Here is a 50718-nt window from a genome sequence, read left to right on the forward strand (position 1 = left end):
ATAGATTTTGCTGCCAAACACAGATGGATAGGATCATTTCCCCACGCACCAACCTCTGCTTTATTTGCATTTGGTCCCTGAGATCCAGCTGTCTGGCCTGGCCACCCAGAATTGAGGCCAGAGCTGTGGAGCCATGGAGTCCTGCGCATGAAGGGGGGAATGAAGGTGGCCCACCTACACCTTCCATCTCGAAGTTTGGGGCACAATTGTGACCCAGGTTCCAAGCTATGAGAATCCCTTCAGTCGTGAAATGAAGGCTGTCCATAAAAGAGGGTGGAGGGTAGAGAGTTTGCCACAGCAGTTACCCCTGGTTACCCAAGCAGCCTGCCAGTCTGGTGTCTCTGCCTTTCTCTAAATTCAGCCATCAGGACATGTGTCTCAGAAGGAATCCTTACAGGCCAAGTTAATAAATTTAGGCTTTCTTAGATACTCATAGTTCTCATGCAGTTCTGTCCCAAATTTTGTGTATTTGCTACCCAACCCCTCCCACACTGCCTTTTCCACACTCTTTCCCTATTCCTCACGCATTCTGCAGAACCAAGCTTGGTTGCCAATGCATGCTCTTCTCTGGAGACAGAGGCTGGGTTTGCCCCCCCTCCCCGTCCTTAGCTATAATTCAAATCTTGATTTGTCTGCCTAACTCCTCCTCACACCCTGGGTCCGCCAAGATCCAGCCCCTACTTTGGACTTTGCTTTACTTTTTAGGCCTCACTTGGATGGACTCCTTTTCCCAAGGATCAAAGCCATGGATTTGCTCCTCCCCATCCAGAGTTGCACCCATCTTTCATAAAATGGAAGGCTTCCAGGTCTGGTCTCCCCAGGTCCTCACCGGATCTTACTGCTCAGGACTTGCTCCTACTCCCCTCTCCAGGATTCTACTCCCTTCCAATTTCCTCCCAGCCCCCACCCTGCACTGAGTTGTCTCTTTTGCTGAAGTGCCTATTTTTGGCCTGGGGCCCGGCTTTACAGCCCCCACTCTGGGTCTTGGCAGTCACTGCTGTGGCTCAAGGGATCCAAGCCAGGTCGGGCTGGAAAGGGGGTGCGGGGCTCCCTCTGCAGCCTCAGCCCCGGACTCACTCAGCCAGATGCCTAGGACCCCGCCGGTTCCTTGCCTTACTTCTTGTAGTCCACTAGCTGCAGTATAGTTGCTAGGTTGTGGAAATCCGTAGCGGGTTTTTGCTCTTGCCAAGAACCTAAAATTCAGTTTTTTCAATCGTCACTCCCCCCCCCCCCAGTTAGATGTTTGACGCTCTTCTAGATACTAACCTCCCCCTAACACTCCCCTCCGCCCCTGCTGCTCGGTCAGCTCCGAGCCCTTGTCCTGTTGCCCCTGATCTTCTGCTAGGGTCTTGTCCCGTCCTGCTTACTCCAGTCCTGGCTTTGCGGCCTTTCCTCGCCTTTTATTGTAGGTCTGGTATCCCAGGGTGGCAGCCCCCTCAACGCACGCCCGGCGCGTCGCCCCAGTATCCTGAAACCGCTATTACCTTCCCGCTCCGGTGCAGCCAGCGCTCCAGGTCCCTTCTTGCCCGAGTCCAGCCCTCCTTTTGCCCCTCCCCCTTGCACGTCGCAGCCAAAAAGATGGGGGTAGCATCCGCCTCCTCAGCAACAGAGCGGCCCCCTCCTGGAGCCCCCTGCGAGCATAGGTCCGGGAACACAACACCGGGTCTTACTTGTTTCCACTGCATTAGGCATGACGCATTACTCCGTCTCTCGAGGAAGGGTCCGGCCTGAAATTTGCGTGCCCCGCGTGCCTTTGGCTGTGTCGCAGCTCCCCACCTCCCCGTTTCTAATCCAACCCGGGTTTTCCATGCTCTTTCCAGATCGCCCCGTTTCTCCCCTGTTTGGGCTCTTCTCTCCTTTACTTCCTTGCGGGCAAAATCCGCTCCGGGTCTTACTTGCGCCTTTCTCTCCCCCCCTCCCCCCGCCCTACACTCCCTGTCCCAGCGCTGGGATCCGGGACCTCGCCTTCCCTCTCACCGCTTTCCCAGGGGGGCTGGAGGAGGCGAAGGGGAGAAAACTCCAGCCCGGGTTTTCGGGTCGGCCCTTGGTTCGTCCGGGGAGGTTGCGGTGGTTGGTCCCGGGCTGTAGCTCCGGGCCGGGTTTTGCGTGCTCCCGCCACCCCCTCCCGGAGCTGGTGCGCCCGGGAGCGGGGCGAACAGGCGGCTTGTCATTGCTGGTGCCCGGCGCCCGCTCGGTCCGCGCGTCCTGCGGTGCCCACGGGCCCGGCCCGGCGCACCCCCCCCGGCCGCCCCGGGGGCGCGACGCCGCCGCGCCCGCTTCCAGCCGCGCCCCCGCCAGGCTCCGCGCCGACCGCCCCCCACCCGAGCCCCCCACGGCCACTGCGGGGAGCCCGAGCTGTCGGCGCGGGAGCTGTTGGCGCTGCGGCGCCCCCGCCCCGCCGTCTGCCGAGGAGGCCCCGGCGGATGGGGCCGAGTGGGTCCCCGAGCTGTGCCGCCGGGCGGCGGGGGGCTGCAGGGGCACCCCTGCTGCCCCATTAACCCATCGGCTGCCGCCGCCGCCGTCCGGGGGGGCTGGGAAGTCTCCTGGGCGCACACGTGCCACCTCCGTCGGGGCCGCGAAGCTGCGGGGGAGATGCAGGCCGCGGCCGGCGCCGCCTCGGGCGGCTCCGCCTCTCCCCAGCCCCCGGAGCTCTGACGCCGCCCCCGCCTCGCCGCCTCCCTCCCCAGGAGGGGCGCCGACCCGTTCGCCCCCAGCCCGGAGCCGCCACCGCTGCGAGGGGGCCGCCTTTGGAGCTGTGTGACCCGCCTTTTTTTTTTTTTTTTTTGGCGGTGGGGGGGTTGGTGGCGGCGGTGCTGGACCAGAGGAAGGAGGGGACACGGAGGCCGCCCTCGCCCCGCCACCCCTCATCTGTTTCCCCCCCGGCCCGATTCCGGGAGATGTGCCGGGCGGGGGGCCCGGGTTCGCGGAGCCGCAGGAGGGACGCGCAGGGCCCAGCTCAGAGCGGCGCTGGACAGGTGAGTGTCTGCTGGCCCAAGGCGAAAGAGACGCCGCACCTGTGCCAGGTGTGCGGGCCTAGAGGGAGAGGATGGGAACCAGGGTCTGTCTGGGCGGCGAAGGGGGAGGGGATTCTGGAGCCGACGGTCATCGCAGCAGAGCCGGAGGGGAGTCGGGAGCGGCTCGCGCCTCACCCCCACCGGCGATGGGGCCGGGAGGAGCGGGCCCCACGGAGCCGCAGGCGCTCCGGGGTGCAGATGGGAGGCCTCCGGGACCCTGCGGGGGGAGGGGACCGCGAGTGTGTCCGCGCGTGGCTGCGTGTGCCCGCGCGCGCACCAGCCTTTGTGGGGAAGCGGCGCGGCGGTCCCTGCGTGTCCCCGGTGCGTGTGCGCGCGGGTGCTTGGCGCCCTGTTTGTGTAGGTGTCTGGGTGTGAGCCGGGAGGGTGCGTGTGCGCGCTGCGCGCGGGCCCCGGGCCTCGGAGGAGCCTTGTCCGGGGCTGGCACCGCAGGATGCTGGGCGGGGGGTTGTTTTTCTTTGGGAAGCTGAGGCGCGGGATTTAGGGAGGGGTCTGTCTGGGCTCGGATGTCAGGAGGAGTGGTGCAGCCCGGCGGCATCTTCTTTCCGTGGTACTCGGTTAAGCGAGGGAAGCTGTCAGAATTGATCCACTGGGATTCGGGCTTTGAGGAGGAGCCCTCCCCTGACACCAGGTGTTCGGGATTTTCATTGCCATCGTCCGGTCTGAGAGTCCTGGGACAGGAGTTTGGGCCAGGAGAGGGTTGGGAGTGCTGTGTGTGCTCCAGCCTGGCCAGAAAATGCCTTCCAGTGCACCCCTGGCCCCCATCTAAAGACAGCACCCTGACTGTACATGGCCTCCATGCGCATCCCTGTCCCAACTCTTCCAGTCTAGGTCAGCCCCCAGCCCATCCCTGCCCAGCACCTCACTGTACCTTACTGGTGCGCCCTCTCCTCCCCAGTCGGAGCAGCCGTGTGGGTGTCCTGCCCTCCCAGTCTTGAGGCAGGGCCCCCTTTTTTCCTGGCTTCTGCAGGACCCTGAGCCTGGGTTTGTCTGCCCACATCCAAACATGTGGTGTGCCTAGGGGAGCAGGGGGAGGGGTTCAAAATGGCTGCCAAGATGGCTGGTCGTCTCTCTGCCTCTCTCTCTTTCTCTCTGTACCTCTCTTGACTTGCTCTGTTTCCTTAACTGCTGTGGCAGTCACTGTCAAGAGGGAGCTGGACAATGTGGGTACAGGTGTGTGGGACACCTGAGTGTGTAGGTGTCTGCTATGGGCCTGTTAACCTCAAATGCTGCTTGGAAAGAGGACTTTTATCTCTTCCCTCTTCAGCACCTCAGGGGCTGGCATGAGCTTGTAACCTGACCCCAGACTCAACCTCTTCACCCAGGCTAATAGCCTGGGGCTGGCTCCCTGCCCTTCACCAGGTCTCCTAGGCCTGGCACCCTAAATTGATCACTGGGGTGGCAGGGTGCCCCACAGAGGGTCCCCATCTGTCATCCTCTCTGCCTGCCCAGTGACCAGGGGCTAAGGACTCCAGGTGGGCCTGGGTCAGTCCCCAGCTGTGGGGCCAGTTGACTTCTCCTTCCTCCCCACTCCCTTCCTACTAATGTTGAATTTATTACTTAAAAGTAGGATGAAAAGGGGGAGAATAAGAGAAGGAATACAACCTTCATTATCATATCGAGAAAATTATCCGTGATTTTCCTAACTAGCAATTTGCCTGCCATGCCGTTCAGAACTGACTTGCCCATTAATTACAGAGATGAAAAATCATCTGGAAAGAGGAAAAAGGAACTAATTTGATCCCTGGCTGGCGGTAATCGCACCCATGCACTGAGCCACATACATGCGCATGCACATGTAAGTGCCAACCCTCTTGCTGGCATCACCACCTTCCTCTTCCTCTTCCTCTATCTCAGTGACTCCTGCAAGGCCTCAGCCTAACTCATGCTTGTCACTCCTGATCTCCGATGCCCTGGTAGGCCTGCCCTCCACTGGGTGCTGGTTCCAACCCGCACTCGTGGAGTGGGGAGTTGGCTTAGGGCTTGATCACTGACTGGTGCCCTGATGCCTGCCCTTGGGTGTGGAGATGGCGCCAAGGGTGGGGGGAGGGCAAGGAGCTGGGGACCAGCGCATCTGGGCTGTGGGCCCTGTAGGGAAGAGGTGGAAGGCAGGAGACTCAGCCCAGTTCTATTCCCAGTCTGCCCTGGGGAACCCCTTCTCTTGGGGGAGTTCAAGGAGGACCCTGTGGGTATGTTGGGGAGGGGCTGGCAGGCGCCTGGGCTGCTCAGCTGAGACTGTTTGCATCAAGGTCTGGGCTTCAGGATGGTAGACCTGTGTGCAGGACTGTGTGTATCTGTGTCTTGTGGGTCTGTCTTCCCTGTGTGCCCCAGGCTGACGTGAGATGGTATGGTGCTTCAGCCCCAGTGTGGGCACCTGAGGTTGGGTTTCAGATCCCAGGAGGTTGTGCTACTATGCCCTGAAGTGGGTACCCCTAATGGGGAACAGTAGTGGGATCCCTGCCACCCCCATCTGCTGGCCACCGGGAGCTCCATCATGGTCTCTGACCCCTCCTACCTCTCCAGTCAGACGGGTGGCCAAGGACACAGAAGGCTCGGGTTTCTGTGTGGGCTCCTCTCAAGGATCAGATTTCCAGAAGCCAGACACTTCCCCTCCTCCAGGCCCCTCTGTGGGGAGGTAAGGGGAAGGGGCTCCTGAGGCGGGGGTTCCCTGGGTCTAGATCCACGACCTGACTGCAGTGACCCTGGAAGTACATACTTGAGCCAACATCCCTCCTGGGCTGGCTCTTGGCCACCCTAATGAAAGAGAAAAGTGGGGTCCAAGGGTGGGAGAAATCCCGTCTTGTCCGTCATCTGTCTGTTTGCACCTGTGCGTACCTATTTTGTGAGTGATTTGGGTGGTGACCTGACTGAACCAGCATGTGGCCATGTGTCATCAAGCTGTCCCTATGTTCATAGGGGCCTCCTGTGTGTTGGTGTTTGAGTTTTGCAGAAGGGCTTGCCCTGTGTTTGTGTGGCTCCACGTGTGAGCAGCTGTGTGCATCCTATGTGCACCTGCAGGTATGTATCCAGGTGTGTGTATACAGGGCTCCTTGGAATGAGGCCAGGTCACCTCTTTATACAGTCTGTGACCAGATTTGCCAAGTGCCTTCTCCACCAGGTGCCATGCTGGTAACGCCGTGGGGACAGTGCCCTGGTCCTGCCCTCATGGAGCTCACCATCTAGTGACACATAAGTGACTTCAGTCAGTGGCTCATGTCATGGGAGTTGGGGATGAGGTTTGTGTCTCCACCTTCAGAGCAACCACTGTCCCAGCTAGGGAGGAACAGTCTCAAACTTGGGACGCAGCAGCCCCTGCATTACAGCACCACACCCCAGGCATGGGGTGTCGTGGGGTCCAACTCTGCGAAATCTTCCCCATCATCTCTTTCCCCTTTGCCCCCTCTCTCCTTGCTGCTCCTCCAACATACAAAGCATGATTCTACTCCAGGACCTTTGCACTGTCCTTCCACCTGAGACCTCAAAAAGTAAGGCATTTACTCCCTCACCTGCTTGAACTGTCACCTCCCCAGTAAGTTTTACCCCATGCAGCCTATTTAAAATTGCAGCCTTTCACTCACCTCCTGACTTTCCATAGCATGGATGGCTTTTTTTTTTCTTGTGGATTTTTTTGTTAATCCTCACCAGAGGATATTTTTTCCCATTCCTTTTCAGAAAGAGTGGAAGGGAGGGAGGGAGAGAGAAACATCCATGTAAGAGAGACACCTATGGGTTGTGAACCCGCAACCTAGGTATGTGCCCTTGACTAGGAATTGAACCCACGACCCTTCGGTGCTCCGGCTGACGCTCTAACCACTGAGCAACACCAGCCAGTGCAGCACAGATGGCTTTTCCCACACTATAATTTCCTGATTTATCCTGTTTGTTTACCGTTTGTTTCCCTGACCAGGATCCAAATGCTCAGGGAGTTTGTTACTTGGTTGGTTTTTGGATCCCAGGTGCCTAGACTCATACCTGGCCCACAGTAGGTGTTCCAGAAATCCCACCTGAGTGAATGGGAGGGGGTCTCATAATGGACCAGAGACCTCTGGGTGACTCCCATGGTTGCCCATGGCTAGAGCTTCCCATTGCCCTGGACCCCTTGGGGGAATTGAAGACTGCCTGCCAGAGGCTAGGTTAGACCAGCTCTGCACCTGGCTCCTGGCACACCTGGACACCCTGTCCCTGAGCTGACCTCATGGTACTTGTGGCTGAGGGTGTCTGAGTGGGCAGGTAGTTTCCCTGTGCGGCTGTTTGTGCTATAGAGTTTAGAGCTCAGAGGAGGAATGTGGGGGCCCCCTTCCCTTGCCAGGGATAGGAGCCCCAAGGTCAAAGCCTGAGCAGCCTCTCCTCCACCTCCTCTCAGGGCACTGACCTAGTCTCTCTCTCATGAGATGGGACCTATTTTTTTGGTCTGCCCTGGCCCTGAGGAAATAGCCAAGTAGAGGCCACCTGCCATCCCCCCAACAAAATTTGGGGAAGATGAAAATTTTAATAAATAGATATGGAGGCTAAATATAACCCTGCCCCCCAAAGCTAAAAATACAAGGGCCCCTCCCTAAGAGTCTAAAGATACCCAGGAAGTCAGGTAGGGCTCCTGTCCATTGATGAGGAGGTGGTACAGGCAGGTGAGGTGGTGCAGGCAGGTGAGGGGCCCAGGACAGAGTCTCTCAGCCATGACAGTCCTGACATTGGGGTCACATCATTCTTTGTAGGGGGTTGTCCTGTGCATCATAGGACTTTTAACAGTATCCCTGGCCACCTTCCATTAAATACCAGTAGCACCCCCTCCACACACACGCCCTAGTGGTGACACCTAAAAATGTTTCCATTGCCAAATGGTTGGGGTTGGGGGCAAAATTGGTCCCCTCTCCCCCACAATCTCCACCCCCACCCCAGGTTGAGAAGCACTGCTCTAGATCAGAGATTTGCAGACTTTTTCTGTGAAGAGCCAGATAGTAAATATTGGGGACTTTTGTGGCCCACTTGCCAACTCTGTTGCATTTTCTTCCTCTGCCTATTCTCAACCCTTTGAAAGTGGCAAAACCATTCTTAACTTACTGGCTGTACAAAAACAGGTGGTGACCGGGCCATAGGTGGTCAACTCCTGCCATAGAGCACCCCCAAATTGCCCTTGGTAATGCAGGTTGGGGCACCTGTGGATGCACCCTCATCAGCAGAGGGGCAGCCCCATTTGGGGTGAGTTTAGTGCAGACTCCCTGCCCTCACCTCCTACTCTTGTGTGCTCACTCCCCACCGATCACACTGACTTCCTTACTGGCTCAAACATGCATGGGAAGCCGGCACTGGCTCCCCCTCCCTTCCTTCTCTGCCCCCCTACCCTGCCTCTTCACTGCCAACATCTGGTGGCAGCAGAGGGCCCAGAAACTCTTTCATGCCCTCTGATTCTGGCTCTGGCTTCTATGACTTCAGCCTGGCGTGGGAAGCCTAGGACCCGGCAGTAGATAGCTTGATGGGGAAATAGACCACAGGGCACTGTGGTACCACCCTTGGTGGCGGGGAGCACAGAGGAGGCTCCTGGCCAGCCTGCAAGTCAGGAAGGGTTTCCTGGAGGAGGGGACTTCTCAGCTGTGGCCTGGAGGGGGAAAGAAGGATAAAGTGGAGGGGAAGGAGAGAGAGGGAGGGGCCCACCCTGAGGTCAGAAGGAAGGTGGTGGCTCAAAGGGTTAAAGGAAAGGTGCTGTTCATGGCTGGGCATGCCAAGCCGAGACTGGAGGCTGGTCTAGGGGGCCAAAGGACTGAGTTTATGAGTTTGCGTTTCTATTTGTCCTTGGAATGAGAAGACCTGTGGAGGGATCAAGGCCCACAGGACATGGTCTGAATATCCAGCATAAGCTCCCTCTGGCTGCTGTGGAAGAGCACTGCAGAGGGCAGGAAGGGAGTCCAGGAGGCCAGCAGGAAGAGGAGGCCACTGCACCTGTTGAGGTGAAGGCTCCAGTGGGGGCCTGGAGACATTAGAGATGGGCTGGTATGGGGTTTTCAAATCTGAGCTGACATGACTTTGTGGATGATTGACTGGAGGGCAGAGGAAAGGGGAGATGGGAGAAACTGCAGGTTTCTAGTTTTCACAGTGGGTAGACAGGAAGGAAAGAAGAGGGTGGGGGTGGGGAGCACCCACCACTGTCATTCCAGCCCTCCAGCCCACCCCACCCCACACACAGTCTAATCACCCCTTGCCATGTGAACACCTGAGTTAGGTCCCACCTCTCGCTACTGAGAACCTCCATGGCTCCCATCTCACTGGGAAAAAAGCTCAGGCCTTTCCCAAGGTCTGCAAGGCCCTGTATGGTCTGCCCTGTAACCCCCCCTTTGTTTTTCCCACTCTCCCACTCTCTCACCCAGCTGGCAGAAAGCTACTCTCCACATCGTGCCTCAGGACCTTTGCACATGCTGTTCCTGCTACTTAGGATCCTCTTTCCCCAGGTACTTAGATGGCTCACCTCCCTGAGACCTCTGGCAAAATGTCACCTTCTCAGCGAGGCATTCCCTATCTATACCACCCCCTAAATCTCTGTCCTTCTGGCTTATTTTCCCCCAAAACACTTGTGACTCGGTGGGAACTGGGTACTATCCACTGAATGGAAGATCTGTTCTCTGGGTTTATTTTGTCTTAGTTCATTAAACAAATTAACAAGTATACTCTCCTGGCCCAGGGCTGGGGATGCAACAGAGCCCCAGGCAACCACGACGGAACTTCCCATGTGGAGTCCTCAGTGGGAGGGAAAGACGACCGATCAACAGCAGAGTCCAAATCTGTTTTGGGGAGCAAAAGGTGGAGGGCCAGTGTGCTGCAAATGTGGGTATGGAGAAGACCAATGCAGTCCTAGTAGGCAGAGCTTTTGGGAGAGAGAGAGGGTGGGAGTCCCAGCACTGTGTATGTGTGTGAGAGAGAGAGAGTTGGGGGCTGGAGACAGAACAGGCACCTTGGGAGGACAGAGTAGAGCAGGTGATGACAAAGTGGCAAGAAATCAGGGCCTGAGACACTATGTTAGGACACTGAGGCAATAGGGAGGATTGCAGGCAGGGAGGGACATGATTGGGTTTTCATTTTGCAAATATCACTCTGGCTACACAGTGGAGATTGGATAGAGTGGGAGTGGCAAATAGAGGCGGGGGGAGACCAGGGAGGAGGCCTCTGGGGGAAGGGGTTACTTTGAACAGCCCCTATTTCTTTGCAGTCCAGTGCCACTCAGCAGCCAGAGTGATCTTTTTTTTTTTTTAATATGTTTTTATTGATTTCAGAGAGAGGAAGGGAGAGGGTGTCATTTGAGAGAGTCATTGATCAGGTGCCTCCTGCATGCCCCCTACTGGGGATAGAGCCCAAAACCCCGGTATGTGCCCTGAAAGGGAATCGAACTGCAATCTCCTGGATCATAGGTTGATGCTCAACCACTGAGCCACGCAGGCTGGGCCAGAGTGGTCTTTTAAAACTTACAAGACAGGCAAACCCCACCCAGGAGTGTTTGCAAATAAGTAAAATGCATGGCTGGTGTGCTAGCAATGAGTGCAGTGGGATTAAAAAAAAAAAAGCCAGAATGGGATGTAGGAATGCTGGGGCCAGCAGGGCCTTCCTGAGCAGGTGGTGTTTGAGTAAAGGCCTGAAGGAGGCAAAAGAGGAGCTGTTGGGGTGGTTGGGGAAGAATGAACAGCCTGTGCAAAGGCCCTGAGGTGGGACTATGCCTGGTGTTTTCCACTAGGAAAATGGGAGCTGAGCAAGCCAGATGGTGAGGGCAAGGAGGGGACAGGGCAGAGTGGGCAGGGCCTTGCAGGCCTCATAGGCTGCAAGAGGACTTGGACTGTTGGTCTGAGTGAGGCTTTGGAGGGACATGCCTATACTCAGGTGCTCATAGGCTCCCTCTGGCTACTGTGGGGGAAACAAGCTATGGGGGAAACAAACTGGGCAGTGGGAACAGGAGCCTGGAGACCTGGGAGAGGGCCACCAAACTGGTGCAGGGGGAGAAAAAATGGAACTGGAGGTGGCCAAGGGGTAGGGAGAAGTGAACAGATTCTGAAATGGAGACCACAGGAGCTGCTGGTGTTGGATATGGGGGTGAGAGGAGAAGAGGGGTCCAGGATGACTGTACAGTTATGCTCAGCTTGGGAGGGTCAGTAGCCCGATGCTGAAATGTGGGAAGATAGGAAGATGAATGTTTGGCAGGGATCCTGCCCTTCCTGGGCCCACAGTTCCCTTCCTGAAGGAGGGCCATGTTCTGGGCACTCTCTGGGCAGTTGTTCTGTCTGTGTGAGGTAGTTCTGTTAGTCTGGAGTAGGAATGGGGAAATGGTCTCGGAGAGACCAAGAGCCCTACCCAAGGCAGCACAACAGATTTGGACCCAGGGCCTGCCCCTTCCTCACTGTCATGCGCGAAGACTTTCTGGAGGAGGAGGAGGGCCTGTGTACTGGGCTCTCAGGCTGCTGGGTTTGGGGAGGACTTAATCTGCTGAGGAGGGAACAGGAGACAGGAGATGCTGTGTGGAGGGGGTTAGTGAGGGGCTCAGAGCTCCATTGTTAAACACACACCCCTCTGCCAGGCACTCAGACTCCCACCAACTTGAGTGCAGAGAGTTGCTATGGCAACTGCACTCTAGGGCAAACTGGAGGCGCCCCCTCTCTTCCAGCAGCCTGTTCTCCTCCTGTCACCTGCCCTGCCCCATCCCAGGGCACCTGAGGACAGAGCCTGGGTTGCCCGCTGTACCCCTCCACCCCTTGACTTGAGACTGACATGGGGATCAGGTGCTTAGGCACAAACACCAAGGCAGGTGTGAGGCAGGTGGGCTACCTGCCCAACCAGGTAGTCGGACAGGCCTGGGGTCCAGTCCCTCTCAGCATGAGGGCAGTGAGCCCTATTTCCCGTGGGTTCAACTGACTCACACAAATGCAGTAGGGGCCTAAAGGGGGGCTCTTCTGGCCTGCAGGGTCTCCCCAGTTCTCAGTGCCCAGCCTAGGGGACCAGCCTGCCTGGGTTGTAAGCCCCTTACCAGTTGAGTACCCCTGGGACCTCACTTCCTCATGTATAAAATGTGGATACTCCCCCTTTACTCAGTTCTCATGAGGCTTAAATGAGGCACATGTGCACAGTACTCTGCACAGGGCATGGTGTCAGCTGCTGTGCTGGCATCTCCGGGGTTCGAGCACTGGAGATCGAAGCAGCTCTCCACTGCCCTCAGTTTGGGAAAGTTTCCCTGAAGTTGTGTGGCTCAGGGTCCTGCCTCCCACCTCCATGTGTCCAGACCCCTATGTGACTTTCCCAGGGGTGAGGTGACAAAGTACCCTAGACCAGGTGGCTTTAATATTAGAAATGTATTGTCTCGCAGTTCTGGAGGTCGGAAGTCCAAGACCAGGATGTTGTCAGGGTTGGTGCCTCCTGGGGCTCTGAGGCTAGCCTCTATCCCAGGCCTCTCCCTGGCTTCTGGTGGCTGCCACAGTCCTTGGTTTCCCTTAGCTTGTAGAAACATCACCCTGACTCTGCCTCCATCTTCACATGTCTGTGTCCAAAATTTTCCTTTTTATAAGGACACCAGTCCTACTGGTTAGGGCTGACCTTAATGACCTTGTTGTAACTTGATTACTTCATTTAAATGAGGTCCCATTCCGAGGTCCTGGAGGATAGGACTCAAACATATCTTTTTGGGGGAGGACAAATATCAATCTGTAATAACCCCTCTGAAGGCCTCAGGGATGGTCAGGCCTGGATCTCCCTGGTGGCTCCCACATACCCACGCCTGGCCTCCCCACCTAGATGGGTATCAGGTGGCATATGAAACTCTCCAGTGTGGGTGGGCACAGTCAGGCCGGGAAGGGAACGAATGGGAACCACAATCCTCAGCTCCTGAGGTGGGGCCGGTTCTGGGTGTGCCTGGGGCTTCCTGGGAGAGCTGCTTCAGGGAGGGTCCTCAGGAGCAGCAGGCAGCCCTTGGGGAACACTTTTTGTGCCCCTGAGGCATTGGTGCCTAGCCATTGTGGGCTGCACTTGGCCCCAGGTCACAGGACAGATGCCCCATTTCTAGCTGCCCCCACCACCATCCTTAGGCACTCACCTTGGTTCATTCAGTAAATATTTGAAGATCTACCGCATGTTTAGGTGCTAGGAGACAGTCTCAGGAACTTACATTCTCCTGGGGGTACAAAAGAAATCCATGAGTGGAAAGGTAAAGTCACATGGCAGAGACGTGATGGGTGGTGACAGAGGTGACAATTACTGCAGGGGACACTTTGCACTCACTAGTGTCAGGGAGAGGCCAGGCACGACCCTAAGTGTTTCACGTGTATGAGTTCATCTTACTGCGTGGCTGTCCTATGAGGTATTCCCATTTTACAAAGAGTAAAACGGGACACAGGAGGTCACAGGATGGCGGGGGCTGGATGGGCAGGCACTGACTACAAGGTACTGTGATACAGGGTGTTGGAGGCCTGTCCGGACCTCTGAGGAGTACACATCTGAGCTGAGGTCTAAGGGATGCAGAGCTGGGGACACAGGCCAAGGCCTTGTGGTGGGAACTGGGTGGCTGGAGCATGGGGCGAGGGGCAGGAGTCAGAGCATGTGTGGTCTCATGGGCTGTGGAACCGGAGCTGTTGCAGGGGTTTAAGCTGGGGAGTGATCTGTCCAGACTGTCTTTGAAAAGACCCCTCTGTGGAGACAACCCAGCATCCATCTTTGGATGAATGGATAAACCAAATGTGATCCATCCATACAGCGGAATATTACTCAACCGTAAAGAGGAAGGAGGCTCTGGCACATGCTACAAATGAACCTCAAAAACATCAAGCTGAGTGAAAGAAGCCAAACACAGTGTTGTATGATTCCATGTATATGAAATGTCCAGAACAGGCAAATCCATAGAGACAGAAAACAGATTAGTAATTACTAGGGGCTGGACAGGGGGAGGAGTTTTTGCTTAATAGGCACAGAGTTTCTGTTTGGGGTGATGAAGTTTGGAAATAGATCATGGTGGTGCTGGCACAGCGTTGAGAATATAATTAATGCCACTGAATTGTATGGTTAAAATGACTAATTTTATGTTACATATATTTGAAACCATAACTTTTTAAAAGGCCTCTCTGTTTGCTGGGGGAGCCTGGAGTGTAGGAGTAAGAGGGGCTGGAGTATAGTAGGAAAGAAGTCAGGTCCATCTGGGGTAGATGGTGAGCCCAGGTCTGGAGGGTAGCTGCTAAGGATGGATGGACACTTGAATGTTCTGGAGGCACAGACCCAGGACTTGCTCCTGAGCTGGATGTGAGGGCTGAAGGACAGAAGAGCCAAAAGATTTTGACTCCCGAGGTTTTGGCCAGAGGGCTGGAGAGGATGGTGGGACCATGGGCTGATTGATGCGGGCGCTTTGTTTTGGTCTGGTCAGGCTGAAGGTGTGTTGGAGACTCCAGTGGAGGTGTAGACAGTGGGGAGAGGCAGGGCTGGAACTCAAATGTGGCAGTCATCACAGTATAAATGGTGGCTAAAGCAACAAGGGGGGTTGGGATCCCAGAGATGTAGGCAAGGACAGGGAGGAGGCCTGGGGACTCCAATTGGGGTCCCAGGGTCCTGGGGTGCAGCCTAGGAGGAAGGAGAGGAGCCACCCCCTCAGATGGATGCTCCCTGTCTCACGCAGTGCTCACCCTCTGATGGGTCCCAGCTGGTGTGTGTATGTAGACCATTGTCCTTATCAGAACCCTGCAGATTCAGGCTACTTAGGGAACTAGGTTGGTAGAGGGGAAAGGACCTGCTGAAGGTCACACAGCATATAAATGGCAGAGTCGAGATCCACACCCACATGGGTTGGCTGTCCTCAGAGCCTGGCATCCCAGCCTCCCCAGCATTAACCTGCTGCTATCCAGTTTAAGTGCCTCAGGGAGAGCCAAGGAGGGGAGTGTCTATCAGCCTGGGGTCAGTGCCTCTCCTGAACCGGATTGAGGCTCGGAAGTGGGGTGGGGGTGAGAAATGAGGTGGCGAGGAATGCCCTTCCCCCAATGAAAAATTGTAAAATACTGTGAAATGAACGGAAAGTGCTACAGGCTGTGTCTGGTCAGGGTTGCAGGAGGAGACAGTTTTGGGTAGTAGAAGAGAGATTTCGTGCTGTGGGGTGGGGAAGGGTCAGAGAGCTGCTACAGGGATGGGGCACGGGAATTCAGGGCTGTACTGTGAAGGTACTGTCCCATTTCATGTGAGAGCAGAGGGAGACCTGAACAGAGCTGCAGCGGGTGTGCGGGATCCTGGGAGAGTGTTTCAGGCAGAGGAAACAGCCCAGGCAAAGGCTGGGGGTTGGGGGGAGGGTTGGGCAAAAGGGGGCTGGAGCATTCTAGGAATGGAAGGGTTGGAGAACCTGGTGGCCCCAGATCACCAGGAGCCTCTAGACCCAGGTGTGGAATGGAGAACCCAGTGGAGAGCAGAGGGATCTATGTCATTAAATGATTCCTTAGCACAGAGTGGAGGGCAGGCATGGAGGCCGGGAGGAGGAGGTGAGGACAGTGTCCATGTGCAGTAGGATAGTGGCTTTGCTTGTTCCTGGGTGGTGGCATTGAGGACCAGAAATGAGCAGATTGGTGAGATCATTTGGAGGTAGAGTCCACAGGATTGCTGATGGAGTTTATGAAGGGGAGGGAAGAGGCGAGGAATTGAGGAAGATTCCTAGGTTGTAGTCTGAGATTCATTCAACAAAAATATTCACTACTGTGTGCTGGGCCTGTTGTAGATGCTGGGGATGGGGCTTGGAGCAAAACAACCCAATGATCCCTGCCTGTGCAGGGCCATTCCATACACAGGAAAGTTACATTTGAAAAAAGGCCTAAAGGAGGCGAGGGAGCAGAGGGAGTGGCCATGTGGATAACGGGGTGGGGGGGTGGGGGGAGATAATCCTAGAGAAAGTGAGGCCCTGGAGGAGGAGGGCTTGGTGTGGTGGAGGAATAGCAGGAGGCAGAGGGGACCTGAGCAGACACCGGGTCAGCGAGCTAACTGGGCCAGTAGGTAGGCTTTCATTTGGGTGTTCAGGGGAGAAACAGTAGTTGGGGCTCTGTTGAGAGATCCTAGGCTGGAAATAAGAGATTGGGAAAGTATTGGATGGGTGGTTGTATTGAGATTTGGGACAGGCTGGGATGACAGTAGGAGAGGACCAAGAAGGTGTTCATACACTATAGGGCTGGTTAAAACACAGGTGCTGGCCCTCCCCAGAAGACGTTTCTAGCAAGTTCCTGGCCAGACTGGTGCTTCTGGGCCTGGGCCACACGTGGTGAACTGGGTGTAGATACAACAAATGGCTAAGAGTAAAGATCTGGGCATGCAACCTGAAGAGCATCCAAGGGAAACCGAGGCAGTGAGAAGTGGGAAGGAGTGACTGTGAGGGAGGAGATAAAGGGTCAGAACTTCACTCTGTGCTGGATGGAGTAGTAGCCCCTGTGATGGGGATGAGCAGGCAGGAGTGGGGGGACTGCAGGGGAGGGCACACAACCCCCGCCCCTTCCATAACCCTCCCTGGCCCTCAAGGGGGCTGCATTTCCCTCTCCCCGCGTGCCTGTCTCCAGCTTACCTCCAGAATCCCCTGGAAAGAGGGGACTCAGTTGTCCCTGGTGCCCTATTTGTGGTGCCAGCCAGCTGGATTCTAAGTAGCTACCAGAGTGAGAGAGACAGGAAGTGCGGGCTGGGGGCGGGGCCTGGATTCCTGCCCATGTTCCTGAGGGGGAGGCTGCAAGTTGAGCCAGGATGCGGGGGTTCCCCACCCTGGATGCTCTGCTGGCTGAGGAATCTAGGCTGGAGGACCAATGGGCAGGGTCTGGACTTCAGAATGGGGAAGAGGCTTCCAGAGGATCCCTTTCCCCAGGATGTAGGGGGTCTGAGGCCTGCCTGGTGACATCCTGATGAGTTTGCCCCTGTCCCCAGAAGGGGGCTGTTCTGTCTGTTGGGGCAGGGGTGGGCGTAGTATGAGCCAGAGGCCCTGGATGGGGGCAGCCTCTGGCTAGAGGGTGTGGCTTCTGTCAGTGGAGGTGCTGGACAGGGAATGGCCTTTCTCTGGCCTTCAGGACAGATCCCCTTGGCCACCAGCAGGAGGGAGTGGCCCAAAAGCCCCTTCTGGGCCTGAGGGATGGCTCCCACCTCACTCTTCCTGTCCTCCCCAGGCTGGTGGGCCAGGCCGTGGTGCCCACCTGGTAATGCGGGGCAAAGACCCCTGCACAAGCCACTGAGAGCCCCGAAAACGCCCCTGGCCGTTGCCATGGCCCGCCTGGCTGCTGTGCTGTGGAGTCTCTGCATCACCGCTGTCCTGGTCACCTCGGCTACCCAAGGTAGGTGCTCCTGGGGCCATGCCTCCAAAACTCAGCCAGGAGGGTGGGTAGAACATTGAAATACCTCTGGACTACTTGTTGAAGTCCCCACCCCACCCACACCTCAGACGAACCAGGCGAGAGGAAGACTTGGTGGTCACACACCCCCAACAACACTGAGGGGTCCAAGAGCCTGGGGTGCAGCCTGTGGCACCCTGGGATTGGTACAGGCTTTCCTGGTCAGCTGAGGCTCGTGGTGTGTGTCTGTGTCTGTCCGTGTGTCTGTGATTACATCTTTCCGGCTCTCACTGGGAAGAGGCTTAATTAAAGCATGTGCCCGTTGACATTTATTTAAAAACAACTAATTACCCGGCTTAGCCCTCTGCCGGCCCCGGGATCCTGTGCCCCCAAGCCAGCCTGTCTACCCTCACCAGTTACTCAGTTATGGTCCCCATGGCGGTCAAGGGCAGAGCAAGGAGGGAGGCAGGGAGAAGGGAGCTGCTGGCCTTGCCTCTTGCTCTAGGCATGCCCCCTGCCCACCTCTCCCAGCCCTGTCTGGAGGGCACTGGCAGTGGGCGCTGCTTCCCAATGCCCCATCATATAGCCCCACCTTTAGAAAGCCATAGAAGGGGAGGGGCTTTATTCAACCATGCCCAGGGCCTTGGCACTGCTTTGGCCAGCAGGCACCCTCTGCTTCCCCAGTGCCCGAGTTCTCTGCCCATTCGGGTCCTGCCCCATAGCCCCAGCTGGTCCAGGAGGGGCTGCTTCCACCCCCTGGACCCATCTGAGCCAGCCCTCCACCCCCGGCCTGCCTCCCAGACCCAAGAAGTGCTAAAATTAGCTGTGGAAGCAGATGGTGCTAGAGGAACACATGTAAAACTTTCCCCCAAGTGGGACAACTCACCCTAGAAAACCTCAGGGGCCTAGCTGCCATGGGTCCCCAGCCAACAGTGGAGGTTCCAAATCTTAGGAAAGAGGTCTGTTTAGCTCTGCTACCATTATGCACTGGTACCTTCCCTTCATTTACAAATGACACTTGTCCCCACATTGGAGTCTCTGTGCCACTCTGTGCATCCCCACTTCCCTCTGGCACCCAGCAAGGCCTGGCTGGGACCAGGGAAGATGGCTGTCGCGGCAGGCTTGGACCCTGCCAAGCCCACTCTGTCCTGCAGGACTGCTGCCTTAATCATCTTTTTAAAAAAAACATGATTTTATCGATTTCAGAGAGAGGAGGGAGAGGGAGAGATAGAATCACCCATGATGAGAGTCATTGATCAACTGCCTCCTGCTGCCCCCTACTGGGGGTTGAGCCTGCAACCCAGGCATGTGCCCTGACTGGGAATCAAACCGTGCTCTCCAGCTTCATAGGTAGATGCTCAACCGCTGAGCTGTCCTGGCTGGGCTAATCATCGTAACAGTAATTGGCACCCTGTTGTCTCACTGTGTGCTACTGCATCCACTGCATCTGTCCCTCATCCTGGTTCCATGAGGTGGCAGCTGTCAGCTCCTTAGGGAAGGAAACAGGCACAGAGGTGGTCAGTGAGTAGACAAAGCCACCAGCCAGGGAGTGGTTGAGCTGGGATTTAAACCCATCAGTCCAAGCTTTCAGTCCCCACAAGGCACATGATGGGCACTGACATGACGATGCGACCCCACTGAGAACTGGGCCTGCCCAGGGTGTGCTCTTTCATTTTCACACAATCCTGGGTAGTTTCCTAGATGATAATGAGGAGGACCCTCCTGGTGGTGCCCTCACTGTGCACAGTGCCATGCCCAGCACTTCCTTCACAAACATTCCTTGCGCAGGAATCTTCACAGCACAGCCCTGGGCTTTGGGTGCCCATTTTACAGATTGGGGAACTGAGGCCTGGGAAGACTATAGGGGTGTCTGCCCAAAAGAGTGTGCATCAGAATTGCTGGTGGGTGCGTAGGTCCAAAGGCTCCTGGCTTTACCCCGAGATCCTGATTCAGCAGGCCTGGAGGTAGGGTGGCCATAATTTGCATCTGAACAACTGCCATGTGTTTCTGGTGCTGCTGATTCCTGGGCCACATTGTGAGAAGACCTGGGCCAACGGATATACCTGGCCTGTCATCTGGGAAGTGGTGGAGTCAGGCTCAGTGATTTCTTCCAGAATATGAGTTCATACCCTCCCCCCATGCCACTTCTGCTCCTTGTGTGGGGTGGTGTGAATTTAGGGAAGTACCCAAGCTCACCCTCGCTTCTGACAGTAATTGCAATTCAGGGGTACTTCAGACCATCCTCAGGTTTGATAGTTTGCTAGAAGGATTCACAGAATTCAGAAATGCTATTAAACTTACAGTTACAGTTTATTACAGTGAACTGATGCAGATTAAAATCATCCAAGAGAAGAGGTGCGTGGGGCATCAGCATCCAGGCAAGTTTCATGCATGGAGCTTGCAGTTGTCCACTCTTGGAGTTGTGGATAGTGTTAACTCTCCTGGCAATGCTGGATGATAACACACATGTACTGCCAACCTGGGAAGCTCCCCTGAGCCTCGGTATCCACCGTCTTGACTGGGGCTCTGACCACCCACATGGCTGACCTTGATCTTCAGCCCCTCCAGAGGTCAACTGATACTTCATGACCCAAAACTCCTACCCGAAATCACATTGTTAGTGTACTAGGTTGTTCGGGCTGCTATAACCAAAGACCACAGATGGGGGTGGGAGGCTTAAACAACAGAAATGTATTTCCTCGCAGTACTAGAGGCTGTAAGTCCAAGATGAAGGCATTGGCAGGGCTGGTTCCTTCTAAGGGGGCCGCAAGGGAAAGATTTGTTCCAGGCCTCTCTCCTTGGCCATTTCCTTCCTCTGTCTCCACATGGTCTTCCCTCTGGTGTGTCTCTGTGTCCAAATTTCCTCTATTTGTATTGGATTAGGGCCCATCTTAATGGCCTCCTTTAAACTTGGTTATCTCTGTGAAGACCCTATCTCCAAATTTGGTCATATTCTGAGGTCCTAGAGGTTAGGACTTCAGCATAGGAATTGGGGGGGAGGGGCACAATTCAACCCCTAACAGCACACACTATCTGGCTTGACCCAAGTCCCCCAGGTAAATAGATGCTCTTATCAGACAGTACATTCCAAGGGCTTGGAGGGCCCTCCCAGGTCCTGAGGCAAAGGCTAAACTCTCTTTGAGCAGGTTAATGACTTTACTATACACTGAGCACACTGAGAGACCCATTTTACAGATGAATAAACTGAGGTTTTTATAGCCCGTGCCCCAGATACAGCCAAGCTGGAGGTGACGCCTCTGTGGGATCTCCACTCCTTTCCCTGTGCCCTGAGCATGATGCGCCCCCCTTCCCTTTCGCCACAGGCCTGAGCCGGGCTGGGCTCCCATTTGGGCTGATGCGGCGGGAGCTGGCATGCGAAGGCTACCCCATCGAGCTGCGGTGCCCGGGCAGTGATGTCATCATGGTGGAAAATGCCAACTATGGACGCACAGACGACAAGATCTGCGACGCTGACCCTTTCCAGATGGAGAATGTGCAGTGCTACCTGCCTGACGCTTTCAAGATCATGTCGCAGAGGTGAGGGGCCCCACAGAGCTCTCAGAGGCAGGGTGGCAGCAGTTTCCTGGAATCCCAGAATACAGTGCCTGTCCTCCATGCACCCTCTGGACAGCACACCCTAGTCCCCTCCCGTGTTCCTTTTATGCATTCCACACGTTTCCCCGAGCACCTTCTAGGTGCCAGGTGCCACGCAAACAGCAAAGACCCAGCCCAGCCCCCACTCAGCTTGTTTCCCCACGTCTGTACCCTCCTCCCACACACATACACACATGAGCCTGATGCTTCTAGAAGCTCATGCCAAGGTTATAGGGAGGCGGTGAGAGCTCGCAGTGTAAAAGCAATGGCAAGACAGGGTTAAGGTGTCGTGGGAGCTGAGGGAGGATCCAGAGTCTGGTCAGGCTTCCCTGAGGAGGTGACAACTGAATACAGCTGACAGAAGTGCATGTGAGTGTGAGAAAATGTGAATGCCTGTATGTGTGAATGTGAGCGAGTGGGGGGTATGCCAGGCAGAGTCACTGAGTGTTCGAAGCTGCAGAAGCCTCTCTCATACCCACAGCTAGTCCCCTTAGAGCTGGCCAGTGCTTCCTTCAAATTATACTGATTTGACCACTGTTTCCACCAAGTTCATATCTGTCCCCCCGACACACAACCTTTTACTCCCTCTCTTTGCCCCCTCTTGCCTGCTACAGTCTGTTCCCTCTACAGCAGCCAGAGGGCGTCTGTGAACACCTGAATCTGGAAACATCCCTATTTTCAGAATCCTACCTGGCTCCCACTTCACTCAAAACAAAAGCCCAAGTCCTCCCTGCGCCTGCAAGGCCCTGCACACTCTACCCTTTCCTCTCCTGGCCTTCACCTCCTTCACCTCCTCCACGCTCCCCCTCTCACTCAATTCCAGCCCCCCCTTCTGCTCCTTACACACAGCAGGCATCTTCCCCTAAGGGCCTCCTTTGGGCTTTTGTATTGGCTGTTTCCCCAGGCTGGATTGCTGCTCCCCAGCAGCTGCATGGCTCCCCCCTCCTCAGGGATTTTTTTCACCTAACTATCCTCTCCTCCGGGCCTGCCTGATACCTTCTCTAACATCTCACCTCCCCACTTCCTCGCCCTTTCTCTGTTTTGTTTCTCTCCTAGCCCTGACTTCCATCCACAATTCCATTAGATGTTTTGCCTCTTTATGTTATTTTATGTCTTCCCTTATTGGGCTATCAGCCCCATAGGGACAGGGAGCCTTATCTATCACTGCTGTGTCCGAATCAGGCACTCGCTGAGTTTTTGCCAAATACCTGTGAGAATGCAGGATTCACTCTGGAACCCAGGGCATAGAACTGGAAAAGGGAAGGAAGGCTTTGGGCATAGGACATGTGTGGTCAGTTGGCAGCCGGGTTGGCCAGGCTGGAGCTGCTTCTTCCCCTCCCTTCCACCTTTACTCTCTCCAGCATCCATCCTCCTCCAATAATCTTGCTCTCTTTTCCCCTTCCCATCTCCCCTGCATGGGTGGTGACAATCCAGCCTCCCAGTCTTTGCTTGGGCAGTGCCCCCTTCTCCTTGGGAATCCTTTTCTCCCTCCTACCTCTCCAGATTCTCCCTCAGAGTTCATTCAGTACTGGCTCTGGGGCCTCCCAGCACCCAGCACTGCGACTGGCCAAGTTCTAATGCTCATGGGTTCTCAGTTCCAGAGTGGGGAATGCTGAGCAGTGTGGTCACCAGGGCTAAGGGAGTGTTATGAGGCCGCTGCTCTGCTGTTTTAAAACCTGGAGGTGCTTCATATCAGTTAGGGTACAGTTCACTGCCCTGACAGAGACACCCCAGAATAAATTTAGTTATCAGAGCTGAGAAGACCTTCAGCACCCACTTCTCTGTCTTGGTGCCTCTGGCACCCATCATATTCACTCTCCAGCTGGAATGCCAGCAGCTTTCTCTTTTCTTGATAGTGAGGTGAAATTCACATAATACAAAATTCACTACTTTAAAGTGAACAATTTAGTGACATTTAGTATGTCTTACAAGTTGTGCAACCACCATTCCTACCTAATTCCAGAACATTTCCATCACCCTGTACCCATTAGCAGTCACTCTCAATTCCTTCCTCCTCATGGCAACCAATAATCTTCTTTCTGCCCAGCCGGGCGATCGGGGTTCGAGTCCCAGTCGGGGCACATTCCTGGGTTGCGGGCTGCAGCCAATCAGTGACTCTCTCATCATTGATGTTTCTCTCTCTCTCTCTCCTTCTCCTTTCCTCTCTCTGAAATCAATAAAGATATATTTAAAAAATAATAATAATAGTCTTCTTTCTGTCCCTGGATTTGCCTGTTCTGGACATTTTACATAAATAGAATTGTGAAACATGGCCTTTTATGTCTGGCTTCTCACACAGTATGTTGTCAAAGTTCATCCACATTGTAGCGTGTCAGTGCTTCATTCCTTTTTATGGCTGAGGAATATTGCATTGTATGGATGGGCCACATTTTGCTTATCCATTCATCTGTTGATGGGTGTTTGGGTTGTTCCCACCTTTTGGCGATTGTGTGAATGACACTGCTGTAAATGTTCACGTACAGTTCTTGCTTTCAGTTGTTTTGGGAATATAGCAAGGGATGGAGTTTCTGGGCCATAGGTAACTCTCCTTAACCTCCTGAGGCCAGTGCTGTTTTTAAAGAAGGGGTTTGATGTGGGTGGGTAATCTTTGGTTAAGGGCAGGATTGAAGAGAGAAGACACAGGAGCCCCTCTGCCCCATACCTGTCACGAAGTCCCCCCAAACTGCTTCCTGCACACCCACAGTCAGGTCGGTGTCCTGCTGGCTGAGACCTGGGCTGCTCCAGGAAACGGAGACCCTGACTGTGGGGACAGACAACGTAAGAGAAACACCTTTTAGTTGTTGTTAAGTGGGCCTCACTTTACATGTTAGCTAGACCCTGAGAAGCTAACAGCCACTCAGTTCCCCGTGGGGAACCAAGAATGGCTTCACCATGAGGTGAGGACTCTGCCCCTGTCCTGGCTACTCTGGCTGCAGATCCTCACAGCAGCACTGTCCCAAGAGGTGGACACAGATGCATTTTACGTAAATAGAATTGTGAAACATGAGCATTTCATTAACAGAATGTTTGCAAAGACGCTGCCTCCCCTGTGTGGCTGCGCACATCTTACTCTTCCACGAACAAAGGAGGGGCTTTACAGTCAATCGAGGGAAATACCGAGGGTGTGATAGCACCAGTGACACACAGGATGGGCGCGATGAAGGGTGGCTGGGGAAATCGTTTATGAGGCAGTGCTCCAGGGCCAGCCCTGAGCTTGGTGCTGTGCCGGGGCAGAGTGGAAGCAGCCTATCTAGTGGAAGAGAGAGAGCAGGCAGGAAGCAGGAAGCAATATCCACGAAAGGCCCCTGGCTCTGGCCTCCATGGTTCCTTCCCAGTTTGGGGGTATCCGTTCTTCTCCTTATCCTGGAGGACCCCCAGTTCTAGGCCTGCCTTTTCTCATCTCCCTGTCTTTCCTCCACAGGTGTAATAACCGCACCCAGTGCGTGGTGGTTGCCGGCTCTGACGCCTTTCCCGACCCCTGTCCTGGGACCTACAAGTACCTGGAGGTGCAGTACGACTGTGTCCCCTACAGTGAGTCATCTTTTTCCTCATGCGGACATGGGCCCTTCCCCCACCCAGAGTGAGCGAGGAGGAGACACCTTGACCTGCCACACACACGTTCACGCACGCACACACTCGGCCAGGTCGGGGCCAGGTCCACGGGGGACAGCTGGTCTGTTCCCTGCCTTGCACTTTCTCTTTTTCTAGACCCCCTTGTCCACGCTCAGTGCCCGCCCTATCACCCTCCCCTACCTTTCCCGGCCCCCCCGAAAGACTGGCCCTTTCTGCCGGGCACCTTCTCAAGCACGCGTTGCCCTGGCCCGCTTGCCCTGTTTCTTCACGTGCCCCCGGCTTCTCTACACATGGCCGGGCCACTCCCCCACACTCTGCGTGGCTCACTCACACCTGTCCCTCGCCCTGCTGCCCCGTCGTCCTGCCCCCACACTCTCATCCCTGCCCCTCCTGACCCCCCACCTGTTCTTCCCTCACTCACCACCCTTCCTCTCTGAACTTGCTCTCCTTTCTCTTGTCCTCTCCCCTCTCACCCACCTGCTCCTGCCCTTTCCCAGTCCTGGAAGCTGGACTTTATGTCCACAGAGAGGCTGAGGCCTCATGGCAGATTCGGTGTGAAGGGCTGAGGGCATCTTCCACAGAGTCCTAGCTGCTGGTTGGTTTGCCCGTTACCACAACAGCCCTTCCTGTTTGCAGAGGAAGGGCTGCCACGTTGTACTGAGAGTGGCTTCTAGGAAGCCAGAGGAAGGTTATCTGGGAGCCAGAGGCCTGGCTTTCTTGCACCTGGCAAAGGGGAACAGACAGAGACAGGGTCTCTCCTCCTCAGCAGCCCCCCTTAACCTCATCCTTGCTTCCTGCCCTCACTCTTCCCTCTGCCTCCCCTCTCCTTCCCCAAGCCCCCAGCTTCACAGAGCCAGCCAGGAGGTAGGGCCTCCAGGCAGAGGGGGGGAGGCAGGGTCACCAGAGTGTGTGAGTGTGGGGCTAGGGGCGGGGAACAGGAGGCCCTATGACTCTCCCTCCTCCCCCTCCCACTCCAGCCTTCTCCCCCAACCTTTGATTTCTCCTCGCAGGTGATGATCTACATTGGGGAAAACAGGATCACTTATGTGCTTCCATGACTTTCTTCTTTTACTCCTCACCCTTTCCTTTCAGTGACCGAGGCTTCCAGCCACTGCCTGAAAGGAACACCCACCTGATCCTTGAAGCCTTCCCACAGCACTGGGGACACTGCCCACCCCCGGGGCTAGGGCAGCAGGGAAGGAGGGCAGGAGGTGGGGAGCTTAGCATAACGGAGAAATCAGGCTGTGTTCGAAGCTCAGCCGGGCTCTTGAATTTTTCTGGTTCTGAAACTTGAGCAAGTGACTTCATTTCTCTGGGCCGCTATAGGGGAGGTGAGAGTCAAGGAGATCATGTATGCAAAGCAGCCGGCCTAGGGCCAGCCTCAGAGCCTGCTCCCAGTGGCAGAGGCAAATCCTCACCCTCCCAGAGCCCAGACCCCAAGCCTGGTTCAGGATGTGCTCAGTAATGGCCTGAGTGCCCACCTGTGATGGGGGAAGGTACCAAACACCTTCCCTGGGACACTGCCAAGAATGGAGAGAACATGGATAAGGCTCCCCATGGCCCTGAGCTGTAGGTGTGAAGGAAGTGGTGCCCACTTGGCCGGCCGTGCAGCCTCAGCCGTGTTGCTTCACTTCCCCGAGCCTCAGTTTCCCAATTGATAGACAGGATTATCAGAAGACTGCCCAGGAAGTACCTACCACAATCCCTGGCACCTAGTGAGGGCTGGGCACTTGGTAATTATTGTTTCTGCTGTAGCTACCAATTATTGTTATTGCTCTTGGTAATCAAAAATAAAACTAACAACAGATGATGAACCCAGTTTCTCCTGAGGCAGATGGGATAAAGGGCAGGAAAAAAAAAAATCCCTTGGTCTAAGCGGAGTCCAAAGTGGATGCCATACAGGTAAAGAAGCAGGAAAAAAGTTTAGAGGGCCTGGGGAGGAAAGGGGTGGGGAGACCTCCTGGAGCTGACCCGCTGGGGTGGGCAGGGGCATGACCCACAGAGACCAGGAGGTTGGCAGGTCAGCCCAGCGGATGGGCAGCCCCCAGTCTGATGGGAGAGAGCTAGCCTGAGCTCTGGGGAGACAGGACATACACACGCAAACACACACAGTGGTTGTGTGGGGGGCACAGTGGGGCCATGTATTCCTAGACATGCAGACCTATTAGCTCCTGGTCCCAGAGGAAGGGGGCTAGGGTACCAGGAGGATTGAAGCCAGGACACAGAACAGGGAGGCCAGGCCCATACTTGTCCCCCAAACATTCGCTGAGCACCTCCTGTGTTCCAGGCCCTGGATGAGGCGCTGGTAATACATCCAAACCCTGCCCCTGTGGAACTTCCTACTTCCACCTCCAGAGAGGTGATAGGAGAGCCAGGCCCTGGTCAGAGGTTCCTAAGAGGCCAGGGGTACAGAGCCTGGAGGCTTCAGAATCTGGGGTGATCACAGTGCTGGAGCAGGCCTGTCAGGAGTGGGTGTAGGGGCTACCATGGGGCGGGGCAGTGTGTGTGTTGGATCCCTACAGCACACACATTGGACAGGCCTGACTAACGCTGGATTTGCCTTGCAGCTGTGCACAGTCTAACCGTGCCCCCTTCCTCCCCCAGGTACCACCGGCTCACCAGGCAGCGGGTGGTGTGGAGCTCCTGGCTCCGGGGCCCTCAGGGGGGTTGCTGGGCAGAGAAACTGAGTCTCAGGGGAGCGTGTCTGAGCAACCTGCTGTCCTGCCCTGTGTGACGTCTCCCCACCCCAGCCTCTTCCCTCTCTGCCTCTGTCTCCCCACCCCAGCTCTCTGATGCCCAGGGGGGCTTTGCCTGCCTGCCTCTCAGTCATTCTGTGTCCAACTCTGCCGCCCTTTCTCCGTGTTGGCTTTTTCTGGGTTGTGAGGGCTTGGGGGACCCAGCTGGACTCAGATGGGGCCAGCATAGACTGGGAAGGAGTTCAGCTTGTTCTCAGTTCCGGGCATCCAGGTCCCGAGAGGAATGGAACCCCCTTCCCTGGGCCCTTGGTTCTGGCAGAAGGGCAGCAGGCAGGGTGAGAGGGGATCAAAGTGCCCCCCACTCCCTCCTTGGTGCCCCCCTAACCAGAGCCCGCCTCCCAGCTGAGACTCCCCCTCCCACGAGGGTACCCACTCACATCTGAAGGCATGGTCCTCCTGCCTGCCTGTCTTCCCCTCACCCCATGTCTCTCTTGGTCTCTGTCCTCCTGCGTGTTTTCCCCTCCCTGTGACTGTCTCCCCTCACAACCTCGTGCCCCAACCCTACCCCACAGGAAGGGACTTGGGGGGTGGGGGCTGAGCTAATGCAACGTTTGGGGTTGGGGAACCAGAAGTGAGGAAAGAAAGGAAAAGGGGACATGTTGCCAAAAAAGAAACAAAAGCAATTTAATCTCTTTTTTTTTCTCTTTTTTCTTGCACATTTTTTTTTCAATTTGTTTTCTCTCTCTCTTCCGATGCTTAAAGTAGAAGTGGAGCAGAAAGGTAAACGCACTGTTACCAATGCTAACCCCTAACTCACACTTTGTTTTACCTGTACCATACTTATGTGACCCGCCCTCCCCTCTTGGCCCCTTCTCCTACCCTACCCCCCAACTGGGTCCAGTTGATAGCCCCCCCAGGTGTCCTCCCAGTGGGGCCAGCCTTGGTCCAGCCATGGGCAGCTCCACCCTCCAGACATCCGAGGAAGCTCCTCTCTGAGTACACAGGCAGGACCTTCTCTCTCTCTCTCTCTCTCTCTCTCTGCTCTGTTTCTGTCTTTCCCTGTCCCTCCTTCCTAGTCCCTGGCCCTTGCTAGGGGGACCTGGCTTCTCTCATACTTCTTTTGCCTCCTCCAGGAGAAGTTTGTAAGCATCCTGGGTGGGTGGGGGCCCGTTTCCCTGGCTCCAGACTGGGGGCGGGGTGGGGGCCACCAGGTGAGCCGTCTTTCTCCTCTCTTCTTCCTGCCCCAACTTTGGTCACTTATGTCCTGTTGGGGGAGGTGGGATGGAGGGGACACTGTTGTCTTCCTTTTGGAGAGCAGATTCATCCTATCCCTCAGGCTCCTGGTGGCTTAAGTTCCTTCTGGTTTGGCGTTTCCAAGGCTCAGAGCTGTTTTGGAGCACAGAGCACCAGTTTCCCCACCCCTAACCCCCAACCTCGACCAGCTGGGGGCCCACCCCCGGGGAGGGGTATAAACTGTCCTCAGCCCTGGGAGGGCAGCCTGTCAAATCTGGGGGGGTGGGGGGAGGGGGCGGGCCTCATGGTGGGGGGATCGCGGGGTGGGGGAGCATTTTTCTCTGGTTCTGAAATACTTGCGAAGCTGCAGTCAGGGTTTCTTCTGGGCTGTTGTGGTTAGAGGACCAGGGAGAGGGGGGCCGGGACAGCATAGGCCAGGTCTGGGGACTTCCAGGAGCACCGTAATTTCTTGCTGGGTTTAACCTCAGCTGGGGAGCAGGAGAACTCCGTGGTGGGTAGGACTGTCTGTCTTGGAGGGGAGGGCAGGGGCCGTAGCTGGAGGGCTTGGAGGGCTGGATGTTGGGGATGGTTGCTTCCTCCCCTGAAAGTTTTGGGAAATTGGCAGGTCTGAGGCTGGCAGCAGGGGACGGAGGCTGGGTGAAACATCTTTTCAGATAGCTTTTGCCTTGAAATTACGGTGGTCTGTGGAGCATCCCCTTCGAGGGAGGTGGGGCGGGGTCCCTCCAAGCTGCTCCCCTCCCCACTGTCTCCCCCCATCTCAGAGAGGCCTGGGCAGCCAGCCCATGGTCTGCCCCAAAACACCCTGCCACACTCTCCCTCTCTTTCCTGGAGTCTCTCCTACCCAGCACCAGACACTCTTCTTGCAGGTCCGGTGGTGGTTTGGATACGCAGCCCTGGATCTTTTCTCTTCAAGAGGCGGGTGCAGGGAGGGAAAAGGAGGTGTTGGGAGCTTGGTGCTAGGGAGGGGTCCTTGCTGGCAAAGGCCCCAGATCCTTCCTCATCTTCTTCCCCTTCCCCAGGGTAACCTCTAACCGTGTTTTCCTCCTCCACACCCTTCTGACCAGGTCAGGCTCTGAGGCCTCCCACCGCCCCTCACACACACAGCTGGCAGGGGCCCCCCCTGGCTTGGGGAGAGGGGAGTCCTTGGCACAGAGGAAAAAGGTGGAGGGACAGGCCAACACCTCATGGCACCAGGAACAGGGAGATAGTGAAGCCCCAGGGCCCAAGGCAGGATCCTTCTGGTCCCTGCCCACCTCTGTGCCCTGGGCTCCCCTTCCCCTCCTAAAACAGGGCATGCTCCTGATTGTTTTGTGCCTGGGGACCCTTGGGCTGCCCCCCAAGCCAGTGCCAGGTCCCAGTGCTCCCTGTCCCCCTTGGGGCCATCTGCTTTGGTGACAGACCAAGCAGAAGCAGAGAATTCACTGCAAATCCTCACCCTGGCCTATCTATGGGTTCTGCTAGCAGGGAGGTGAGAGGGAGGCCCCAGCCATCCTCGATGGAGGGGCCTCTGGCCGTCACCACTCTGGGAGGAGGAGGGGAATCTGGCCATACTGACAATGAGCGCCCAGATCTCCACTGGGTCAGTAGGGGAGCCTAGGAGTAGGTATCCCTGGGACATGATGGGGCAAGGGTGGGCAGGCCAGCAGGGGCCAACGAGATGCAGTTGAGGTTTTCCTCCTTTTCAGGGAATGGGGGGGTGGGGCGGGGCCCCCCACCTTTCTGACATCAGCGCTGCCTTGGTCCCTCCTCCCGAGCCGGGGATGGTCGCAGGTAAATCGGGGTCCGGGTAGGGGAGGTGGGAGGTCTGGCTGGGGTGGGCTGGGTCTTTATCCTAGCACTTGGTTCCCTCCCTTGCCCACTCTGAGCTGGACTTGGGACTGTCCCCCTGAGGGGCCCTCAATCGGGCCTGGGCCTTGGAGTGAATTCTCTGCTCACCCCCTCTCTCCTCTGCCAGCACTAACCCTTTCTTCCCAGGTGGTCTCCAGCGTGCCTCCCTTGGAGCCAGGACCTCTGCTGAGGCCCCCCCACCTTGTCTCTCTTCGCTCCACACAGCTTTCCTCCCCCTCCCCAACTCTCCTGGGGAGTCCCCTCCCTCCCCATGTCCCACCCCCCATTCCTGTGCACCAGTGTCAGTGTCTGCTGCTGAACAAACCCCATGAGAGACCCTGCCGGCTGGGGGCAGGGCTGGGCACCATAGGGGAGGGTCCGGGCACCTAGAGGAGGGGCTGGACTTTTCCAAAACCCCTTCCTGATTGTGTGGGTACTGGGGGTTGGGGCACAGCTGCATCAGGAACCATGGGTGCATCTCCCACCCTGGAGTGGGGGCATGCTCCTGACACCCACAGTGGGTACAGAAACATCACTACCTTGCAATTTTTGCAGGAGGAAGAAAGTGGAATAAAATAAAAAAGCTGTCCTTGTGTGGTTGGTGAAGGATGGGACCCTCGACTCTAGCTCTTCCATAGGGGATGGAGACGATGGCGAAGGGGCAGGGCACAGAGTCCCTGGACCCTCAAAGCTGCCAGGCAGTGGCTGCAGTGAGGAGGTCCTTCTGCCATGCTTAAGCATATGAGAAAGTCTCCGGGAGGGTTCTTGCCAAACCCTTTATCCCCAGCCTGTGGGGTCTCTAGCAGCCAGGAAAGGAAAGGAGTACTACCTCCCCCCACTAACCCTGTTCTTAATGGCCTCCAGGGTTGACATCTCCAGGGAGAGGGGCAGCTGGGCGGGGCAGGGGTCCCAGCCCAGAAACCCCCTTCCCATCATCAGCCCTACCAAGCAACCGTGACTGCAGCAGCAGGAGGGGACAATCTGGCTCCCCCCCGGCCTTGTGACCAACTTGCTCTCTCTCCCCTCTCTCTCCTCTCCTCCCTCACCCCTGCTCCTCCTCTCCTATCTCCTTCCCTCCCACCTGCCCGGCCCAGTCTTTGTGTGCCCAGGGACCTTGCAGAAAGTGCTGGAGCCCACCTCCACACATGAGTCGGAGCACCAATCTGGTGCGTGGTGCAAGGATCCACTGCAGGCGGGCGACCGCATCTACGTCATGCCCTGGATCCCCTACCGCACGGATACGTTGACCGAGTATGCCTCGTGGGAGGACTACGTGGCCGCGCGCCACACCACCACCTACCGCCTGCCCAACCGCGTGGATGGCACCGGCTTCGTGGTCTACGACGGCGCTGTCTTCTACAACAAGGAGCGCACGCGCAACATTGTCAAGTATGACCTGCGCACACGCATCAAGAGCGGGGAGACAGTCATCAACACGGCCAACTACCATGACACCTCGCCTTACCGCTGGGGAGGCAAGACTGACATCGACCTGGCCGTGGATGAAAATGGGCTGTGGGTCATCTACGCCACTGAAGGCAACAACGGGAGGCTGGTGGTGAGCCAGCTCAACCCCTATACGCTGCGCTTCGAGGGCACGTGGGAAACCGGGTACGATAAGCGCTCGGCGTCCAACGCCTTCATGGTGTGTGGTGTCCTCTACGTGCTGCGCTCGGTCTATGTGGACGACGACAGTGAGGCGGCTGGCAACCGCGTGGACTACGCCTTCAACACCAACGCTAACCGTGAGGAGCCAGTCAGCCTGGCCTTCCCCAATCCCTACCAGTTCGTCTCCTCCGTGGACTACAACCCACGCGACAACCAGCTCTACGTCTGGAACAACTACTTCGTGGTGCGCTATAGCCTGGAGTTTGGACCCCCAGATCCTAGTGCTGGTAAGGATCGCTCCTGTTCATTGCCCCAGGCCACACACCCCAGTCCCAGAGAAGGGGTCACACTCTGGGAGTTCTTAGGGACCTGGAGGTGGGTTGGGGGGAGACCTGGAAGTCACAGAGTGTCACATAGCACATGCTGTTATAAGCACTTCACGGCTGGTAACTAACTTGTCTAATTCTCACAGTCACAGGGATTGTTGTTACCTCCAGTTTACAGATGAGGAAACTGAGGCACTAGGGATTGAGGGATTAGTTTATGTATTTGAGAATTTGAACACAGGACTCTGGGCACTTAACCACTGAGTGCACTGCCTCTCCCAGTGGCCTGTGCACTTTTAGCCCTGGAACCCTTATCAACCAAAATCTTAGGTGGAAGCCCAAACATCAAGTGAAACAGAGTAAGGCTGACCTGCTGATGTTGGTGGGGTAAAGACGTCTGTGTAGTCTTATTTGCCCCCTTAGCTGCCCTGAGCCAGCTCTGAGCAGCCCCAGGGCTCCAGGGAGCTTAATCTAATCCAGCTTCCTTTGTATAATGGGAAACTGAGCCCCCCCCCTCCCCCAGGGGGAAAGGACCTGGCCAGGTTACAGAGACCAGGGTGAGAGAGTAACTGAGGATGGGAGATGGCTGTGTTCACCTCCTTCATGGCCTGTCCTCTCCGGTTCTTTCAGACCTCAGGGTGCACACAAGTGAGTTCTTACCACCTTTTGATGCTTCACATGGTCCTACAGGTGTGAGGGATCTCTGTGGGCAGAGAGAATGTGGGGAAGATCCACTCCCAGAACCAGTGGGGACCAGGACACCTTTCCACTTCATTGGCGAGAAAGACACTAAGATGTCAGGGATCCCAGTGCCCAGCCATGCTGTGGCAGGGCTCTGAGCATGGGGGTGACTCTGTCTCATGTTTCCTCTCCATTTCAGGCCCAGCTACTTCCCCGCCCCTCAGCACAACCACCACAATCCGGCCCACACCCCTCACCAGCACAGCCTCACCCGCAGCTACCACCCCACTCCGCCGGGCTCCCCTCACCACGCACCCAGTGGGTGCCATCAACCAACTGGGACCTGACCTGCCTCCAGCTACAGCCCCAGTCCCCAGCACCCGGCGGCCCCCAGCCCCTAATCTGCACGTGTCTCCAGAGCTCTTCTGTGAACCTCGAGAAGTGCGGCGGGTCCAGTGGCCAGCCACCCAGCAGGGCATGCTGGTGGAGAGGCCCTGCCCCAAGGGGACTCGAGGTGAGTGGAGAAGCCTCAGTCACCTCCACTGTGGCTGGCTTTGGGGGTGGCTGCTACTGGTCTAGACAGGAAAGGGACAGGGTACATGCCCACCACTCAGCTTAGCACAGATGCACTTATCTGTACATCTCCCCTGCCAGAGCATGGGCTTTATATGGCAGGGGTCATACCTGACATCTCCAGCTGTGTCACCAGAGCCCAGCAGAGCTCCCAGGGCATAGTAGCAGCTCAGTTAGTACCCTTCCCCATCCCAAACCCTGTCCCCTCCTGCAGAGCACCTGTTGCATGAAAAGCACCTGGTAGACCTTGCATGGAGCCCACAGAGGTGACTTGGGTGTGTCCCAGTCTCAGGCTGAGACAGAACGGCCCCAGGAACAGCTGATGGTAGTAGGATAGACAGCAGTTGAAGTGCCAGAGGGGTGGGGCTAGGATCATGTGCTCCAGGGATCTGAGGGAAGGGTCAGAAGAGGCTTCGTGGAGAGAGGGCTTACAAGATGGGCTTTGCTACAAGGTTCTGATTCCTGTAGGCAAAGATGGAAGGGGAGCCAAGAGGAATAGCTTGGGAAGTCAGGGGTGACTTACGTCATCTCAGAGTGACACCTGTCTTGACCGTCTGGCCTGCTTCATGTCTGGTCTTCCATGTTCCCCTCACCTACTTGCCCTCTCTGTCGTCTCCTTTCCCCCTGCTTTGGCCCGTCCTTTTCTCCTTCCTTGTGGCTCCCTTCTCTGTTCCTGTCTGTCTGTCCTTGCAGGAATTGCCTCCTTCCAGTGTCTACCAGCCCTGGGGCTCTGGAACCCCCGGGGCCCTGATCTCAGCAACTGCACCTCCCCCTGGGTCAACCAGGTGGCCCAGAAGGTACCAGCAGCAGCTGCTCCTCCCACACAGGCACCTGTGCTCACACACTGGGCTCTGGGTGGCTGGGCACAGGGTGCAGTGGGGGCAGTGGAGCAATGGGACACAGAGGGAGACAAATGGGTCGCAGGTCTGGGAGGCAGGAATGTGGGGTCCACACTCTAGCCTACAGAGTGGGGGAGAGGGCAGGTGGGGAGTAGGGGCAACAGAGAGCAATGAGAAGGGCTGAGCAGGCTGGGTATATGTAAAGGGACCATAGAGGAGTTAAGATAGTCCCTAACAGAGCCGGGTGCCCCACTTCTGCCTCATGCAGATAAAGAGCGGTGAGAATGCAGCCAATATTGCCAGTGAGCTGGCCCGCCACACCCGGGGCTCCATTTATGCGGGAGATGTGTCTTCCTCTGTGAAGTTGATGGAACAGCTGCTGGACATCCTGGATGCCCAGCTGCAGGCTCTTCGGCCCATTGAGCGCGAGTCAGCTGGCAAGAACTACAACAAGGTGGGGCTTGGCAGCAGGGCCAGTTGTGGGCACTGCCTTGGGGGCTCAGGAAGGTTCTGGCCTGGTACCTAAGAGCTGGGCTGCCACCCATGATGGTCAGAAGAAGGAGGGACAGAATCCAGGCCTACTGGTCTCCCTCAGGGATACCTTGGAGGGCTCTGCAGGTTAGAGGATCCCTTAGGAACAACTCTTGCTCATGACTCAGCACCAGGTTGGTGGCAGACACAGAAGAGTGAGAGTGTTGAGATGAGTAGAGCTGGAGGTTGGGCCTGACAGTGCCTCTATCTCTTTCCTTAGATGCACAAGCGGGAGAGAACCTGCAAGGACTACATCAAGGTAAGGTCCAGAGGACTCTTACTGTCCAGGGGGTGTGGGGCAGGCCCCAGGAGGCACTGGGGGGGTGGAAATTGAGAGGAGGGGACTCAGCCCAGCCTGAAGAACTGGAGGATGTTGAGAGACTCATCTTGCCACCACCAACCCTCTCCCCTCCTCCCACGCCCCTCCCTGCTCAGGCTGTGGTAGAGACGGTGGACAACCTGCTGCGGCCAGAGGCTCTTGAGTCCTGGAAAGACATGAATGCCACAGAGCAGGTGCATACAGCTACCATGCTCCTGGACGTCCTGGAGGAGGGCGCCTTCCTGCTGGCTGACAATGTCAGGGAGCCAGCCCGCTTCTTGGCTGCCAAACAGAATGTGGGTGAGTGCTGTTGTCTCATTGGGGCAAGTTCAAGTGCAGATCTTAAAGTGTGGGGCCCACCTGTTCCAGAGACTACAGGAGATGCCCTGGCACCTTGGCCCTTGACCTTGGGGACAGATTCCAACTCTGTATGCCTTGCCATCCTCTCTCCCCACAGTCTTGGAGGTCACGGTTCTGAACACAGAGGGCCAAGTACAGGAGCTGGTGTTCCCCCAGGAGTATCCGAGTGAAAACTCCATCCAGCTGTCAGCCAACACCATCAAGCAGAACAGCCGCAATGGTCAGTGCCCAGCCCCCAAGCTGGCAGCCCCAACCCTGTCCCACTTATGGAGAACAGTGGCTCTCAGCTTTTATGGGGTTGAAAAGTCCGAGAAAAGTTTGGGACCCATGACAACACAGAGAAGTTCTTTGCTCAAGCTGGTGGAACATTTCAGGGTCCTCATGGGGTCCTCCTAAAGCACCGCAGAGCCCAGGACACTTTGCAGTCTGCAGGGCTCGCTTCTGTGCAGCAGCAGTTAATCCTCATAACTCAGAGAGAATTGTTCCATTTGAGACTAAGGCACAGAGAGGTTAGGGATTTGCTCAAGGTCATACCACAAGTGAGAGGTGCCTGGGGACCCAGCCCCTGTGTATTCTGGCCTGCTGCCCTGTTGTTTGGCACTGCCTCCAGCCGAGCAGTCATCCCAGGTCAGGGTTCTCTGAGCCCCACTTGCCTGGACTGAAGCCAGGCAATACCATCCACAAGAAGCAAGCTGGTGTCAGCCAAGGACTGATGGCACACCCTTGCTGCACCTGTCCTCCCCAGGGGTGGTCAAAGTTGTCTTCATCCTCTACAACAACCTGGGCCTCTTCCTGTCCACTGAGAATGCCACAGTGAAGCTGGCAGGTGAAACGGGCACGGGCAGCCCAGGGGGCACCTCCCTGGTGGTAAACTCACAGGTCATCGCAGCCTCTATCAATAAGGAGTCCAGCCGTGTCTTCCTCATGGACCCTGTCATCTTCACCGTGGCCCACCTGGAGGTGAGCTGAGGCATTCCCTACCCTCCATGAGGGTTCCAGCATCCTTTGTATTCCATGCTGCACATCCCCCCACTACCCGTTCATCCACCCAAAAGCAAGTTTGCACCCCTCCCTGGGCCACAAGCCCCTTCCCAGCCCTCACCTCAACTGCTTAGGTCATTTGTCCCCAGAGATATCAGACTGCCACCTGGAGCCCCAAGCACTTCTCCATGCTTGTTGCTATCCCTGTAGCTGGGTGTGAGGGCTGGAGAGGGACTCCCCAGATCTGATTCCCAGACCACCACCACACAACAGGCCAAGAACCACTTCAATGCTAACTGCTCCTTCTGGAACTACTCGGAGCGCTCCATGCTGGGTTACTGGTCGACCCAGGGCTGCCGCCTGGTGGAGTCCAACAAGACCCACACCACATGTGCCTGCAGCCACCTCACCAACTTTGCTGTGCTCATGGCTCACCGTGAGATCGTAAGCTGGCTGGCGCTCCGCTGCGCTGCTCCTGGCGGGCCCACTCTCTGGCCCAGCTTTGCATGGCATCATAGAGTGAAGCATGGGCAGTGCCAGGGAAGACCAGCTTCGTGGGCATGGGGGGCCACCAGTCTTGCCCAGGGCATGAGGCCATACATCTGGTTCTCCCTGGTCACAGTCCCACCTTCTCCCAAGGCACTCTGGAGAAGCAAGTTGCTGTCACCTTTGTCATCTCTCCACAAGCCTTCCAGAGCATGAGGAAGTGAGAGCGCCACCTGCAGAGGGGTGGGGGCCAGCAAGTTGGCCAGGGGCAGAAGGCCAGCGGGGAGGGGGCTGCACCAGCATTGCTCTTAGCCTGTGGCCTTGTCCCCATGTGGCACTTAGCTGAGGCCAGGGTAAGCCTGGCTGTGTGCAAGGCCAAAGGTGCTAAGTGTACCCTCTGCTGTCCCCCAGTACCAGGGCCGCATCAATGAGCTGCTGCTGTCAGTCATCACCTGGGTAGGCATCGTGATCTCCCTGGTCTGCCTGGCCATCTGCATCTCCACCTTCTGCTTCCTGCGGGGACTGCAGACTGACCGCAATACCATCCACAAGAACCTGTGCATCAACCTCTTCCTGGCAGAGCTGCTTTTCCTGGTTGGCATAGACAAGACTCAGTATGAGGTGGGCCAGGCACAAGGTGGGGGTGGAGGGAGGGAGGACAGGCCACCTGGCCAGGCAGCCCCTCATTTGTGGTACCCTTGCCCCCCAGATTGCCTGCCCCATCTTTGCTGGCCTGCTGCACTACTTTTTCCTGGCTGCCTTTTCCTGGCTGTGCCTGGAGGGTGTGCACCTCTATCTGCTGCTGGTGGAGGTGTTTGAGAGCGAGTACTCCCGCACCAAGTACTACTACCTGGGTGGCTACTGCTTCCCAGCCCTGGTGGTAGGCATCGCAGCTGCCATCGACTACCGCAGCTACGGCACGGAGAAGGCGTGAGTGCCTCCCCCCACCGCCATCTCTCCTGCTTGGTTCCCTGCTCAATAGCAAGACCCTTGGGGCACTGGGCTCCTGGGGTCAAAGGGAGGGGCCCCCCTCCACCTCTATCTACCCAGCCCTGCTTCCTTTATAGTTGCTGGCTCCGAGTGGATAATTATTTCATCTGGAGCTTCATTGGGCCGGTCTCCTTTGTTATCGTGGTAAGCTGGAAGGCAGTACCCTGGTACTGTGTCTCCATCCTTTATCCAGGCTAGCCTTGTCCCTGAGCACCCCCTATCTCCCCAAGCCCTTGAAAACCATTGGAACTGAACAGCCAACTGATGAGAGCACAGTGCGTCTATAGAGCTCTAGCAGTGAGGTCTGCCCATCCAGAAGCTGTGACTTGAGCCCATGCTCTGTGTCAGGCTGTGGGCCCCATTTTCCCAGGAGCGGGAGCCACAGACAGTTATACCAGCTGGCAAGCACCTGGGGCAGGTACACCAGTAGAGGAGACCCTGAAGAAGGGGGTCCAGGCTGAGACTTGGCCAGGAACTCACACTGGCAGGCAGAGCAATCCCAGCACAGCCCCTCCCCTTGTCCTGCCCCCAGGTGAACCTGGTGTTCCTCATGGTGACCCTACACAAGATGATCCGGAGCTCATCTGTGCTCAAGCCGGACTCAAGTCGCCTAGACAACATTAAGTGAGCACCCCCTTCCTACACCCCTTCCCCCAAAACTCCATACCAGCCCAGCCTCTCCCAGGACTTTGTAAAATGTGGTGCTGTCACTCTTTTGTCACACGATGCGATTTAAGGACAAAGATGGTGTTTTATTGTGCTTGTTATATATCTACTTAGTGTGTATTTAAAAACGTGACATTAGCACATTCAACCTGTGGTTTGGGGGACATAAATGCTTAGGGCAAGACTGAGTTCAAAAGTGAGTATTTCAAGGCAAGCTAAAGAGAAATAGGCAGCAAAAGATAGTTTAAGTGTTTGGAAATATGGCCAAAAGGATGAAGGATGTGGGGGAATGACTGACCATTCACAAACCCTCACCCCCAACCTCTGCCTACTCCTCGGGCCCAGGATGGTTGGAAGTGTCGCTGGGTAGGCCATTATCCTGAGGCCTACTCACCTAAGTGGATCTTTGCACAGAATGTCCAGGCCCAAAGAGGCCAACGGGGGAGGCATCTCTGCTGGTGGGATCTTTGATGTCCCTGTCTCCTCTCCCCACCCACCCCAGATCCTGGGCCCTGGGGGCCATTGCGCTGCTCTTCCTGCTGGGCCTCACCTGGGCTTTCGGCCTCCTCTTCATCAATAAGGAGTCGGTAGTCATGGCCTATCTCTTCACCACCTTCAACGCCTTCCAAGGGGTATTCATCTTCGTCTTTCACTGCGCCTTACAGAAGAAGGTGAGGTCTGGGAGGATGCCCAGGTGCCTGCCTTCTGTGGTGGCCTGTGTCTGCTGCGAGGGGAGCATGGTCTCAGGGAGGAGTCAGCCAGGTGTGAAGAGGGCTCTGGAAGAGCAAGAAAGTAGGGTGGACTTGGGACACGATGACAGGGTTTCTTCCCAGGGTGTGGGGCATGAAGCAGGCATGCAGAATTGAGATGACTCTGGGTACCATCCAGACAGACGTTTCCTACTTTAATAATTATGGGACAAACTATGACTTTTGTGGTGATAGAAAGTTTCCTTTTTAAATAAAACATGTTAAAGTAAATGAAGGTGATAACAGAAGCAGCAGAATGTGGAGAGGGCATACAGGGCGTATAAGACTCAAGCCATAGAAACTGACCCAAGGCATTTGTATACTTGGTCCTGAAGGCAGTGGGGAGCCCCTGTCAGGCTGTTAGTCTGGGGGGACAGTGACGTGGGTAAGGCTAAGGTCGGGGATGAAGGAGGCAGCAATCAGATTCCTGCAAGTTTGACTGTATCCCTCCTCCTCTCAAAACTGGTGGTCCCATTGGATACACGGACAGTGACATCCTTATAGGAGCCCCCAGATCCCTTCCCTCCCCTCCTTTCCAGGGGTGCCCTCTTCTGCCCTCTGTTCTCTCAGACACCTAGACATGGACTCTCCTCAGGGCTTGTTCCCTGCTCCTCCCCAGATATCCACTGGGCCCACTGCCTTATTTCTCTCAAGTCTTTGCTGAAATGTCTGTTTCTCAGTGAGGCTTCTCCTGATCTATTTGAAATCTGTGAAGCACCACCACCAGCACTGCCTAACCCCTTTCCCAGCCATAGGTCCTTTGCAGCACCTAACACCGTAAGACATCCTGTATTATGTAGATGTTTGCATCTACATTATGTCTCTGTCTACTAAAATAGCAGCTCTGAGAACTAGGGCTTTATGTCTGATTTGTTCTGAGTATCCCTGGAGCCTAAACCACACCTGACATATAAAGGATGCCCATTAAACAGCTGTTGAGTCAATGAATGGATGAGAAACTGGTGGAGGTAAAGAAAGGAAGATGGGCCTGAGTGAGGAGAGAGAGTCTACCTGGCTGGCTGCTGGGGGACAGGACAGATTTCTAATGCCTGCCCGTAGCTTGGTCTATGGACTCCTGAGGTGGGAGCACTTGCTGCCAGTTGCCTGTTCTCCTCGCCTCCCAGGTGCACAAGGAGTACAGCAAGTGCCTGCGACACTCCTACTGCTGCATTCGCTCCCCACCCGGGGGCGCTCACGGCTCTCTTAAGACCTCAGCCATGCGGAGCAACACCCGCTACTACACAGGGACCCAGGTATCTGAGCTGGGGCTGGGTACCAGGCAGGGCTTCCTGAGGCTGAGTGTTAGACCCAGGAGCCCCAGAAGTGGGGCAGCACTCGGCCCAGGTCCCTGGTGGTATTCATCAGGCAAGTGGTCTCAGAAAGATCCTGGAGGGTGGGCAGCTTGAGGGCCCCCTCATGTCTGAGCTGTGTCCCCAGAGCCGAATCCGGAGGATGTGGAATGACACCGTGAGGAAACAGACAGAATCCTCCTTCATGGCAGGCGACATCAACAGTACCCCCACCCTGAACCGAGGTGAGACAGTGTCCCTCGCCCCTGGCTCCAGTCCCTTGAGATTCCTGGCCTGTGTCTCCAGGCTGCCCTGTGACCTCTGACCTCCTGGGCAGGTACCATGGGGAACCATCTGCTGACCAACCCCGTGCTGCAGCCCCGTGGGGGCACTAGCCCCTATAACACCCTCATCGCTGAGTCAGTGGGCTTCAATCCCTCCTCACCCCCTGTCTTCAACTCCCCAGGTGAGAATACTCTAGTACTGGGAGAGGGCAACAGTCCAGATCAGGGAGTGTGGGGTCTGCATCCCAAGGGGTCTTCACTTGGGGTGCCCTTGTGCCTCCTGAACTGGAGGCTGGACTCAGAATTCGAAACCCACTCACCTTCTTTCTTTTCCCTCCTGGCTGGCACCTGCAGGGAGCTACCGGGAACCCAGTAAGTGTGACTTTCCTGGTAACATTTTTGAGACTAGGAAGGGAACAAGACAGTGGTTGCCTCGGATGGCCTCAGTTCCCTAGGGAGGAGAACCCAGGGTGCTTCCCATGCCCCCAAAACACACACACATTTAGTCTCTGGCTTGGCAGCTGGCTGGTGTTGCATTTGGGCCTCAGGTGGGGAACGAAGGTGATGAGGGTCAGAGCACAGGAAATGGACCCAGTCACCCAAGTCTTCTCACACTGATTCTGAGCTCCCAGCTGGGAGGGGAACCTGAAAAAATTGGTCTCCCCTCTCTTCCACCAGCCTGCATGGTGGGTGTCCTCACTGCCAGTGAGGAAGAGGGAATGGAAGGCCCCATTCCCTAGGGACAGGTAAATCCAGGCACCCCGATTACACGTGGCCTGCATCCTTCTCGATGCCTGGCCCTCCCCTGAGCAGCCCCCATCTGCCTGCAGAGCACCCCTTGGGAGGCCGGGAAGCCTGTGGCATGGACACACTGCCCCTCAACGGCAACTTCAACAACAGTTACTCCTTGCGAAGTGGTGATTTCCCTCCAGGGGATGGGGCACCCGAGCCACCCCGAGGCCGGAACCTGGCAGATGCTGCTGCCTTTGAGAAGATGATCATCTCAGAGCTGGTGCACAACAACCTGCGGGGCGGCAGCAGCGGGGCCAAGGGCCCTCCACCACCTGAGCCCCCTGTGCCACCTGTGCCAGGGGGTGGCAGTGAGGAAGAGGCTGGCGGGCCCGGGGGTGCTGACCGGGCAGAGATTGAACTTCTCTACAAAGCCCTGGAGGAGCCACTGCTGCTGCCCCGGGCCCAGTCGGTGCTGTACCAGAGCGATCTGGACGAGTCGGAGAGCTGCACAGCTGAGGATGGGGCCACCAGCCGGCCCCTCTCCTCCCCTCCAGGCCGGGACTCCCTCTACGCCAGTGGGGCCAACCTTCGGGACTCACCCTCCTACCCGGACAGCAGCCCTGAGGGGCCCAGTGAGGCCCTGCCCCCACCCCCACCCGCACCCCCTGTTCCCCCTGAAATCTACTACACCTCGCGCCCACCGGCCTTAGTGGCCCGAAACCCCCTGCAGGGCTACTACCAGGTGCGGCGGCCCAGCCATGAAGGCTATTTGGCAGCCCCAGGCCTTGAGGGGCCAGGGCCTGATGGGGATGGGCAGATGCAGCTGGTCACCAGCCTCTGAGGGATCTCATGGACCAGGAGCTGGTGGCCCAGGCCAGGGAGGGAACCCTGGGCAGGGCTCTGGTGGGAGAGGGAGACTGAAGGGAGGCAGTGGCTGGTGGCCACTCCCCAGGCGTCCCTTGTCCGAGGGCCCTCTAGGCCTCTTGCAGGCTCTGCTGTGGGGACCTGAGGTGCAGGGTTCACAGACAGGGTTTCCCACCAGCCACATGCACCAGCTTAATTTGGGGGAAGTGCCATGAGGAGGAGCCAAGAGGTCCCCAGGGGAGTAAGGAAGGAGAAATTGGAAGGGTGTGTCTCACTCTTGATTTCCCCCTCCCCCCTACCCTTCCTACCTGCTGGAGGGAAATGAGGGCTTTGGTGTCCCTGGACCAAAGGCCCTGCTGGATGGAACCTATCAGCTGCTGCTCTTTCTGCAGCCAGAAATGCTGGGCTGCACAGAGCGAGAGCAGTGGGGGCAGAAGGATGGATGGACAGGTTCCTCTTGCACTGCAGTTCCCTGCTTCCTAGAGACTGGGGCCTCTGGCCCAGGAGATAAGCCCCAGGGCAAGAGGAATGGGCATTTGTGGCTGGTGGTTTAAAGGTTGAATTTTCTCTGAAGCTCCTTCCCTCTGCTCTTAGTCCCTGCCTCCCCAGCAAACCTGCTCCCTCAGCCCTCCTCAAGTGCACCCAATGACCCCCTCCCTTGGGGTGACTCCTGATGAAGCACAACTCCCTGAAGGGCCCCCAGCCCACAGGGGTGGCCATATTTGGGCAGTTCCAGTCCTGTGGGCTTGGCTATCTGGGGAGCAGATTTTGGGTCTGGATCTCCCTGGGGAGTGGGTCCAGGGCTTGGATCTTTCCCTAGGGGGCCCTCTTTCCCTTCCTCTTTCCTCCTCTCCCATTGCTGTAAATATTTCAAAGAAATGGAAAAGACAAAAAAAAAAAAAAAAAAAGAAAAGAAAATCTCATCACTTGAAGCCACCGGGAGCCTGTGGCCCAGCCAGCCAGGCTTTCTCTGGAGCACAGCGGCTCTGCTGGGCCCTGGCAGCCAGGACTTCTCCGTGTACGTGTGCATCCCCAGCTGGGTGGGCAGCCACCAGAGCAGCTTTTTACAATCCAGAGACAGAAAAAATCTAGAAGCAACAGCGAAACAAAGAACCCGTTTACTTCCTGGCACCTATTTCTGTAGCCTCCTTCCCTGCTCCGCCTGACCTTGGCATCAGTCAACCTTCTTGGGGCCTGTACCTCACTGCCTGCCCCAGGACCAGGAACCTGTCTCCCCCTTCCCTCTCCACTGGCCCAGGGGAGGCACCCTTCACACCCAAAGATGCTTTTGCCAAGATGGCTGCACTGTCCCTTTGAGTTCCTGCCTCTTGTATATTGCTTCTGGAACTCTGGGCTGGGGGATGAGGGGCTGATTTCCTGCCTAGAGAGGTTGATGAGGGAAGGAAAATGACAGCAGGGTTTGGTGTGACTGAGGAGGGAGGGCTGGAAATGGTGAGGTGGTCTTTCAGGGGTTGGGTAGTGTGGGGCACAAAGGCAAGAGATCACCTTCCCTACCCTACACCTTCCCACAGGGGAAGCAAAGCCAGGTACTAGGGCCTGGAGTCAGGACACCCATGTTCTGGGAACTCAACCCCAAACCTACAGACCCTAAAAGTGTCAGGCTTGGAATGTTTCCTGAGTACCTCTTCTGGTCCCCTCCTCTAGCCTGTCACCCTGGCCCTCCCAGAACACTCCCCTCCCCCAGCTCTGGGGGTAGTATAGTCACATTGCCACACTAATCCAGCCCCATAATTGCCATTTCCCCAGGAATGGCACTCCACCTCTGCTCTAACCCCTCCTTGTCTCTTGCTCCTTCCTCTTTTCTCACAAGTGCCATGAGTTTTCAAACATCTTTGGGTCTCAGCCTGCTGCTATCATGAACTTCTTTGGGTTAAGGGGGAGGGGCTCTAGGGAGGAACTAAAGAAAAGAGGCAGGTGGCTGGAGGGTCCCATTTTGCTGCTAGAAAGCTCCTGTCTGGGGAGCTGGGGCGGGCTTGTCCCCATCAGGGGAGAAGGGGTCAGACCAAAGATGGTGGTTTGTCCTGTGTAGGGGTACATGTGTGGGGAGAAAGCAGTATTGGGTTACATCTCTAGCTTTTTCTGGCAGGGAGGCTTAATCCCTTTCACCAGAAGACCATGGGTGAGTCTGGACCCAGAGAAGAAGTAGTAAGGGTGGGAACGATCTTTCCCAGATGGCTCTGTGAGGAGGGCAGGAGCCAGCTCTGTGACTTGCCTTGGCTTCAGGAGGCCAGGAGCTCCACTGTGAGAGGGGCAGCTAGAGGTCTGTGAAGAGCTGGCAGGAGACAAGGGTAAATGGAGGAGTTGGCCTGGCCCACGTATCAGCCCAGCTAGAGTCAGAGGCTGCCTCTGACACCAGTGAGAGGGCTGGAAGAGTTAGCAGGGTGGGAGAGTTTCCAGGGGGAACTGGAGGCATGCAAGGAGTCCCTCATCCTCTCCCCTGCCCAGCCCTCCTTTTATCTCCAGACACCGACAATCAAGGGGGGAGAGAGGGTGCAGTGTGTCCCTTGGTTCCCATTCCAGCCAGAATCACCAAGGTGAATTCCTAGGCCTCAAAGCTGTGTGGCAGGGCCCCCTGGTGGGGCTGAACACCACTGCAGTACAGTGCAAAGCCACCACCGAGAGAGCCCAGGTGTCCGTCCCCCCGCCCCAACCAGACCTGGTGCCTTGATGCCCCCACCCCAGCTGGGACGGTATAGAGAAGGAAGGGTCTTGGTTTCCTCTCCTATTCCCTTCCTTGGGCTCCTGAATTCATTTGCTTCTTAATCTTGTTAATTATTTTTCTCTGGGTTTTTTTTTTTTTCTTTTTGGTTTCCCTTGCTTTCCTTTCTGTGTCTCCACCTCTTTCCCTGTTTTTCCCCTCACTGTCTCTTTGTTCCTCTTCTCTCACCCTCAATTTCTCTGTCCATTCGGGCCTCCCCCCCTCCATGCCCCAGTCCCTCCTTGGTCTCCTTTTCGATATGCCAAACCAATTTTGGGTCGAGTGCATTTAACGAGAACAAAACAAAAGGCTCATAACAAGAACGTTTCAGAAAAAAAGTTTTAAAAAATTGTTGAGTCAAAAAAAAAAACAATAAAGAAATTAAGATTTCTTGGAATGATGAGTGTTGTGACTCATTGAGGGGAGAGAAACAGGTGATTGGATGTGCATGGAGCACCCACATGAGGCTCTTGACATCATGAGGAGCCTGCCCTACAACATTTAGAACCCATGGCAGAGGCTTGGAGTCACAGGACCTACCCAGAACTTGATAGATTCTTGGGGCTGGCTGAGCAGCAATCCAGGTACAGTTTTTCTTTGAATCCTCATAAACACTAAGGTGGGTGAAGCTTATTAGAATTACCTGTTTGAAATGGAAACAGGCTTACAACATCTGGATGCACACCCATGGTCTCTGAGCCAGGCAACTGTGCCATGTGTCTAGAGAAGCCCTTCCTGGCTTGGTTGTGTATCCACAGGCTTTATTAGAGCAAATGGGAATTTTACGCTGTGCCTGTCTGATTCCTAGACTCCCACACACTACTGAAATGGTGCTTTTTCTAAAGTGACAACACAATGGAATTGCAGCATGTGTAATTCGCATTCTCCAATAGAGCTGCCAGCACTCAGAGAAATGACTGCTCAAACAGTGAAAGCATCTCTCTCCATGCATCTCTGCCCTGAACATCTGCATCCAGGACACCACACTCCCCTGTTTCTCCTCCCACCTTCCCAGTCCTGGTGGCTAGTTCCTTCTCATCTCTTGACCTCTTAATGTTGGCAAGGCCAGGAGCTCAGCCCTGGACCTTTTCCCTACCTACCCTGGGGAGAGCTTGTCTCATCTCATGGTTTTAAATGCTATCTATATGCTGATGAGTCCTGAACATAGAGATCCAGTCTACACTTCCACCTTGAAGTCCAGATTTACATTCATCCAATATCCCATTCCACATCTACCCCTGGGTGTCTGGTGGGATCCCAAATTTAATCTTTCCTAAACCCAGTTCCTGACCACCACTCCCCAGCTCCTTCCAAATGCTTTCCCCCCTGTTAATGGCACATCCATCCCAAGACTTAAGCTAAAACTCTTGGAGCTTCTCTCGAACTCATCTCCTTGTTTCATACTCTACATCTATTCTGACAGTAAATGCAATGGTGGTTCTAATGTTAACTTATCCAGTATTAACTAGTTCTCACCATTTTGGTTCAAGCCAACCCTGTCTCTCACCAGGAACACTGCAACAGTCCCCTTACTAGCTCCCTTGTCCCTCTTCAGGCTTTTCTCAACACAGAAACCAGAGTGATCTCAGTAAGCATATTTTGTCCTTTCTCTGCTCAAAACTATCCAATGGCCTCTTCTCTCACCCAGATGAAAGGCCAAGGTCAGCACAATGGCTGAGAAGGCCCTACAGCATCATATCGTATCTCCATAGCCCCCCTCCTCTTTCCTTTCATGCCAGCCACACTGGGCTCTTCATCTGCAAACATGCAAGCACCCTCCTACCTGCCTCAGGGCCTTGGCACTGGCTGTTCCAGCAGAGCTTATACAAATCAGAGCTTCCCAGAAGGCTACTCCGTTTAAACTGCTATTGGCCATTCCAGAACTTCCTAACCCTGGTCTTGCTATGTCTCTCATACATAGTATTCCCATCTCAAAAAAACTATCTGTTTTGCTGTTTACTGTCTGCTTCCCCAACTAGAAGGTAACATAGAATGGTGTTTTTTTCACTGCTGTTCCCATGTCTAGCATAGCATCTGGCACAGAGGTGATCAATAAGTATTTGTTAAAAGACAGAAAGCTGACTTGAACATAAGACCCAGAGTGAACCTGAGATGAGAGCTAAGAATGATGAATGATGGGAGTTGTGAATGTGCCACTCCCTTAGCTGGTCTCAGTTCCCACACATCTCTCATTGTGTGATGCTAAGTTTTCAATTCAACATGGCCCTGAAACCTAACTTCAATATTTTATCTGGTGTCCAACCCAAGAAAGGGCAAAATCTGTTCCTATGCTGGAAAAGGAACTGATTCTACTGGACCTACTGAGAGATGCCCTGTGGGCCACTTCAGGAGCTTTATGGGAATTAACTATATATGGTTTTGACCTCGTGGTCTGATTTTGAAATATAATCCTGGCCTAAGATGACAAGATGGCCTGTACTTCTGCCGTTGTGTCCTTTACTCTCCCCAGCCCTACACACATCCTTCCCCACTACACACACAGTAGAAATCTGCTGGGCCAGACAATCAATGACCCACAGGTAGTTGTTAGTGGCATGAATTTGCAAATGTGTAGGAATAACATTTATATTGAGATTTATTTCAAAGCTCTTTCCTACATTTCATCTCATTTAATTATCACAAAGTATATATTATCCCTATTTATCAGATGAGAAAACTGAGGTTAGAGTGATTCAATTACTCAAATAAGATTACTAAGCAAGTTCACAGTGCCTACACCCTCTAGATACTTTACAAGTGCTATCCAATTTAATCCTTTCAATGACCCAGTGAGGCAGGTATTACTTAGCCCCATTTACAGCTGCAGAAACCGAAGCCCCGAAAGGTTAGAGTATATCCCCGCATGGTTGGATAATGTACCCATATTCATTCTGCTAATAAGAAAGAGCTGGACCAGGCCTCCATCTTGGTCTTCTGATCCCAGGGCTGCTTCTAGGGCTATCTGCACGCAGCTAGGCACACAATAAAGGAGGCTGACAATCTGGCTCCCCGAGTCAGAGGAAATGCCCACTGACTGCACCACACCCTGATGGTCCCTATGTAGCTAGTGTTAGGACTGTCCAGAGTGGACCCATAGGAGTCAAGCCAGAGGGAAGGCTTTACCTCAGAGCAACAAAAGAGTCTCTTCAGATTCCCAAAGGACTGGGGGCCTCTGGCTTTGAGAAAATCTCCTCTCTCTCACAAACTCTTGGGAAGGCCTGGGGAAGCCAGGCTGAGGCCAGACCTCTATCTCCACAACATTTTAAGCTTAGTCTGTTCCTTTCTTACCCTTTCAGACATGGCAGTCATAGAAACCAGCAATGATGACAGGCACCTCCTAGCTTCTCCCTTCCCATTTATATCAATCACTTTGCACTTGACCTGAACTCTCCTTGACCAAAACCCTAGCAACTGCTACTCTTTTCTATCTGTCTTGTCCCACTGTCTTCCACCACCGTCTGCCTCTGCCCAAGTAATCCCAGCTTCTCACAACTGAAGTCCTGACTTTAAGCCAACCAGTCTTCTCCTGGGAATCAATCCTAAAGAATCATACATGGGTATGAAGAAAGCAGCAAGAAGATTCACTGCAGTCAGGCTTTTAAGAGTGAAACACAAGGAATAATCTAAAATTTCAGCATAAAACAGTTACATAAATTATGCACATCAATACAAACAATACTATGCAACAATAAAAACTGATGATGTAGAAGAACATTAAATGACATGGAAATATATTCATAATAGTACTAAGTGTAAAAAGCTGGATATAAAAGACTGTTGTTTTAAATAACACATATATGCAAGAAGTGTGTATACATATAGAAAATTATGTATGTGTGCATGTGTATGTATGTGTGTATGTGCATAGTATATGCAGAATGTAAAGTTATACACACCAAAATATTAAGTTTATCAGTAGTGGGTAATTTTTACTTTCTTGCAACTCTGGTGTTTTTGCATTAAACATCTATTACTTTTGTAATAGGAAAAAGTATTTGTATCCTATTTTCTGTGGAAGAACAATGACCACGAATAACCAATGCAACTGGAAGAAGAAAAGAACAAGCTGGGGACTTGGCTCTGACAGCACTGGTTATGGTGCAATAATATTTAAGATGATGTGGTGTTGGCACAGGAAGAGACAAACAGGCCAATGAAGAGACCTGTGACTAGATGAAAACGTGCTCTAGACAGAGGTTATAAGTCACTAGGGAAAGAACAGATTAGTCTAGAGGATCTCAAATTTTGTAGTATATAGATTACCCTTTTAAAAATTAACAAGGATGGGGGTATGACTAGGAGGAGCCCTGAAGATTTCAGGGCAGTGAAAAACACTCTGTATGAGACTATATACATGTCATACATTTGCCCAAACCCATAGAGTGTACAACACAAGAATGAACCCTAATGTAAACTATGGATCTCATGCTCTGATAATGATGTGTCCATATAGTTTATCAATTGTAACAAATGCACGGCCCTGGTGGGGATGTTAACAGTGGGGGAGGTTATGCATGAGGGGGTGGGGGGTGGGCAGTGGGTATTTGAGAAATCTCTGTAACTTACTCTTAATTTTGCTGTGAACCTAAAGCTGCTCTAAAAAAATTAAGTCTTTTAAAAAATTTAATGAGCAACTTAAAGAGCTGTTGTTCATAGGCATAGGGTTTATATCTATTTGTACTGACTGATCTGGAAATTAAAACTGATAAAATTTTAAAGATATTTAACTAAAATTACTAATAAATCTATTATATGTTAACATAAATAACCTATGTAAATATATGTATATTTTTATTTTTTAAAAACAAAGCAGTGAAAAGAATGACATTGTTTTACATTTTTGTAAAGTTCCTACTAGCTTAATGGAAGATAGCTGTATTCTCACATAGGCTTCTGCAATATATCTGTTGCAATATGTTGTTTTGGTTGAAGTATATGAAAAAAATTCAGCCTTACATAGATACATAGTAGTAAAAGAAAGGAGTGTTATAGCCTTTTCAGCTAATTGGGGATATTCTACTCTGTTACTACACCAAAACTCAACAAGTGGTGGTGTATTAAAGTTAATTACAATGTGGTATATGAAACTGTATCAATGAACTTTTTTACTGTGTTACATTGAAACACATTCCTCTATCTTACAGTTTTAATTGAGGTTTTCCCTATGCATGCTTTTGTAGCATCATGCATTGATCTTTTGGAAAATACTGATCTACTGAGTTATTACATTTCACTGTACAATATTTTTTAAGTCATTACTTGTTAATATCACCATTGATCTCATCAAAAAGCTTTTAAATATTGAAAAGGCGCCAGATTCATGGTGGTGAATTCCCAAATGTCTAAGTTTTGCTTGAAAACTTGAATTTTATCATTGGCGATAACCATCAGTTGCCCTCACAGTGACCAGCTCACTTCATTCATTTCTGAGAAAATATCTGCCAAATATCCTAATCTGAGTAACCA

At 54.7% G+C, this 50718-nt stretch overlaps 1 protein-coding gene across 3 annotated transcripts; it reads left to right on the forward strand.

Annotated features, from left to right (window-relative positions):
• Positions 1 to 2071: 2071 nt before the first annotated feature.
• Positions 2072 to 43451, forward strand: ADGRL1 (adhesion G protein-coupled receptor L1). 3 transcript variants are annotated; one of them, XM_081137240.1, is made up of 23 exons: positions 2774 to 2975; positions 17150 to 17314; positions 20635 to 20848; positions 24327 to 24436; positions 31350 to 32150; positions 33070 to 33384; positions 34137 to 34240; positions 34551 to 34736; positions 35034 to 35072; positions 35249 to 35432; positions 35590 to 35712; positions 36238 to 36452; positions 36747 to 36917; positions 37371 to 37580; positions 37669 to 37889; positions 38027 to 38093; positions 38482 to 38573; positions 39118 to 39286; positions 40489 to 40617; positions 40802 to 40898; positions 40991 to 41119; positions 41292 to 41309; positions 41768 to 43451. In XM_081137240.1, the coding sequence occupies exons 2-23, from the start codon at positions 17245 to 17247 to the stop codon at positions 42508 to 42510; spliced, it is 4407 nt and encodes a 1468-aa protein (XP_080993366.1). In that variant the 5' UTR covers positions 2774 to 2975; positions 17150 to 17244; the 3' UTR covers positions 42511 to 43451. The 3 variants fall into 3 exon arrangements, with proteins under 3 accessions (XP_080993368.1, XP_080993366.1, XP_080993367.1); XM_081137242.1 differs by lacking the exon at positions 41292 to 41309 and having other exon boundaries at positions 2072 to 2975; positions 40991 to 41133; XM_081137241.1 differs by lacking the exons at positions 2774 to 2975; positions 17150 to 17314; positions 20635 to 20848; positions 24327 to 24436 and adding an exon at positions 30120 to 30198.
• Positions 43452 to 50718: the final 7267 nt, after the last annotated feature.

The sequence above is a fragment of the Miniopterus schreibersii genome (genome assembly GCF_964146895.1).
Source record: "Miniopterus schreibersii genome assembly, chromosome: 4".
NCBI lineage: Eukaryota > Metazoa > Chordata > Mammalia > Chiroptera > Miniopteridae > Miniopterus > Miniopterus schreibersii.

Excerpts from the sequence above, each read along its gene's own strand:
- ADGRL1 (XM_081137240.1), top strand. The coding sequence starts at position 17,245 with ATGGCCCGCCTGGCTGCTGTGCTGTGGAGTCTCTGCATCACCGCTGTC. Across the intron at positions 35,073-35,248 it reads CCTGCAAGGACTACATCAAG|GCTGTGGTAGAGACGGTGGA; the intron begins GTAAGGTCCAGA and ends CTCCCTGCTCAG. Across the intron at positions 36,918-37,370 it reads TCATGGCTCACCGTGAGATC|TACCAGGGCCGCATCAATGA; the intron begins GTAAGCTGGCTG and ends GCTGTCCCCCAG.